The 72089-nt window shown below is 43.6% G+C and overlaps 2 protein-coding genes across 3 annotated transcripts in view; one reads left to right on the forward strand and one right to left on the reverse strand.

Moving 5' to 3' along the window:
* Positions 1–578: 578 nt before the first annotated feature.
* LOC117504272 (toll-like receptor 2) lies at positions 579–28719 on the forward strand. The gene is made up of 3 exons (XM_034163697.1): positions 579–690; positions 791–3291; positions 28059–28719. The coding sequence occupies exons 1-2, from the start codon at positions 626–628 to the stop codon at positions 3255–3257; spliced, it is 2532 nt and encodes an 843-aa protein (XP_034019588.1). The 5' UTR covers positions 579–625; the 3' UTR covers positions 3258–3291; positions 28059–28719.
* A 10286-nt stretch (positions 28720–39005) lies between these two features.
* The window catches only part of tmem178b (transmembrane protein 178B), a 175439-nt gene continuing 142355 nt past the window's right edge, over positions 39006–72089 (reverse strand). Inside the window, exons 3-4 of one of the 2 annotated variants that reach the window (XM_034163704.1) lie at positions 52130–52267; positions 39006–39887 (exon numbers count right to left, since the gene is read on the reverse strand). In XM_034163704.1, the coding sequence (XP_034019595.1) occupies positions 39637–39887; positions 52130–52267 (389 nt within the window). In that variant the 3' untranslated portion in view covers positions 39006–39636. The remainder of the gene's footprint in view (positions 39888–52129; positions 52268–72089) is intronic. The other variant, XM_034163703.1, reaches the window with a different exon arrangement.

Raw genomic sequence — 72089 nt, forward strand, 5'->3', positions numbered from 1 at the left:
TTTCTTACTCCAGCGCTCGTGTCTGTGGGTCCTGCAGTTGTGTCCAGTCACTCTGTGCCTGTGAGCCTAACACAGCCTGACAAGTCCAAACTTGACCTTTTTAGAATCTTTATGATCAGAGAAACCACCTGGTGTCATTCTCAATATGACTGGACCTTTTTTTGATTTCAACCCCTATCTGGCTACAGCTGCCAGCCTGGATGGCCACCATACATAAATATGAACGAGGGGTATATATAACTAGTAAATTATGGGTGGTAGGTTTTGCCACCCAAGGAGGTACTGACAGGCCCAAGTCCTCTGAGGAGGGACTCTGCTGTCTGGCAGGATCCGCCTGCACAGAGCTCCGTAACGTCTGCAGCAGAAAGAAGCCATGGAATTGTGTGTTTCTGCAGGTTCAGCACATTTTAAAGGCTGCAGGCAGCTGAAGCTTCCCTCATGGTGTATAAATGAGTGTCACCACAAACACCCCCAGGACGAGCACAGACCCTGAGAGGCACAAATCAGGTTTCAGTTCCTCAGTCCTTACTAAACAAATAACTTCCTGTTTTGCACGTAATGCTGGCTGAGGCGTTAGAGCGAAGTGAAGTCTGCAAACACAAAGAGGAAAAGGGTTTCCTGTCTGATGTTTAAAGCTGGAGCAGAACAGCCGACAGTCCACAGCAGGTGGGACGTCATGGTCGCACAAAGGTACAAACACTTCAATGCACTTATTGTTTGTGGCTCCATTGTTCAGCGTGTTGACTGCTCAGTTTTCACAGTTTGACTCAAACTGATTTTGGTTTTTCAGCACAAATGTGGTTTTGGTCTTTGTCCTCCTGGTCTTCATGTCCGGTCTGAAACTTGAGTGCTCAGCCGCAGAAGATGAAGAGGGATTTGAACTGTGTGTTTCCTCTCGGCGGCAAATGAGAGACCTCTCCCATCAAAACCTAACCGCCGTCCCCTTGGGTCTTCCTGACAACCTTCAGTATCTGGACGCTTCTCACAACTCCATCCGCAGACTGGACGCAGATCCGTTTCTTGGATTTTCCCAGCTCTGTTTCCTGAAGCTCACTCACTGTGGGCTGGAACAGATTTCTCCAAGTGTGTTTCTTCACACACCAGCCCTGAAAATTCTGAACATATCTTACAATCACTTGTCTGCCGTCCCAGAGCTGTCCCTGAACCAGCTGAAAGTCCTGGATTTGGCCAACAATCTCTATGCCACCTACCAGGTCCCGGGGTCATTCCAGAAGCTGACCAAGCTGGAGGTGCTGTTGCTCGGCAGCGTTAAAGCTCTGTCAGTGAACCACGGTGACTTTGAACCCCTGACCAACACGTCTTTGAAGCATCTGTGGTTAGGAGCAGGAACTCAGTGGCAGAAGTACGATTCCGGCACTCTTTCCAAAATTAAGACCATTGAAAAGTTTTCCCTTTTTGCAAAGTTTTGTGGGACCTTTGACATATTAGAGATGTTACTCAGGGACCTTAATGAGACAAAGACAAGAACACTGATATTTATCAGACTGTTTCCGGACAGGTGCAACGTGCACTTGGACCCTCTGAAGAGCCTGAGGACCATGCCGTTACTCCAGGACATGACTATCGCCAACACTTGGATTAACAGCTCCTTTATGGAGATGGTTGTGAAGAACATCTGGCTGTCCTCTTTCAGGAATGTGTCATTTTTGGATATTGTTTACAATGAGGACACCCCAGCAGGGATTCAGTTCCATCCCATCAATCACACAGCCGGTGTCTGCTCCATAACCTTGAATGGCATCACTCACTATCAGTACAGATATCCAACCATCAACATCAGCACCGACTCCTTCTCCAGTTTGACCTACATCAAGTTCTCCAGGACTGGAATGAACATTATACCCTGTGACATCCTGTCCACCCTGCCGTCTCTGGAGACACTGGACCTGTCTGATAACCTCTTGACTGACACGGGCTTCTGGTGGCAAGGTTGTTCCTACACCTCAGCCTTCCCCAGACTCAGGCGGCTATGTTTGAGTAAGAACCGCTTCAGAAACCTTTCCCTTATCTCCAAGAATCTCCATCAGATGAAGACGCTGGAGTCTTTGGACCTCAGTTTCAACTCCATCTACTTGGGCGACCTCTGTGCTTGGCCGACTCAACTGACTGAGCTCAGTCTGGGAAACAACAACCTGGGAAATAGTGTCTTTAAATACCTGTCTGCAAACTTTGAGAGGATTGATTTGTCAAAGACGGGGATAACAGTGGTGACGCAGGAGGACATGAAGCAGTTTCCCCGCCTGACACACCTTGACCTCAGCTCGAACAGCATCCAGGTTCTGCCTGTGGACCTCAGTGCTCCAACTCTGCTCTCCCTCTCTGTGGACCAGAATGCAATTACATCTATTCCCCAGGAGGTCCTGGCAGGACTCCCCAGGCTTCAGACCCTCAGAGCCGGGAACAATCCCTATGTGTGCTCATGTGCATCCTATTGGTTCATCATGGCCCTGAACAAGTCTCTGGTTCCGGACTGGCCCGTTGACTACACGTGCAGCATGCCACCCTCGTGGGCGGGCCTGCCGCTTTCAGAGTACAGACCCAGCAGGATGTCCTGCGAGGCGTGGCTCCAGGCTGCAGTGGCTGTGCCTGTGGTGATGGCCATGTCTGCAACCGTCGCAGCACTCTTCTATTTCTGTGATGGACTGTGGTACACGAGGATGCTGTGGGTTTGGATTCGAATGAAGAGGAGGAGCAACAAACGCTCCACCCTGTTGAAGAACGTCTTGTTCTCTTACCACGCCTTCATCTCCTACAGCCACCAGGACTCCAACTGGGTGGACAGCCACCTGGTGTCTTGTCTGGAAGGTGCTGGGTTTTCACTGTGTGTCCATGAGCGCGACTTTGTGCCCGGCGAATGGATCATAGACAACATTATCAACTGTGTCGAGTCCAGCTATAAGACACTCTTTGTCCTCTCCAAACACTTTGTCCAGAGCGAATGGTGCAACTATGAGCTCTTCTTTGCCCAGCACAGGTCCATCAGCATCCAGCAGGACTCTCTGGTCTTCATTCTGCTGGAGCCCATGCCCACAGATTCTCTGCCCAAGAAGTTCTTGAGATTGAGGACTTTGCTGAGGCAGCAGACGTACCTGGAGTGGTCTCAGGACGAGTGCAAGCAGCATGTTTTCTGGGCCAGTCTGAAGTCAATGCTGCACGTCGCCGACAGGTCTGTCGTCTTGAAGCAAGTGGCGCTGGCCATTGCCGACACCGTGCCGTTGGTTACACGCCAGCTTTAACAGGAACCCCAAAACTAAGAGTCCAGAGAGGGTTGTGAGTGATTTTACATTATCGAAAAGGTCTCTTTATATATATATATATATATATATATATATATATATATATATATATATATATATATATACACATACACGAGGTCTGTCAATAAAGTATAGGTCCTTTTTATTTTTTTCAAAAACTATATGGATTTCATTCATATGTTTTTACGTCAGACATGCTTGAACCCTCGTGCGCATGCGTTAGTTTTTCCACGCCTGTCGGTGACGTCATTCGCCTGTGAGCACTCCTTGTGGGAGGAGTCGTCCAGCCCCTCGTCGGAATTCCTTTGTCTGAGAAGTTGCTGAGAGACTGGTGCTTTGTTTGATCAAAATTTTTTCTAAACCTGTGAGACACATCGAAGTGGACACGGTTCGAAAAATTAAGCTGCTTTTTGGTGAAAATTTTAACAGCTGATGAGAGATTTTGAGGTGATTCTGTCGCTTTAAGGACTTTTCACGGTGCGAGACGTCGCTCAGCGCTCCCAGGCGCCGTCGTCAGCCTGTTTCAAGCTGAAAACCTCCACATTTCAGGCTCTATTGATCCAGGACGTCGTGAGAGAACAGAGAAGTTTCAGAAGAAGTCGGTTTCAGCATTTTATCCGGATATTCCACTGTTAAAGGAGATTTTTTTAATGAAAGACGTGCGGACGGATTGCAGCGTCGGCTCGCAGCCGCCCCGACGCTCCGTCACAGGAAAAACACCTCTGTTGGAAGCCTTAAGGACAAGTTGGAACATGTCCAGCTGTTAAACAATTTCTCATATACTCACTCCACTGAAAGCCATCAAAAGCCAACTGGATTTTACAAATGGTTATCAACACGGAGGTGTTTTTCCTGTGCCGCCGCACCGCGCCGGCTGCGTCCCGACGCGTGGACCCGTCCGCACGTCTTTCATTAAAAAAAATCTCTTTTAACAGTGGAATATCCGGATAAAATGCTGAAACCGACTTCTTCTGAAACTTATCTGTTCTCTCACGACGTCCTGGATCAATAGAGCCTGAAATGTGGAGGTTTTCAGCTTGAAACAGGCTGACGACAGCGCCTGAGAGCGCTGCACGACGTCTCGCACCGTGGGAAGTCCTTAAAGCGACAGTATCACCTCAAAATCTGTCATCATCCGTTAAAATTTTCACCGAAAACCAGCTTAATTTTTCGAACCGTGTCCACTTCGATATGTCTCACAGGTTTAGAAAAAATTTTGATCAAACAAAGCGCCAGTCTCTCAGCAACTTCTCAGACAAAGGAATTCCGACGAGGGGCTGGACGACTCCTCCCACAAGGAGTGCTCACAGGCGAATGACGTCACCGACAGGCGTGGAAAAACTCACGCATGCGCACGAGGGTTCAAGCATGTCTGACGTAAAAACATATGAATGAAATCCATCTAGTTTTTGAAAAAAATAAAAAGAACCTATACTTTGACAGCCCTCATATATATATATATATATATATATATATATATATATATATATATATATATATATATATATATATATATATATATATATAAAAGAGGATTAGCACTTGATTGGTTAGCCAATTATTTATCAAATAGGTATCAGTGTGTTCATTTTGGAGGGACAAATTCAAAATTGTTGAGGATCACATGTGGGGTGCCCCAAGGGTTAGTCCTTGGGCCGTTGTTGTTTTTGTTGTATGTTAACGATATAGGTTTGGTGTCACAGTCTGTGCGTTGTATTTTGTTTGCTGATGACACGACTGTGTTCGGTAGTGGGGACAATTTGGAACAGCTTTTGGAAATGATGGAAAGGGAATTATTAAATTTTAAATATTGGTTTGATTCTAATAAATTGTCACTTCATTTTGGTAAGACAAAGTGTATCATATTTGGAAATAAGCCCAGGAATTTAAATAGAAACTTATTATTGAACAATGTTGAAATTGAAACAGTATCTGAAACTAAATTTCTTGGCATTTTTTATTGATGATAAATTAAGTTGGAAAACCCACATAAATTATGTCAAATCTAAAATTTCAAAAGTTATTTCAATTTTGAACAAAGCACATTATTTTCTCCCCCAACATTCGTGGGGCATGCTGTATCATTCAGGACTTGTCCCATATATGAAGTTTGGGGAAACACGTATAAAGTTATATGTAAACATCTTATCATAGGGACCTCGTAGTACCATATCACCCCAATAGAGCGCTTCGCTCTCAGACTGCAGGCTTACTTGTAGTTCCTAGGGTTTGTAAGAGTAGAATGGGAGGCAGAGCCTTCAGCTTTCAGGCTCCTCTCCTGTGGAACCAGCTCCCAATTCAGATCAGGGAGACAGACACCCTCTCTACTTTTAAGATTAGGCTTAAAACTTTCCTTTTTGCTAAAGCTTATAGTTAGGGCTGGATCAGGTGACCCTGAACCATCCCTTAGTTATGCTGCTATAGACTTAGACTGCTGGGGGGTTCCCATGATGCACTGAGTGTTTCTTTCTCTTTTTGCTCTGTATGCACCACTCTGCATTTAATCATTAGTGATCGATCTCTGCTCCCCTCCACAGCATGTCTTTTTCCTGGTTCTCTCCCTCAGCCCCAACCAGTCCTCAGCAGAAGACTGCCCCTCCCTGAGCCTGGTTCTGCTGGAGGTTTCTTCCTGTTAAAAGGGAGTTTTTCCTTCCCACTGTAGCCAAGTGCTTGCTCACAGGGGGTCGTTTTGACCGTTGGGGTTTTACATAATTATTGTATGGCCTTGCCTTACAATATAAAGCGCCTTGGGGCAACTGTTTGTTGTGATTTGGTGCTATATAAAAAAATTGATATGATTTGATTTAAAAGAAAGAAAACCCAGAAACGTTAGGCTAATTGTTTTTGTGGTTCTCTTTTCTGTTTTGTTTACTTACGCATCATATATTTGATTGTTCTGTTCAGTTATGTTATTTTCTGATTTTTTTTTAGTGTATTTAACTGTGTATAGTAGTTGGTGCACAGAGTGAGCGTGTATAAGCTTTTGCTTCAGCCCTTTTGGAATTTCCCAATTTGGGAAATTGTTTGAGTTATTGTTGTATTTTCTTTTGTTTTGTTGATTTGTTATGTTAGTAAGAGTTTATGTTGGTATTTTGTTCATGTGTGTGCTGAATAAACTTATTCATCATCATTATTATTATCATCATTATATATACTCAACAAAAATATAAACGCAACACTTTTGGTTTTGCTCCCATTTTGTATGAGATGAACTCAAAGATCTAAAACTTTTTCCACATACACAATATCACCATTTCCCTCAAATATTGTTCACAAACCAGTCGAAATCTGTGATAGTGAGCACTTCTCCTTTGCTGAGATAATCCATCCCACCTCACAGGTGTGCCATATCAAGATGCTGATTAGACACCATGAATAGTGCACAGGTGTGCCTTAGACTGCCCACAATAAAAGGCCACTCTGAAAGGTGCAGTTTTGTTTTATTGGGGGGGATACCAGTCAGTATCTGGTGTGACCACCATTTGCCTCATGCAGTGCAACACATCTCCTTCGCATAGCGTTGATCAGGTTGTCAATTGTGGCCTGTGGAATGTTGGTCCACTCCTCTTCAATGGCTGTGCGAAGTTGCTGGATATTGGCAGGAACTGGTACACGCTGTCGTATACGCCGGTCCAGAGCATCCCAAACATGCTCATTGGGTGACATGTCCGGTGAGTATGCCGGCCATGCAAGAACTGGAACATTTTCAGCTTCCAAGAATTGTGTACAGATCCTTGCAACATGGGGCCGTGCATTATCCTGCTGCAACATGAGGTGATGTTCTTGGATGTATGGCACAACAATGGGCCTCAGGATCTCGTCACGGTATCTCTGTGCATTCAAAATGCCATCAATAAAATGCACCTGTGTTCTTCGTCCATAACAGACGCCTGCCCATACCATAACCCCACCGCCACCATGGGCCACTCGATCCACAACACTGACATCAGAAAACCGCTCACCCACACGACGCCACACACGCTGTCTGCCATCTGCCCTGAACAGTGTGAACCGGGATTCATCCGTGAAGAGAACACCTCTCCAACGTGCAAAACGCCAGCGAATGTGAGCATTTGCCCACTCAAGTCGGTTACGACGACGAACTGGAGTCAGGTCGAGACCCCGATGAGGACGACGAGCATGCAGATGAGCTTCCCTGAGACGGTTTCTGACAGTTTGTGCAGAAATTCTTTGGTTATGCAAACCGATTGTTTCAGCAGCTGTCCGAGTGGCTGGTCTCAGACGATCTTTGAGGTGAACATGTTGGATGTGGAGGTCCTGGGCTGGTGTGGTTACACGTGGTCTGCGGTTGTGAGGCTGGTTGGATGTACTGCCAAATTCTCTGAAACGCCTTTGGAGACGGCTTATGGTAGAGAAATGAACATTCAATACACGAGCAACAGCTCTGGTTGACATTCCTGCTGTCAGCATGCCAATTGCACGCTCCCTCAAACCTTGCAACATCTGTGGCATTGTGCTGTGTGATAAAACTGCACCTTTCAGAGTGGCCTTTTATTGTGGGCAGTCTAAGGCACACCTGTGCACTAATCATGGTGTCTAATCAGCATCTTGATATGGCACACCTGTGAGGTGGGATGGATTATCTCAGCAAAGGAGAAGTGCTCACTATCACAGATTTAGACTGGTTTGTGAACAATATTTGAGGGAAATGGTGATATTGTGTATGTGGAAAAAGTTTTAGATCTTTGAGTTCATCTCATACAAAATGGGAGCAAAACCAAAAGTGTTGCGTTTATATTTTTGTTGAGTGTATATATATATATATATATATATATATATATATATATATATATATATATATATATATATATATATGTCTGTCTGTGAACAGCCTAGAGCCCACAATTTTTCATATATCATTATGAACTGTTTTACTGAAGATTCATATCCTGATAGACGAGGAGTGTTTCATATTTCAAGGTCATAGGTGAAAGGGCAAAGTCAGGAAAAATGTTGGAAAATTGTAAAAAATTCCTCTCTTTAACATTGAACAAATTAAAAAAATCATAACTCTGTCAGAAAAGATTAAATTGCTTTCATATTTGAGACTGCTATGTAGGATGGTATCCTTTATCGGCTGACAAAGTTTGATCTAGATCTGATCCAGATTGTGGATATTGTGGCTGTTTAAATTTAACATTGAAAAGCCATTTTAATGTCTATTTTACATTATATCTTAATCAAACGAACCCAAATCACTCTCATATTTAAAAGTGAGGTGCAAACTGACACTCACTATCACATGACAAAGTTTGATCTGGATCTGATCCAGATTGTGGATTTTGTGGCCATTTAAATTTAACATTGAAAAGCCAATTTAATGTCTATTTTACATTATATCTTAATCAAACGAGCCCAAATCACTCTCATATTTAAAAGTAAGGTGCAAACTGACACTCACTATCACATGACAAAGTTTGATCTGGATCTGATTCAGATTGTGGATTTTGTGGCCGTTTAAATTTAACATTGAAAAGCCAATTTAGTGTCTATTTTACATTATATCTTAATCAAACTAGCCCATTCACTCTCATATTTAAAAGTGAGGTGCAAACTGACACTCACTATCACATGACAAAGTTTGATCTGGATCTGATTCAGATTGTGGATTTTGTGGCCGTTTAAATTTAACATTGAAAAGCCAATTTAATGTCTATTTTACATTATATCTTAATCAAACGAGCCCAAATCACTCCCATATTTAAACGTGAGGTGCAAACTGACACTCACTATCACATGACAAAGTTTGATCTGGATCTGATTCAGATTGTGGATTTTGTGGCCGTTTAAATTTAACATTGAAAAGCCAATTTAATGTCTATTTTACATTATATCTTAATCAAACGAGCCCAAATCACTCTCATATTTAAAAGTGAGGTGCAAACTAACACTCACTATCAAATGACAAAGTTTGATCTGGATCTGATTCAGATTGTGGATTTTGTGGCCGTTTAAATTTAACATTGAAAAGCCAATTTAATGTCTATTTTACATTATATCTTAATCAAACGAGCCCAAATCACTCCCATATTTAAACGTGAGGTGCAAACTGACACTCACTATCACATGACAAAGTTTGATCTGGATCTGATTCAGATTGTGGATTTTGTGGCCGTTTAAATTTAACATTGAAAAGCCAATTTAATGTCTATTTTACATTATATCTTAATCAAACGAGCCCAAATCACTCCCATATTTAAACGTGAGGTGCAAACTGACACTCACTATCACATGACAAAGTTTGATCTGGATCTGATTCAGATTGTGGATTTTGTGGCCGTTTAAATTTAACATTGAAAAGCCAATTTAATGTCTATTTTACATTATATCTTAATCAAACGAGCCCAAATCACTCTCATATTTAAAAGTGAGGTGCAAACTAACACTCACTATCACATGACAAAGTTTGATCTGGATCTGATTCAGATTGTGGATTTTGTGGCCGTTTAAATTTAACATTGAAAAGCCAATTTAATGTCTATTTTACATTATATCTTAATCAAACGAGCCCAAATCACTCCCATATTTAAACGTGAGGTGCAAACTGACACTCACTATCACATGACAAAGTTTGATCTGGATCTGATTCAGATTGTGGATTTTGTGGCCGTTTAAATTTAACATTGAAAAGCCAATTTAATGTCTATTTTACATTATATCTTAATCAAACTAGCCCATTCACTCTCATATTTAAAAGTGAGGTGCAAACTGACACTCACTATCACATGACAAAGTTTGATCTGGATCTGATTCAGATTGTGGATTTTGTGGCCGTTTAAATTTAACATTGAAAAGCCAAATTAATGTCTATTTTACATTATATCTTAATCAAACGAGTCCAAATCACTCTCATATTTAAAAGTGAGGTGCAAACTGACACTCACTATCACATGACAAAGTTTGATCTGGATCTGATTCAGATTGTGGATTTTGTGGCCGTTTAAATTTAACTTTGAAAAGCCAATTTAATGTCTATTTTACATTATATCTTATTTAAACGAGCCCAAATCACTCTCATATTTAAAAGTGAGGTGCAAACTAACACTCACTATCAAATGACAAAGTTTGATCTGGATCTTATCCAGATTGTAGGATTTTGTGGCCGTTTAAATTTAACTTTGAAAAGCCAATTTAATGTCTATTTTACATTATATCTTATTAAACGAGCCCAAATCACTCTCATATTTAAAAGTGAGGTGCAAACTAACACTCACTATCAAATGACAAAGTTTGATCTGGATCTTATCCAGATTGTGGATTTTGTGGCCGTTTAAATTTAACTTTGAAAAGCCAATTTAATGTCTATTTTACATTATATCTTATTTAAACGAGCCCAAATCACTCTCATATTTAAAAGTGAGGTGCAAACTAACACTCACTATCAAATGACAAAGTTTGATCTGGATCTTATCCAGATTGTGGATTTTGTGGCCGTTTAAATTTAACTTTGAAAAGCCAATTTAATGTCTATTTTACATTATATCTTATTTAAACGAGCCCAAATCACTCTCATATTTAAAAGTGAGGTGCAAACTGACACTCACTATCACATGACAAAGTTTGATCTGGATCTGATTCAGATTGTGGATTTTGTGGCCGTTTAAATTTAACTTTGAAAAGCCAATTTAATGTCTATTTTACATTATATCTTATTTAAACGAGCCCAAATCACTCTCATATTTAAAAGTGAGGTGCAAACTAACACTCACTATCAAATGACAAAGTTTGATCTGGATCTTATCCAGATTGTGGATTTTGTGGACGTTTAAAGCCAATTTAATGTCTATTTTACATTATATCTTAATCAAACAAGCCCAAATCACTCTCATATTTAAAAGTGAGGTGCAAACTAACACTCACTATCACATGACAAAGTTTGATCTAGATCTGATCCAGATTACAGATTTTGTGGACATTTAAATTTAACATTGAAAATCCAATTTAATGTCTATTTTACATTATATCTTAATCAAACGAGCCCAAATCACTCTCATATTTAAAAGTGAGGTGCAAACTAACACTCACTATCAAATGACAAAGTTTGATCTGGATCTTATCCAGATTGTGGATTTTGTGGACGTTTAAAGCCAATTTAATGTCTATTTTACATTATATCTTAATCAAACAAGCCCAAATCACTCTCATATTTAAAAGTGAGGTGCAAACTAACACTCACTATCACATGACAAAGTTTGATCTAGATCTGATCCAGATTACAGATTTTGTGGACATTTAAATTTAACATTGAAAATCCAATTTAATGTCTATTTTACATTATATCTTAATCAAACGAGCCCAAATCACTCTCATATTTAAAAGTGAGGTGCAAACTGACACTCACTATCACATGACAAAGTTTGATCTGGATCTTATCCAGATTGTGGATTTTGTGGCCGTTTAAATTTAACTTTGAAAAGCCAATTTAATGTCTATTTTACATTATATCTTATTTAAACGAGCCCAAATCACTCTCATATTTAAAAGTGAGGTGCAAACTGACACTCACTATCACATGACAAAGTTTGATCTGGATCTGATTCAGATTGTGGATTTTGTGGCCGTTTAAATTTAACTTTGAAAAGCCAATTTAATGTCTATTTTACATTATATCTTATTTAAACGAGCCCAAATCACTCTCATATTTAAAAGTGAGGTGCAAACTAACACTCACTATCAAATGACAAAGTTTGATCTGGATCTTATCCAGATTGTGGATTTTGTGGACGTTTAAAGCCAATTTAATGTCTATTTTACATTATATCTTAATCAAACAAGCCCAAATCACTCTCATATTTAAAAGTGAGGTGCAAACTAACACTCACTATCACATGACAAAGTTTGATCTAGATCTGATCCAGATTACAGATTTTGTGGACATTTAAATTTAACATTGAAAATCCAATTTAATGTCTATTTTACATTATATCTTAATCAAACGAGCCCAAATCACTCTCATATTTAAAAGTGAGGTGCAAACTAACACTCACTATCAAATGACAAAGTTTGATCTGGATCTTATCCAGATTGTGGATTTTGTGGACGTTTAAAGCCAATTTAATGTCTATTTTACATTATATCTTAATCAAACAAGCCCAAATCACTCTCATATTTAAAAGTGAGGTGCAAACTAACACTCACTATCACATTACAAAGTTTGATCTAGATCTGATCCAGATTACAGATTTTGTGGACATTTAAATTTAACATTGAAAATCCAATTTAATGTCTATTTTACATTATATCTTAATCAAACGAGCCCAAATCACTCTCATATTTAAAAGTGAGGTGCAAACTGACACTCACTATCACATGACAAAGTTTGATCTAGATCTGATTCAGATTACAGATTTTGTGGCCGTTTAAATTTAACATTGAAAAGCCAATTTAATGTCTATTTTACATTATATCTTAATCAAACGAGTCCAAATCACTCTCATATTTAAACGTGAGGTGCAAACTGACACTATCACATGACAAAGTTTGATCTGGATCTGATCCAGATTGTGGATTTTGTGGACGTTTAAAGCCAATTTAATGTCTATTTTACATTATATCTTAATCAAACGAGCCCAAATCACTCTCATATTTAAAAGTGAGGTGCAAACTGACACTCACTATCACATGACAAAGTTTGATCTGGATCTGATCCAGACTGTGGATTTTCTAGACGTTTAAAGACAATTTAATGTCTATTTTACATTATATTAAAAATAGCAGTCCTACATATTAAACAAATATGTAGGACTGCTTTTTTGCATTTACGCAATATCTCTAAAATTAGAAAGGTCTTGTCTCAGAGTGATGCTGAAAAACTAATTCATGCATTTATTTCCTCTAGGCTGGACTATTGTAATTCATTATTATCAGGTTGTCCTAAAAGTTCCCTAAAAAGCCTTCAGTTAATTCAAAATGCTGCAGCTAGAGTACTGACGGGGACTAGAAGGAGAGAGCATATCTCACCCATATTGGCCTCTCTTCATTGGCTTCCTGTTAATTCTAGAATAGAATTTAAAATTCTTCTTCTTACTTATAAGGTTTTGAATAATCAGGTCCCATCTTATCTTAGGGACCTCGTAGTACCATATCACCCCAATAGAGCGCTTCGCTCTCAGACTGCAGGCTTACTTGTAGTTCCTAGGGTTTGTAAGAGTAGAATGGGAGGCAGAGCCTTCAGCTTTCAGGCTCCTCTCCTGTGGAACCAGCTCCCAATTCAGATCAGGGAGACAGACACCCTCTCTACTTTTAAGATTAGGCTTAAAACTTTCCTTTTTGCTAAAGGAACTATCACTATCAATCAATCAATCAATTTTATTTATATAGCGCCAAATCACAACAAACAGTTGCCCCAAGGTGCTTTATATTGTAAGTCAAGGCCATACAATAATTACGTAAAAACCACAACGGTCAAAACGACCCCCTGTGAGCAAGCACTTGGCTACAGTGGGAAGGAAAAACTCCCTTTTAACAGGAAGAAACCTCCAGCAGAACCAGGCTCAGGGAGGGGCAGTCTTCTGCTGGGACTGGTTGGGGCTGAGGGAGAGAACCGGGAAAAAGACATGCTGTGGAGGGGAGCAGAGATCGATCACTAATGATTAAATGCAGAGTGGTGCATACAGAGCAAAAAGAGAAAGAAACACTCAGTGCATCATGGGAACCCCCCAGCAGTCTAAGTCTATAGCAGCATAACTAAGGGATGGTTCAGGGTCACCTGATCCAGCCCTAACTATAAGCTTTAGCAAAAAGGAAAGTTTTAAGCCTAATCTTAAAAGTAGAGAGGGTGTCTGTCTCCCTGATCTGAATTGGGAGCTGGTTCCACAGGAGAGGAGCCTGAAAGCTGAAGGCTCTGCCTCCCATTCTACTCTTACAAACCCTAGGAACTACAAGTAAGCCTGCAGTCTGAGAGCGAAGCGCTCTATTGGGGTGATATGGTACTACGAGGTCCCTAAGACAAGATGGGACCTGATTATTCAAAACCTTATAAGTACGAAGAAGAATTTTAAATTCTATTCTAGAATTAACAGGAAGCCAATGAAGAGAGGCCAATATGGGTGAGATATGCTCTCTCCTTCTAGTCCCCGTCAGTACTCTAGCTGCAGCATTTTGAATTAACTGAAGGCTTTTCAGGGAACTTTTAGGACAACCTGATAATAATGAATTACAATAGTCCAGCCTAGAGGAAATAAATGCATGAATTAGTTTTTCAGCATCACTCTGAGACAAGACCTTTCTGATTTTAGAGATATTGCGTAAATGCAAAAAAAGCAGTCTTACATATTACATATTTGTTTAATATGCGCTTTGAATGACATATCCTGATCAAAAATGACTCCAAGATTTCTCACAGTATTACTAGAGGTCAGGGTAATGCCATCCAGAGTAAGGATCTGGTTAGACACCATGTTTCTAAGATTTGTGGGGCCAAGTACAATAACTTCAGTTTTATCTGAGTTTAAAAGCAGGAAATTAGAGGTCATCCATGTCTTTATGTCTGTAAGACAATCCTGCAGTTTAGCTAATTGGTGTGTGTCCTCTGGCTTCATGGATAGATAAAGCTGGGTATCATCTGCATAACAATGAAAATTTAAGCAATACCGTCTAGTAATACTGCCTAAGGGAAGCATGTATAAAGTGAATAAAATTGGTCCTAGCACAGAACCTTGTGGAACTCCATAATTAACCTTAGTCTGTGAAGAAGATTCCCCATTTACATGAACAAATTGCAATCTATTAGACAAATATGATTCAAACCACCGCAGTGCAGTGCCTTTAATACCTATGGCATGCTCTAATCTCTGTAATAAAATTTTATGGTCAACAGTATCAAAAGCAGCACTGAGGTCTAACAGAACAAGCACAGAGATGAGTCCACTGTCTGAGGCCATAAGAAGATCATTTGTAACCTTCACTAATGCTGTTTCTGTACTATGATGAATTCTAAAACCTGACTGAAACTCTTCAAATAGACCATTCCTCTGCAGATGATCAGTTAGCTGTTTTACAACTACCCTTTCAAGAATTTTTGAGAGAAAAGAAGGTTGGAGATTGGCCTATAATTAGCTAAGATAGCTGGGTCAAGTGATGGCTTTTTAAGTAATGGTTTAATTACTGCCACCTTAAAAGCCTGTGGTACATAGCCAACTAATAAAGATAGATTGATCATATTTAAGACCGAAGCATTAAATAATGGTAGGGCTTCCTTGAGCAGCCTGGTAGGAATGGGGTCTAATAGACATGTTGATGGTTTGGATGAAGTAACTAATGAAAATAACTCAGACAGAACAATCTGAGAGAAAGAGTCTAACCAAATACCGGCATCACTGAAAGCAGCCAAAGATAACGATACGTCTTTGGGATGGTTATGAGTAATTTTTTCTCTAATAGTTAAAATTTTATTAGCAAAGAAAGTCATGAAGTCATTAGTAGTTAAAGTTAAAGGAATACTCGGCTCAATAGAGCTCTGACTCTTTGTCAGCCTGGCTACAGTGCTGAAAAGAAACCTGGGGTTGTTCTTATTTTCTTCAATTAGTGATGAGTAGTAAGATGTCCTAGCTTTACGGAGGGCTTTTTTATAGAGCAACAGACTCTTTTTCCAGGCTAAGTGAAGATCTTCTAAATTAGTGAGACGCCATTTCCTCTCCAACTTACGGGTTATCTGCTTCAAGCTGCGAGTTTGTGAGTTATACCACGGAGTCAGGCACTTCTGATTTAAAGCTCTCTTTTTCAGAGGAGCTACAGCATCCAAAGTTGTCTTCAATGAGGATGTAAAACTATTGACGAGATACTCTATCTCCCTTACAGAGTTTAGGTAGCTACTCTGCACTGTGTTGGTATATGGCATTAGAGAACATAAAGAAGGAATCATATCCTTAAACCTAGTTACAGCGCTTTCTGAAAGACTTCTAGTGTAATGAAACTTATTCCCCACTGCAGGGTAGTCCATCAGAGTAAATGTAAATGTTATTAAGAAATGATCAGACAGAAGGGAGTTTTCAGGGAATACTGTTAAGTCTTCAATTTCCATACCATAAGTCAGAACAAGATCTAAGATATGATTAAAGTGGTGGGTGGACTCATTTACTTTTTGAGCAAAGCCAATAGAGTCTAATAATAGATTAAATGCAGTGTTGAGGCTGTCATTCTCAGCATCTGTGTGGATGTTAAAATCGCCCACTATAATTATCTTATCTGAGCTAAGCACTAAGTCAGACAAAAGGTCTGAAAATTCACAGAGAAACTCACAGTAACGACCAGGTGGACGATAGATAATAACAAATAAAACTGGTTTTTGGGACTTCCAATTTGGATGGACAAGACTAAGAGACAAGCTTTCAAATGAATTAAAGCTCTGTCTGGGTTTTTGATTAATTAATAAGCTGGAATGGAAGATTGCTGCTAATCCTCCTCCTCGGCCCGTGCTACGAGCGTTCTGACAGTTAGTGTGACTCGGGGGTGTTGACTCATTTAAACTAACATATTCATCCTGCTGTAACCAGGTTTCTGTTAGGCAGAATAAATCAATATGTTGATCAATTATTATATCATTTACCAACAGGGACTTAGAAGAGAGAGACCTAATGTTTAATAGACCACATTTAACTGTTTTAGTCTGTGGTGCAGTTGAGGGTGCTATATTATTTTTTCTTTTTGAATTTTTATGCTTAAATAGATTTTTGCTGGTTATTGGTGGTCTGGGAGCAGGCACCGTCTCTACGGGGATGGGGTAATGAGGGGATGGCAGGGGGAGAGAAGCTGCAGAGAGGTGTGTAAGACTACAACTCTGCGTCCTGGTCCCAACCCTGGATAGTCACGGTTTGGAGGATTTAAGAAAATTGGCCAGATTTCTAGAAATGAGAGCTGCTCCATCCAAAGTGGGATGGATGCCGTCTCTCCTAACAAGACCAACCAAATCACTCTCATATTTAAAAGTGATGTGCAAACTGACACTCACTATCACATGACAAAGTTTGATCTGGATCTGATCCAGACTGTGGATTTTGTGGTCGTTTAAATTTAACATTGAAAAGCCAATTTAATGTCTTTTTTCCCCATTTACATGAACAAATTGTAATCTTTTACATAAATAGGATTCAAACAACCGCAGAGCAGTGCCTTTAATACCTATGACTTACTCTAATATCTGTAATAAAATTTTATGGTCAACAGACAGACAGCAATCAGACAGCGAACAATCAGACAGACAGAGAGCGAACAATCAGACAGACAGACAGACAGCAATCAGACAGACAGAAATTCAATCAATTTTATTGATATAGCGCCAAATCACAACAAACAAGTTGCCCCAAGGCGCTTTATATTGTAAGGCAAAAGCCATACAATAATTACGTAAAAACCCCAACGGTCAAAACGACCCCCTGTGAGCAAGCACTTGGCGACAGTGGGAAGGAAAAACTCCCTTTTAACAGGAAGAAACCTCCAGCAGAACCAGGCTCAGGGAGGGGCAGTCTTCTGCTGGGACTGGTTGGGGCTGAGGGAGAGAACCAGGAAAAAGACATGCTGTGGAGGGGAGCAGAGATCAATCACTAATGATTAAATGCAGAGTGGTGCATACAGAGCAAAAAGAGAAAGAAACACTCAGTGCATCATGGGAACCCCCCAGCAGTCTACGTCTATAGCAGCAGAGAACAAGCAGACAGACAGCCAGCAATCAGACAGCAATCAGGCAGACAGACAGACAAAGAGCAATCAGACAGAGAGCAATCAGGCATATAGACAGACAGAGAACACTCAGACAGACAGCAATCAGGCATATAGACAGACAGAGAACACTCAGACAGACAGCAATCAGACACATAGACAGACAGAGAACACTCAGACAGACAGCAATCAGGCATATAGACAGACAGAGAACATTCAGACAGACAGCAATCAGACATATAGACAGACAGAGAACATTCAGACAGACAGCAATCAGACATATAGACAGACAGAGAACACTCAGACAGACAGCAATCAGACATATAGACAGACAGAGAACATTCAGACAGACAGCAATCAGACATATAGACAGACAGAGAACACTCAGACAGACAGCAATCAGGCATTCAGACAGACAGAGAACATTCAGACAGACAGCAATCAGACACATAGACAGACAGAGAACACTCAGACAGACAGCAATCAGACATATAGACAGACAGAGAACACTCAGACAGACAGCAATCAGACATATAGACAGACAGAGAACACTCAGACAGACAGCAATCAGACACATAGACAGACAGAGAACACTCAGACAGACAGCAATCAGACATATAGACAGACAGAGAACACTCAGACAGACAGCAATCAGACATATAGACAGACAGAGAACACTCAGACAGACAGCAATCAGGCATATAGACAGACAGAGAACACTCAGCCAGACAGCAATCAGACATATAGACAGACAGAGAACACTCAGACAGACAGCAATCAGGCATATAGACGGACAGAGAACACTCAGACAGACAGCAATCAGGCATTCAGACAGACAGCAATCAGGCATATAGACGGACAGAGAACACTCAGACAGACAGCAATCAGGCATATAGACAGACAGAGAACACTCAGACAGACAGCAATCAGACACATAGACAGACAGAGAACACTCAGACAGACAGCAATCAGACATATAGACAGACAGAGAACACTCAGACAGACAGCAATCAGGCATTCAGACAGACAGCAATCAGGCATATAGACGGACAGAGAACACTCAGACAGACAGCAATCAGGCATTCAGACAGACAGAGAACACTCAGACAGACAGCAATCAGACACATAGACAGACAGAGAACACTCAGACAGACAGCAATCAGACACATAGACAGACAGAGAACACTCAGACAGACAGCAATCAGGCATTCAGACAGACAGCAATCAGGCATATAGACGGACAGAGAACACTCAGACAGACAGCAATCAGGCATTCAGACAGACAGAGAACACTCAGACAGACAGCAATCAGACACATAGACAGACAGAGAACACTCAGACAGACAGCAATCAGACACATAGACAGACAGAGAACATTCAGACAGACAGCAATCAGACACATAGACAGACAGAGAACACTCAGACAGACAGCAATCAGACACATAGACAGACAGAGAACACTCAGACAGACAGCAATCAGGCATATAGACAGACAGAGAACACTCAGACAGACAGCAATCAGACATATAGACAGACAGAGAACATTCAGACAGACAGCAATCAGGCATATAGACAGACAGAGAACATTCAGACAGACAGCAATCAGACATATAGACAGACAGAGAACATTCAGACAGACAGCAATCAGGCATATAGACAGACAGAGAACACTCAGACAGACAGCAATCAGACACATAGACAGACAGAGAACACTCAGACAGACAGCAATCAGACATATAGACAGACAGAGAACACTCAGACAGACAGCAATCAGACATATAGACAGACAGAGAACATTCAGACAGACAGCAATCAGACATATAGACAGACAGAGAACACTCAGACAGACAGCAATCAGGCATTCAGACAGACAGCAATCAGGCATATAGACGGACAGAGAACACTCAGACAGACAGCAATCAGACACATAGACAGACAGAGAACACTCAGACAGACAGCAATCAGACATATAGACAGACAGAGAACACTCAGACAGACAGCAATCAGACATATAGACAGACAGAGAACATTCAGACAGACAGCAATCAGACATATAGACAGACAGAGAACACTCAGACAGACAGCAATCAGACATTCAGACAGACAGCAATCAGGCATATAGACGGACAGAGAACACTCAGACAGACAGCAATCAGAAATATAGACAGACAGGGAACACTCAGACAGACAGCAATCAGACATTCAGACAGACAGCAATCAGGCATATAGACGGACAGAGAACACTCAGACAGACAGCAATCAGACATTCAGACAGACAGAGAACACAGACAGACAGCAATCAGACACATAGACAGACAGAGAACACTCAGACAGACAGCAATCAGGCATATAGACGGACAGAGAACACTCAGACAGACAGCAATCAGACATATAGACAGACAGAGAACACAGACAGACAGCAATCAGACACATAGACAGACAGAGAACACTCAGACAGACAGCAATCAGACATATAGACAGACAGAGAACACTCAGACAGACAGCAATCAGACATATAGACAGACAGAGAACATTCAGACAGACAGCAATCAGACATATAGACAGACAGAGAACATTCAGACAGACAGCAATCAGGCATATAGACGGACAGAGAACACTCAGACAGACAGCAATCAGGCATATAGACAGACAGAGAACACTCAGACAGACAGCAATCAGACATATAGACAGACAGAGAACATTCAGACAGACAGCAATCAGACATATAGACAGACAGAGAACACAGACAGACAGCAATCAGACACATAGACAGACAGAGAACACTCAGACAGACAGCAATCAGACACATAGACAGACAGAGAACACTCAGACAGACAGCAATCAGGCATTCAGACAGACAGAGAACACTCAGACAGACAGCAATCAGACATATAGACAGACAGAGAACATTCAGACAGACAGCAATCAGACACATAGACAGACAGAGAACACTCAGACAGACAGCAATCAGACATATAGACAGACAGAGAACATTCAGACAGACAGCAATCAGACATATAGACAGACAGAGAACATTCAGACAGACAGCAATCAGGCATATAGACGGACAGAGAACACTCAGACAGACAGCAATCAGGCATATAGACAGACAGAGAACACTCAGACAGACAGCAATCAGACACATAGACAGACAGAGAACACTCAGACAGACAGCAATCAGACATATAGACAGACAGAGAACATTCAGACAGACAGCAATCAGACATATAGACAGACAGAGAACACTCAGACAGACAGCAATCAGGCATTCAGACAGACAGCAATCAGGCATATAGACGGACAGAGAACACTCAGACAGACAGCAATCAGACATATAGACAGACAGAGAACACTCAGACAGACAGCAATCAGACATATAGACAGACAGAGAACACTCAGACAGACAGCAATCAGACATATAGACAGACAGAGAACATTCAGACAGACAGCAATCAGACATATAGACAGACAGAGAACACTCAGACAGACAGCAATCAGACATATAGACAGACAGAGAACACTCAGACAGACAGCAATCAGACATTCAGACAGACAGCAATCAGGCATATAGACGGACAGAGAACACTCAGACAGACAGCAATCAGAAATATAGACAGACAGAGAACACTCAGACAGACAGCAATCAGACATTCAGACAGACAGCAATCAGGCATATAGACGGACAGAGAACACTCAGACAGACAGCAATCAGAAATATAGACAGACAGGGAACACTCAGACAGACAGCAATCAGACATATAGACAGACAGAGAACACTCAGACAGACAGCAATCAGACATATAGACAGACAGAGAACATTCAGACAGACAGCAATCAGACATATAGACAGACAGAGAATACTCAGACAGACAGCAATCAGACATTCAGACAGACAGCAATCAGGCATATAGACGGACAGAGAACACTCAGACAGACAGCAATCAGACATTCAGACAGACAGCAATCAGGCATATAGACGGACAGAGAACACTCAGACAGACAGCAATCAGAAATATAGACAGACAGAGAACACTCAGACAGACAGCAATCAGACATATAGACAGACAGAGAACATTCAGACAGACAGCAATCAGACATATAGACAGACAGAGAACACTCAGACAGACAGCAATCAGACATTCAGACAGACAGCAATCAGGCATATAGACGGACAGAGAACACTCAGACAGACAGCAGTCAGACATATAGACAGACAGAGAACACTCAGACAGACAGCAATCAGGCATTCAGACAGACAGCAATCAGGCATATAGACAGACAGAGAACACTCAGACAGACAGCAATCAGACATTCAGACAGACAGCAATCAGGCATATAGACGGACAGAGAACACTCAGACAGACAGCAATCAGACATTCAGACAGACAGCAATCAGGCATATAGACGGACAGAGAACACTCAGACAGACAGCAATCAGGCATTCAGACAGACAGCAATCAGGCATATAGACAGACAGAGAACACTCAGACAGACAGCAATCAGGCATATAGACAGACAGAGAACACTCAGACAGACAGCAATCAGGCATATAGACAGACAGAGAACACTCAGACAGACAGCAATCAGACATTCAGACAGACAGCAATCAGGCATATAGACGGACAGAGAACACTCAGACAGACAGCAATCAGACATTCAGACAGACAGCAATCAGGCATATAGACGGACAGAGAACACTCAGACAGACAGCAATCAGGCATTCAGACAGACAGCAATCAGGCATATAGACAGACAGAGAACATTCAGACAGACAGCAATCAGACATATAGACAGACAGAGAACACTCAGACAGACAGCAATCAGGCATTCAGACAGACAGCAATCAGGCATATAGACAGACAGAGAACACTCAGACAGACAGCAATCAGACATTCAGACAGACAGCAATCAGGCATATAGACGGACAGAGAACACTCAGACAGACAGCAATCAGACATTCAGACAGACAGCAATCAGGCATATAGACGGACAGAGAACACTCAGACAGACAGCAATCAGGCATTCAGACAGACAGCAATCAGGCATATAGACAGACAGAGAACACTCAGACAGACAGCAATCAGGCATTCAGACAGACAGCAATCAGGCATATAGACAGACAGAGAACACAGACAGACAGCAATCAGACATATAGACAGACAGAGAACACAGACAGACAGCAATCAGGCATATAGACGGACAGAGAACACTCAGACAGACAGCAATCAGACATATAGACAGACAGAGAACACTCAGCCAGACAGCAATCAGACATATAGACAGACAGAGAACACTCAGCCAGACAGCAATCAGACATATAGACAGACAGAGAACACTCAGACAGACAGCAATCAGACATATAGACAGACAGAGAACACTCAGACAGACAGCAATCAGACATATAGACAGACAGAGAACACTCAGACAGACAGCAATCAGACATATAGACAGACAGAGAACACTCAGACAGACAGCAATCAGGCATATAGACAGACAGAGAACACTCAGCCAGACAGCAATCAGACATATAGACAGACAGAGAACACTCAGACAGACAGCAATCAGGCATATAGACGGACAGAGAACACTCAGACAGACAGCAATCAGGCATTCAGACAGACAGCAATCAGGCATATAGACGGACAGAGAACACTCAGACAGACAGCAATCAGGCATTCAGACAGACAGCAATCAGACACATAGACAGACAGAGAACACTCAGACAGACAGCAATCAGACACATAGACAGACAGAGAACACTCAGACAGACAGCAATCAGGCATTCAGACAGACAGCAATCAGGCATATAGACGGACAGAGAACACTCAGACAGACAGCAATCAGGCATTCAGACAGACAGCAATCAGACACATAGACAGACAGAGAACACTCAGACAGACAGCAATCAGACACATAGACAGACAGAGAACACTCAGACAGACAGCAATCAGACATATAGACAGACAGAGAACACTCAGACAGACAGCAATCAGACACATAGACAGACAGAGAACACTCAGACAGACAGCAATCAGACATATAGACAGACAGAGAACACTCAGACAGACAGCAATCAGACAGACATGTTATGTGTCGGATGCAGCCCGGAGAACCGACCAGCGTTTGAAGGACCCAGTATAAAATAAGCAGAGCACGGTACAAAGGATAACAGAGTTTAATGAACATAACAGTGATGTGAAAAAATATAAAAGTGCGCGGTCTGGCGTGGTGGTTTTGCGGTGCGCTCCCAGCAGCGCCAACGGTCCGGAGCCAGAACCAATTCGGACCCAAGGACCCCGCTGACTCCCCCCAGGTGGCCGCGACAAACCGAGTCTGTGAAAGAAGGAATCATTATGTGAGTCCACACTCAACACACAGAGAGAACACTTAAAGGTGTATAAACAGCAAACACTTCCTGGCTTAATTACTAATCAGCTTCCCACCCTGCAGGCATGGAACATCCAGTTCACAAAACTCCACTGCAGTGGAAGCTGATTACACGACCAACATACAGCTCAATATAATAAGGTGTGAGGGACACCACATTTACTGACTGTATAAATGTTAGTCACAAAATCTAACGTACCTCAGGAAGTGTGCTGACGAGCGTGAGACCTCACCCCCTCCTCTTTCACAGACCGTGCATCAAACCTGGACGTTCTCTGCATCCACTGATGATGAGATGGCTCCCGAGACGACGATCTCACCCGTCTGGTCACAAGGTCGAGTCTCTGGCAAATACACACTGTGTACTCCAGTCTTAAATGCCACCATGTTCCAATCCATGTAGATGCACCACAGCTGTGAGTCCTGACGAGCCGCAGGTGATCAGGGTGAGGTCCTGATAACCTCAGCTACACAACCACTCAGTCCCAAATGCAAGCCACCTGGAAGGAAAACCAAAAGACAGGACAAAAGACAAACAAAAAGGCAGCCAGGCCCCCCAGCCACACAACAAGACAGACAGAGAGCAATCAGATAGACAGCCAGCAATCAGACAGACAGACAGAGAACAATCAGACAGCCAGCCAGCAATCAGATAGCCAGCAATCAGACAGACAGACAGACAGAGAACAATCAGACAGACAGCCAGCAATCAGATAGCCAGCAATCAGACAGACAGACAGACAGAGAACAATCAGACAGACAGACAGCAATCAGGCAGACAGATAGACAGAGAACACTCAGACAGACAGACAGCAATCAGACATACAGACAGAGAGCAATCAGATAAACAGCCAGCAATCAGACAGACAGAGAACAATCAGACAGACAGACAGCAATCAGGCAGACAGACAGACAGAGAACAATCAGACAGACAGACAGCAATCAGACAGACAGACAGCAATCAGGCAGACAGACAGACAGAGAACAATCAGACAGACAGACAGCAATCAGACAGACAGACAGCAATCAGACAGACAGACAGCAATCAGACAGACATACAGAGAACAATCAGATAGACAGACAGAGAGCAATCAGATAGACAAACAGAGAATAATCAGACAGACAGACAGACAACAATCAGACAGAGGACAATCAGACAAACAGACAGAGAACAATCAGACAGACAGAGAGCAATCAGATAGACAGACAGAGAATAATCAGACAGACAGACAGACAGCAATCAGACAGACAGACAGAGAACAATCAGACAGACAGACAGCAATCAGATAGACAGAGAACAATCAGATAGACAGACAGAGAGCAATCAGATAGACAGACAGAGAATAATCAGACAGACAGACAGACAGCAATCAGACAGACAGACAGAGAACAATCAGATAGACAGACAGAGAGCAATCAGATAGACAGACAGAGAATAATCAGACAGACAGATAACAATCAGATAGACAGACAGAGAATAATCAGACAGACAGACAGACAGACAGCAATCAGACAGACAGACAGAGAACAATCAGATAGACAGACAGAGAGCAATCAGATAGACAGACAGAGAATAATCAGATAGACAGACAGAGAGCAATCAGATAGATAGTCAGAGAATAATCAGACAGACAGACAGACAGAGAACAATCAGATAGACAGACAGAGAGCAATCAGATAGACAGTCAGAGAATAATCAGACCGACAGACAGACAGACAGACAGCAATCACACAGAGAACAATCAGACAGACAGACAGACAGACAGCAATCAGATAGACAGACAGAGAACAATCAGATAGACAGACAGAGAGCAATCAGATAGACAGTCAGAGAATAATCAGACAGACAGACAGACAGAGAACAATCAGATAGACAGACAGAGAGCAATCAGATAGACAGACAGAGAATAATCAGACAGACAGCAATCAGACAGCCAGCAATCAGATAGACAGACAGAGAACAATCAGATAGACAGACAGAGAATAATCAGACAGACAGAGAACAATCAGATAGACAGACAGAGAGCAATCAGATAGACAGACAGCAATCAGATAGACAGACAGAGAATAATCAGACAGACAGACAGACAGCAATCAGACAGACAGACAGAGAACAATCAGACAGACAGACAGCAATCAGATAGACAGACAGAGAACAATCAGATAGACAGACAGAGAATAATCAGACAGACAGACAGACAGCAATCAGACAGAGGACAATCAGACAGGCAGACAGAGCAATCAGATAGACAGACAGAGAATAATCAGACAGACAGACAGACAGACAGAGAACAATCAGATAGACAGACAGAGAATAATCAGACAGACAGACAGACAGAGAACAATCAGATAGACAGACAGAGAATAATCAGACAGACAGACAGACAGCAATCAGACAGAGGACAATCAGACAGGCAGACAGAGCAATCAGATAGACAGACAGAGAATAATCAGATAGACAGACAGAGAATAATCAGACAGACAGCAATCAGACAGCCAGCAATCAGATAGACAGACAGAGAACAATCAGATAGACAGACAGAGAATAATCAGACAGACAGAGAACAATCAGATAGACAGACAGAGAGCAATCAGATAGACAGACAGCAATCAGATAGACAGACAGAGAATAATCAGACAGACAGACAGACAGCAATCAGACAGACAGACAGAGAACAATCAGACAGACAGACAGCAATCAGATAGACAGACAGAGAACAATCAGATAGACAGACAGAGAATAATCAGACAGACAGACAGACAGCAATCAGACAGAGGACAATCAGACAGACAGACAGAGAACAATCAGACAGATAGACAGACAGCAATCAGACAGAGGACAATCAGATAGACAGACAGAGAATAATCAGACAGATAGACAGACAGCAATCAGACAGCCAGCCAGCAATCAGATAGCCAGCAATCAGACAGACAGACAGACAGAGAACAATCAGATAGACAGACAGAGAATAATCAGACAGATAGACAGACAGCAATCAGACAGAGAGCAATCAGATAGACAGACAGAGAATAATCAGACAGATAGACAGACAGCAATCAGACAGAGAGCAATCAGATAGACAGACAGAGAATAATCAGACAGACAGACAGCAATCAGATAGACAGACAGAGAGCAATCAGATAGACAGACAGAGAACAATCAGATAGACAGACAGAGAGCAATCAGACAGACAGACAGAGAGCAATCAGATAGACAGACAGAGAATAATCAGACAGACAGAGAGCAATCAGATAGACAGACAGAGAATAATCAGACAGACAGACAGAGAGCAATCAGACAGACAGCGGACAATCAGACAGACAGCCAGCAATCAGACAGACAGACAGACGAGTCTGAGGTTTTGAGGTTTGTGTTTCAGTTATTGACAAACTGGATGTTTTAAAGAAATGTCTTTTAGTCATTGGGGGTTAACAGCTCTCTGCTCCCCCTGCTGGAGTCCTGTGGTTACTACTAGTGGTTTTGTGACATCAAATAAACTAAAAATATATAAAACTGTAAAATATAAAAATAAAGTAAAAATATAAAATAAATTCTATCTAAATACTCCACGAATGCAAGATGATAAACCTGAAATGTGACACAACATAAAAAGACTGAAATTCAAGTTAAAATTCCTCAAATCCTCTGATGGGGAATAAAAATCAGAGTTAACTTGATTTGACACAAACACTGAACCTTAATGCTCTGTCCTTCAGCCGGAGACACCAGAAGGTGGCGCTCAACCACTCATCTGTGTACTTTGGGTCATTCTGGAACGTCGGCGTATATCGTTGTGACGACAATATGGACTGTAACAGACCTCCACATCCAGCATGTTCACCTCCAAGATGGTCTGAGGCCGGACACCTGGACAGCTGCTGCAACATTTGGTTTGCAGAACCAAAGAATTTCTGCACAATCTGTCAGGAACCATCTTAGGGAAGCTCATCTGCTGCCTGTCACCCTCATCGGGGTCTCGACCTGACTGCAGGCAAATGCTCTCATTTGATGGCATCTGGCACGGTGGAGAGTTCTTCTCTTGAGGCCCGTTGTTGTGCCCTTCATCCACAACCATCACCCCGTGTTTCAGCATGATAATGCACGGCCCCGTGTTACAAGGATCTGTACACAATTCCTGGAAGCTGAAAACATTGCAGTTCTTGCAGGGCAGCATACTGACCGGGCATGTCACCCACTGAGCATGTTTGGGACGCTCTGGTTCGGCGTGTACGACAGTGTGTTCCAGTTCCTGCCAATATCTAGCAACGTCTCATAGACATTGAAGAGCAGTGGACCAACATTCCACAGGCCACAATCATCAACCTGATCAACTCTACGCACACCTGTGCAATAATCATGCTGCCTAATCAGCATCTTGATGTGCCACAGCCGTGAGGTGGGATGGATGATCTCAGCTCACTGACATAGTGTCAAGGATTTTATATAGTTCATGCTCATATTATCATTTATTTTCTTATAGTTTATGCTTATTATTTTTCCTCTTAGTGAGAAGAGGAGGTTTTAGAAAGAAAGACTTGTTGTCTGCATTCTTCATGATTGAGCAAACTATTTTTAATTTTGCATAAGTGCCTTATCCTGCTTTGGATGAGCCACAAGGCTCATGTCGCAGGAATGGAAGGTTCCAGTCGTCACCTTGCCTTGATATCTCCCTCTTGCAGACATGACTCATGTGTAACCTCTCCCCGACTGTCCTTGTTTGTTTTTTTCTCATGTTGATGAACTAAATAAAAGGCTGGGCCAGAGGAGGGGATTTTGGGAGAGCTTTGAAGCTGAGCACTTACAAGCTGCTTCTTGTTCTCCTCCTCTGCGCAGAGTATAAAAAAATATATATATTTGTCTCTCTCTGACTGGTTTCTTTACAGTGTCTGTGCCTCTCATTTCTTTAAAAACAGGGTGAAAACCCAACACATAGATTCAGACAGACTTGTGAACATTTGAGAGAAATAGGTCTTTTGTGTATCTATGAAATGTTTTAGATCTTTGAGTTCAGCTCATGAAAAATGGGGCAAAAAGTTTTGTGTTTATATATTTTTGTTCGGTGTAATTCAAATTTATTCCAGGTTCTGTCAGACAACATCAGTGTCTCTTTAAACAGCGTGAACAATTCCAGAAGATTCCAGAAACTAATGGGATTATCTTCAAAAGCTTGTAAATGAATGTTGGTTTTAGTTTGGGCCTAATTTTAGAAGCTTTAGCTGTAATTAAGAGGTGGGATATTCTTATTAATTAAACTAACTCCTTCTCGTGGTTCAGTTCATATGGACCTCACGTCCTGTCTGTGGTCCTCACGTCTCAGCATCGTTTACAAACAACACAACAACAACAACGGTAAACACACAATGAGATTTATTTCATCATTTTACATTCTTGTTGAAACATTTTTTTTTCATGTTAATTGAACAAACACGTTAACGGTGTTAAAGGTTGAAGAGATGGTTTTCAGTCTGTGTCCAGATGGATGGTGCAGTGTCCCTGTCTGACCTCTGCTGCTTCATTTCTGCAGGGTCACAGGTCACGGTTTGTCTGTCAGCCCCCCCCAATATCAAACTGATCAGCTGCTCACAGATAATCAGGAGCAGAGTCACAAGTTAACAAGTCCAGACTGGAGTCATGCAGATTAATGATCAATTTGTCCACACAAAGGGGCGTGTCCAGTGTATCCAGGCAGAACACCGTCACACTCGTGAATATTTCTTGACTTATTTGATCTTGTTTAATTAGAATCTTTAAGAACAGCTCCCAAAACAATACAAAGCAGATTTGGTTGTGGATCCACTTGTAGCGCCGGCGGTGTTCAGGAGGTGGAACGCGGCTGTACCCAGGCAGACAAATGCCACACCCACTGACCAGACAATTCAACAAACATCAACCAGGACCAGGTCCAGCTTTGGAGGTCTTCGCAGCATTTCCAGCAACCTGAAGTTCTTCTGAAACATCAGCATGAGCGTGCAGGTGCTGTTCTACAGTTTCTTACAGAAGTATTTTTTCCTTTTCTTTTATGGTTGTTTATGCGCCGATGACACCAGGTCAAATTCCTTGTATGTGAGAACTTAGGTGGCAATAAATTTGATTCTGATTCTGATTCTACAGATATTGTTGTAAAGGTGTTGTTCTACAGGTGTCATTACAAATGTATCACTCTACAGACGTTGTAAAAGTATCATATTACAGATATTGTAAAAGTATCACTCTACAGATGTCGTTGTAAAAGTACCCTTTTACAGATACTGTTGTTCTGCAGATATTGTAAAAGTACCACTACAGGTATTGTTGTAAAGGTATCCTTCAGAAGAAATCATAAAAGTATCATTGTATAGATATCGTTGTAATGGTATCGTTCTGCAGATATCGTTGTAAAAGTATTGTTCTACCTACAAAGGCACACGTTCCAGCTTGTTGCCAGGTGACCACGCCAACCAGCTGACTGCAAAGCGTGAACCTGATTGTGCATCTGAATTAATCTCTCCTCACGCAAATTTCCTGTTTTTGTTTTTATTGTTGTTGTAGTTGCGGGGGGTACTTTAATGCAGCACCGCTCCTGAAGTTTGCTTAAAGTAATTTCATGCTAAATTCTATTATCAGCTTGTGTCCAAAAGAAGAAAATACTTAATTTACAGGAATGTGGAGTGCAATTCAAATTTATAATTACACCACATTTCTCTGCACAGCTGTAGAGCAGCTGTTGTTGCTGATAATGTTTTTTAGTCGTGTTCCACTGAGATTGTAACCTAAAAGTCTCACATTTTTCAGCAGAGCTCATGTTTGTGCTTTAGACCATTAAAACAGTTTTAATGTCCAGTAAACTCTCCTCTCTTCTTTAAATCATAAAATCTAACGGTAGTGGAGTGTGTGTGTGTGTGTGTGTGTGTGTGTGTGTGTGTGTGCGTGCGTGTGTGTGTGTGTGTGTGTGTGTGTGCGTGCGTGTGTGTGTGTGTGTGTGTGTGAAGGTCACCCTGTAGATGGGAGTAGTCTGGGACGTCAGGTCTGGAGCATGTTGCTCCACACTCTGGAACCCTCAGTGGTCAGTCAGAGCGCTGACGTTCCGGCTGATCGTGAGTCCACATCATCCATGTTTCAAAGTCAGCTGACCCATCGTCATCCTGCTGTAAGGCAGCGTGGGTACTGGACGACTCCCAACTGGGGATGCTCGGCACCAGCACACGCCCCCGGACCTGACCTCTTAGTCCTGAGCTGACCTCCCTGACCTCTCAAACCTCAGTCACAAGAAGTCTCATAATGCCTGACAGATCCCAGAAACTGTCTGGTTTCACAGAAAATGATATTTTCTTGCTCTGTAGAAGACGACATGTCTTCAGTTTAACAGGCAGGGAGGTGCTGCTGTGGACAACAGCAGGTCATGAGGTCAGCCGGGGGTTAAAGTGTGTCCTCTGTGACTCTTACAGGGATTTATCAGAGAGTCTACAAGGTTTTCATTGATGCTTCTGACTCCTCTTGAGCTGGAGCTGAGGAAACAAAGTCCACCTGAAGTGTTCCTCCACTGCCACACGGCAGTACTTTTAACACAAGCAGCTCTGGCATATACGAGCGTTCGTGACGCCTTCACACGTGCACAAATTTGATTCCCACACTGGCACGCAATCTTGTAAACTGTGCACGGCTGTGTGCCAGTGCAAAAAAAGAAAATTTTGAAATGTTTAAAACTTCTGCTACAGATTAATTTATGAACTACTAATGAACATTGTGCCACCTCTTCCAAAACCCGGCGTGTCACTGCATGTCAATGCGTGTCACTGCATGTCACTGCGTGTCACTGCACGTCACTGCATGTCACAGCGTGTCACTGCATGTCACTGCGTGTCACTGCACGTCACTGCATGTCACAGTGTGTCACTGCATGTCACTGCATGTCACAGCGTGTCACTGCGTGTCACAGCATGTCACTGTATGTCACTGCATGTCACAGCGTGTCACTGCATGTCACAGCGTGTCACCGCATGTCACTGCACGTCACTGCATTTCACAGCGTGTCACTGCATTTCACAGCGTGTCACTGTATGTCACTGCGTGTCACTGCACATCACTGCATGTCACAGCATGTCACTGCACATCACTGCGTGTCACTACACGCCACTGCATGTCACAGCGTGTCACTGCGTGTCACTGCATGTCACAGCATGTCACTGCATGTCACTGCATGTCACAGCATGTCACAGCGTTCCACTGCATGTCACTGCGTGTCACTGCGTGTCACAGTGTGTCACTGCATGTCACTGCGTGTCACAGCGTGTCACTGCGTGTCACAGCGTGTCACTGCACGTCACTGCGTGTCACTGCACATCACTACATGTCACAGCATGTCACTGCATGTCACTGCGTGCCACTGCACGTCACTGCATGTCGCAGCATGTCACTGCGTGTCACTGCACGTCACAGCATGTCACAGCATGTCACTGTGTGTCACAGCATGTCACTGCACGTCACTGCATGTCGCTGCATGTCACAGCGTGTCACTGCATGTCACTGCGTGTCACAGCGTGTCACTGCCTGTCGCTGCGTGTCACTGCACGTCACTGCATGTCACTGCACATCACAGCGTGTCACTGCATGTCACTGCGTGTCACTGCATGTCGCAGCGTGTCACTGCATGTCGCAGCGTGTCACTGCATGTCACAGCGTGTCACTGCACGTCACTGCATGTCACCGCATGTCACAGCGTGTCACTGCATGTCACAGCGTGTCACTACGTGTCACTACGTGTCACTTCGTGTCACAGCGTGTCACTGCACGTCACTGCATGTCACTACATGTCACAGCGTGTCACTGCATGTCATTGCATGTCCTTGCATCTCATTACGCGCAGCGCATCTAAACAGTTGTGACGAGATGTTACATCAATAATAAACAAATTAAATCAAATCCATTTTATTTATATATATTAAGGCAAGGCCATACAATAATTACGGAAAAACCCCAACGGTCAAAACGACCCCCTGTGAGCAAGCACTTGGCAACAGTGGGAAGGAAAAACTCCCTTTTAACAGGAAGAAACCTCCAGCAGAACCAAGCTCAGGGAGGGGCAGTCTTCTGCTGGGACTGGTTGGGGCTGAGGGACTTTACAGAACTTTACAGATACATTTTACTAATGAACTAATTTTGTTAATGAACATTGTGCCACCTCTTCCAAAACACGGCGTGTCACTGCGTGTCACTGCCTGTCACAGTGTGTCACTGCATGTCACTGCGTTTCACTGCATGTCACTGCATGTCGTTGCGTGTCACTGCATGTCGTTGCGTGTCACTGCATGTTGTTGCGTGTCCTTGCGTCTCATTATGTGCAGTGCATCTAAACAGTTGTGACGAGATGTTACATCAATAATAAACAGAACTTTACAGATACATTTTCTAACTCATAAGAAGAAATGAAAATGCACCTGTTTTACCTGTTTTATCAACTCAAGTCAAACTTTATTTATAGAGCACATTTAAAACAACCGGGGTCAACCAAAGTCCTGCATTAAAACAGGATAATCAATAGAACACTACAATTACAGTAATAATGCTAAAATACACAATGCAGTGCTATAAAATAGAATCAAATAAGAGTGAAATTAATTCAAATTAAAATAAAATTTTGCCAGAAGCCCACTTAAACTTGATTTAAAGCCAGGGAGAAGAGGTGAGTCTTTAGAGAAGATTTCAAAACCTCGACCAATCCCACAGGATGGATGTGCCAGGGTAGGTTGTTCCAGAGCCTAGGGGGCGCTGCTGCAAAGGCTTGGTCACCTTTACTTTTTAGCCTCATTTTTGGGGTGACCAGTAGCAGTTGATTCGCGGATCTATATATATATATATATATATATATATATATAGATATATACATAGATATAGATATATACAGACGTAGCCCTTTATGTGTGTGTATATATATATATACACACACATAAAGGGCTACGTCTGTCTGTCTGTTTGTCTGGGATAAACTCCCAAACTATAATATGTAGCCCTAAAAACTATATATATTCTGAATCCTCATGATATGGGGAACAAACTGGTACCATTTTTTTTTTTAAATTGAACTGAAAATTACCCCCAAAATAGCCGGCTGTGGGTATGACCAGGCAGATTCAAATTTCCAGCCCTGTATATGTGTTGGCCATCTCTGTTTATTTAATCCCTTTCTTCAGCTACTTTATGTTCTCAACTGTTAAACACCTGACTGTCCTGTACAACCCAGCTTGCCTTCCTGTCTGAATACATGCATTTTATGTTTGTAAAATTGCAATGTAAAAACAGTGAAATACACCTCTACCTCAATTCTGATTCATTGATATTTACATTTACTGTTACTTATCTTTTGTGTGTCATTTTGTTCTAAATTTGATTGCAAAACAAAGTCTGCATGAAGAGCTTCAAATGTGTTTGTCTTTTAACCAAGTATTTCCACTTAGTTTGGGGAGTCCACCTCTTATAGTTCTGCTGGACAAACTTTAGCCCATTAAATATAATATTTGTAAGACATCAGCATTACAAAAACAAATGTTGGGCAATTGTTTTGATTAAAATGACTGGCATTTGGCTTATGTCTAAAACAGTTTAACCCGGGCAGTGCCGGGTACCCCAGCTAGTATATTATACATAATTACCTTTGAGGCAAGATTCCAAATATGTTCTCCACCGCATCACACGCATGAGACAACCTGCAGCTGTAGATAATTTCTCTGTGATTCTGGGAGCAATGAGAGAATGGCTTCATCAGCCAAGTTCTGAGAGCAAATTCGTCATTTGCTACGAAATTATTATTTCATATAGCGTGGCATCAAGCGGGACAAAGCAGGACGCATCGACGCAAAGAATTGCACAGCAGTGTAGGGATCAAATTCATGCAAGTGTCAATGTGTCTTTACATTACCACATATTCTGGAATATAAATCACAGTTTTTTCCTAGTTGGGAGATCCTGCATCTTATACTCCAGTGAAACTTATATCCTGAAAAATCACTCATCTATCACTAATAATTATAATAAAAATTAATTGTTGATACCCGCTTACTCCAATTAAGGGTCTCGGGATGAGGGGGCTGGAGCCTATCCCAGCAGTCACAGGATATCACTCACCCTGGACAGGACACCACGGGCCAATGATAATAATAATAATAACTACATATACAAATAACAGCCAATATGTTGTCCATTTTAGAATTTAAAAGTCCTTATGGTACGCACTGCTTCCTGCAAAACCACACTGTTCACTTCTCCACAGTGGTGGGCACAGTTCCGCTAACCGCTAATTATCGAAGATAATGTTTTCATTATCAGATGAGCTTTTCAGATAACTTTGAAAACCATCATCAGACTAATTATCTTCCAATACGTTTTGGTCTGATAATTTTTAGACCGCTAACATATTTTTGCAGACATGGTAAACAAAGCTGATTAGTTATAAGCATCCGTAATCAGTTAAGCACCTACCTGTTAAATGTTTTATAGCAGATGTGCAGTTCTGTCTTCTGTAAACAGAGAAGAGCTGGTTCTAGAAAAAAACGCTCTATTCTCTGCAGACAAAGGAGACCTCATCACAAAAAAGGAAAAAAGTTCATTTCTTTTGACCCCATACTGATACGCTGGCAATATCACCCAAGTCATCCAGAGGCATACAGTTTTAACTTATGGTTAAAATTTTAACCAAACTAATTTTGGACAAGTTATTTAAATTAATGTCACGTGTAAAGTTTTATGAAGTGAAAATATCAGATATATGTTTTAGTTTTTAGTGTGGACAAGCTGTGCCCAGGTGCATTATAGGTAATCTCAGTACATTCACGACAGGAGAAATGCATTTGAGACACTCTGATCAGGCTCCACACAGACAACAGAATTTTGTGCCTAAAACTCTCGTGAATATATTCTCTGGGTTTATAGATGTTGTTATTGTGTTTGTTTTATGTAAAAATGCCAGAAGAAGCTCAGGTTGCTTCTCATTATTTTCAGTTGGAATCACTGCAATCGATTCCTGTTTACTATTTAGAGTCCTGCTTATGTCAAACACTGTCTGTCGTCTTTGTTCCAGAGCAATATATACTCAACAAAAATATAAACGCAACACTTTTGGTTTTGCTCCCATTTTGTATGAGATGAACTCAAAGATCTAAAACTTTTTCCACATATGCAATATCACCATTTCTCTCAAATATTGTTCACAAACCAGTCTAAATCTGTGATAGTGAGCACTTCTCCTTTGCTGAGATAATCCATCCCACCTCACAGGTGTGCCATATCAAGATGCTGATTAGACACCATGATTAGTGCACAGGTGTGCCTTAGACTGCCCACAACAAAAGGCCACTCTGAAAGGTGCAGTTTTATCACACAGCACAATGCCACAGATGTTGCAAGATTTGAGGGAGCGTGCAATTGGCATGCTGACAGCAGGAATGTCAACCAGAGCTGTTGCTTGTGTATTGAATGTTCATTTCTCTACCATAAGCCGTCTCCAAAGGTGTTTCAGAGAATTTGTCAGTACATCCAACCAGCCTCACAACCGCAGACCACGTGTAACCACACCAGCCCAGGACCTCCACATCCAGCATGTTCACCTCCAAGATCGTCTGAGACCAGCCACTCGGACAGCTGCTGGAACAATCGGTTTGCATAACCAAAGAATTTCTGCACAAATTGTCAGAAACCGTCTCAGGGAAGCTCATCTGCATGCTCGTGGTCCTCATCGGGGTCTCGACCTGACTCCAGTTCGTCGTCGTAACCGACTTGAGTGGGCAAATGCTCACATTCGCTGCCGTTTGGCACGTTGGAGAGGTGTTCTCTTCACGGATGATGCGAAGGAGATGTGTTGCACTGCATGAGGCAAATGGTGGTCACACCAGATACTGACTGGTATCCCCCCCCCAATAAAACAAAACTGCACCTTTCAGAGTGGCCTTTTGTTGTGGGCAGTCTAAGGCACACCTGTGCACTAATCATGGTGTCTAATCAGCATCTTGATATGGCACACCTGTGAGGTGGGATGGATTATCTCAGCAAAGGAGAAGTGCTCACTATCACAGATTTAGACTGGTTTGTGAACAATATTTGAGGGAAATGGTGATATTGTGTATGTGGAAAAAGTTTTAGATCTTTGAGTTCATCTCATACAAAATGGGAGCAAAACCAAAAGTGTTGCGTTTATATTTTTGTTGAGTGTATATAAGATGTCTGAAATTCAGTTTGTGTTTATTAAATTCCACGCATCTTAAACGTAGCAGACATGGATTATCTGGAATTTTTTTTGGCATGTTTTCACGGTCTCTACTGCCATCTACTGGCCAGTAGTGTTCATGGCAGCATTCGCCCTAGTACTGAGAGTCCAGTAGTTGGCAGTGTTCTATTTATTTTGACACCGGTTATATCAGACAGTTATCTAATTACAACTTGGCTTTTTTTTTTAAAGAGCCTTTTTTACAAATAAAAACTGGCATATTTTACAAAAGCATATTTATCTGAAAACACCAACACACACCTCACATTAACATGTTGTTTTTTACATAGAATGAATGAGTCAACCAGTCAGTGTTAGCAGAGGCACATTTTATCCATAATCCTTTGCCATCTGTCTGTGTTTCTTACAAAACCTCAGAATTAGTGCATTATTCAACATTAAAAGATATATGTTATATTTTAACTTTGTACAAATGACAGAATTGACATTAATGGAGTTATTCTATCAGTATTAATTTCATTTATAAATCAAAACCATAAGTCAGCACTGCTTTATTTTCCAAGACCTCCGCCTCACAGCGACACTGTTACTGAGTAGAGAGTTGAGCTTCACTGTTCCTCTTGACAGCTTCACTGCTGGAAGCTATGTAGTAAACAGGAGCTTCCAGCAGGGGGCAGGATGCACAAAGACAGAAGTGCTGACTCATTGTTTGAGTCTGTAGTTGTCTTTGATGCTACCAGAAGCGATTGTGGTGTTAAAACTCAAAATAAATTTTTGGGTGGTTTATCAGTTTAGCTTTATAAAAGAAAACTTTTCAGTTAGCTGATTATCTGTTATTTAAGCTAATTTTTTGGTTAGCTGTGCCCACCACTGCTTCTCCACCTGCATCCATCTGAAAATTTCTTATGTCCAAAGGCAATAAAATGACATTGAATATGTTGTCTGTCGTATGTTTTTTTTATTTGTCTTTAATTCCTTTTGTTAAGTAACAGTATATGCTGTGGTGCGCACTTGTGCTACTGAGTTCATGTCCGTTGTTAACTTGCCCCCAGGGAGCGCTGTATTGCAAAGTCAGTTCCACATTGAGAAAAAAAAAAAGATTTATACTCTGGTGAAAACTATTTTCTTTGTGCATTTGATGATTTTTTTCATTTCAGGCTACATCAAATTTTGAGTTTGAATGATATTTTTATGAAGTGTGAAGCTGATGGAGTTGGAAAAGAACTACACCTGTTCCACCCTGAAACATCTGAGACTCGACGTGTGTTGGGTTAAACAGGATACTGCATCTGTCCATCTGTGCCGTCATCAATGTCCATAACAGCCACAGCGCCACGATGTCGGGACAAAAAGCAGCTCCCCACTCACACGTCCACGGCAGGACTAAGATGGAAATCAAACACAACGTTTCTCTGAGCAAACGCTCCTCTGACCACCATTCACAAAACACTCCTTCAGTACAAAACAGAAAATACACTTTTAGTTGGAGATGGATGCATATAGAAAATGTTCAATGGCAGGGGGTCGTCACGTGGGGCAAGGAAGAAACAGTCCCACAGGTCCTGCTTCTCTGGAATATTCTGTACAGTAATGTACAACAGTGCCAAGTCAACTCAAAAAGCCAGACGTTGGAGACCAGCAAACAGGATCCAGGCCCAGAGAGTCACATTTGGACTGGTCAGCGGTTCCACCAGTGGAATCATCTCACAGGAGGTCTCATGATCTTATCACTCAAGCCTGATCAATACGGATTACTGATCAATTTGTCAAATCAAAGTAGACTACTTGAAACTAGAAGCAGTTCCCACACTAACAGCCACAGTCTGGTAAAGAACCAATCCCCTGGTGGAACATCTCACATGGTCGTGGTCCATTTCAGCATCTGCTCATGACAACAAAACAAGCACAACTTCAAATATTCTGAAAATACGTCTCAGTTTTTTCAGTGATTTCCAACATAAGCAGATCGTCAACGCACTCATTTTAAACACATAAAAAGAGGAACCAGGAGGAACAGTTGATGCGTGGACAGATGAACACACCAAGCACTTTGCTCTCTTGTGGTTTTCTGCTTCCAGCTGGTCTTCTCTTGACCACCAGCTTTAGCAGACTGTGCCGTTCTCCTGTCGGGACTTAGGGCAGGTGGATCGGGGAACTGGCTGGACAGAGGGCGCCAGGGTGCAGAAGAAGCCAGCGATGAGGGTGAGGCCGAGTCCTCCCCAAGCACAGAACATGGACCAGCCATAGCCATGGCCGATGTCATCTGGCAGGCCATACAGGTGCCGCGGGTAACGAGAAAGCTCAAAGTTTATACCAGCAACACAGGTGCAGAGGGAGATGATGCAGAAGGTTCCTGCAAAGATAGAACATGTGAAAGGACAAAAATCTACCCTGAGACCCAGAGCCAACTGGACAAGGGCCATCAACCAGGCTGGTGGTTGACGGGGTGACGGCTCTTTGTAATATTTATGAGATTATCTCACAAATATTACAAAGAGCCGTCATTCAAAACCACACAGTAAAATCACCAGTGTAAAAACTAACACTGACAGTGTTAAATTAACACTGCCAGTGTACATATGGTCCTACTCTGGTCAGAGTGGGACCACATGTTCACTGGCAGTGTTAATTTAAATTCACATTTCCCTCAAAATTCTGCTCACAACACCCCATAATGACAACATGAATAAATTATTTTAAAACTTTTTTACAAATTTATTAAAAAGAAAAAAAAATCCCAAGTCCATAAGTATTCAGAGTCTTTGTTCAATACTTTGTTGATGCACCTTTGGCAGCAATTCCAGCCTCAAGTCTTCTTCAATATGATGCCACAAGCTTGGTGCACCTATCGTTGGACAGTTTGGTCCATTCCTCTTTGCAGCACCTCTCAAGCGCCATCAGGTTGGATGGGGAGCGTCGGTGCACAGACATTTTCAGATCTCTCCAGAGATGTTCAGTCAGATTCACGTCTGGGCTCTGGCTGGAACACTCAAGGACATTCACAGAGTTGTCCTGAAGACACTCCTTTGATATCTTGGCTGTGTGTTTAGGGTCATTGTCCTGCTGAAAGATGAACCGTCGCCCCAGTCTGAGGTCAAGAGCGCTCTGGAGCAGGTTTTCATCCAGGATGTCTCTGTACATTGCTGCATTCATCTTTCCCTCAATCCTGACTAGTCTCCCAGTTCCTGCTGCTGAAACACATCCCCACAGCATGATGCTGCCACCACCATGCTTCACTGTAGGGATGGTGCCTGGTTTCCTCCAAACATGACACCTTTTCAGATTTGTGCCTCCAGACAATCCTGTGTCGGAGGTCTACAGACAATTCCTTTGACTTCATGCTTGGTTTGTGCTCTGACTGTCAACTGTGGGACTTTATATGTAGACATAGTTGTGCATCTTTCCAAATCATGTCCAATCAACTAAATTGACCCCAGGTGGACTCCAATTAAGCTGTAGAAACATCTCAAGGATGATCAGTGGAAACAGGAGGCACCTGAGCTCAACTGTGAGCTTCATGGCAAAGACTGTGAATACTTTCTGAGTTTCTATTTTTATTTTGAAAAAAATTGCAAAATTATCTGAACTTATGAAGCTTGGAGTCCCACAGTGTTCTATTCTTGGCCCACGGCTGATTTATTCGTGCAAGACATCTTAAAGATGTAGCTTTCAGATTGATTTGCAGTAATATGCTGATGATTTGCAAATGTTGCTAAGTTGGAGGCCTGTCTGGCAGCAGGGCAGAGCCAGTTGTCATCTAACATCCAGTTTCTGAACTCTGATAGGTGATGAGCATTGGACCTGCCAGGCGGAGACACTTGTATGGTCATGTCACACTCTCTCTGGGTGACTGTGTGATTCAACACAATGACGCGGTCAAAAATCTTCCTGCACCAGAGACTTTCTTTCTATGCACATATCAGCGGGGTGACTGGGGTCACTCTTGCCCACTTATGTATGTGTATGTGCATCTATGTGTGTGTATGTGTGTGTATGTGTGTGTGCATGCTTGTGTGGTGATGGTGGTGCATTTATGTGTGTGTGTGTATATGTCGAGTCTGCCAGCCGTCTAGCTGCTGGTACCCACTGGCCTGCTAACCGCGAGAGGCTGCTAGCCACTGTAGCCCATTAGCTGTAGTTGCCAGAGCCCGTTGGCCTACCAGCCGCAGTCATTTGCTAGCCATCAGTAGTGGGACTCTCTTAACTGCTGGTTGCTGGGAGGTTGCTGCTGGTGTCTGAGGGCTGCTCTGTTGTAGATCCACTGAAACGCCATAGCCTGATACCCTACTAACAGCCCGCTAGCCACTAAAGATCCCTGGCTTGCTAGCAGCCAGAGCCTGCTAGCAACTGGAGCCTGTTAACTGTGACTAACCCATCTTAGGGCACTGACGCTGCAGAAGGGAAGACAGACTAATGAACATGACATGAGATGCTTGCTCACAGGGGGTCGTTTTGACAGTTGGGGTTTTTCTGTAATTATTGTATGGCTTTGCCTTACAATATAAAGCACCTTGGGCAACTGTTTGTTGTGATTTGGCACTATATAAATAAAATTGATTTGATTTGATTTGAGATATAGTCACATAGTTATTCACATCAGCACCAATGATGTCAGGATGAAGCACTCAGAGGTCACAAAAATGGACATAGAGAGGACTTGTGACCTTGCCAGAAAGATGTGTCGGCATCGATTAATAGTCTCTGGTCCCCTCCCCTCCCGGGGTACAGATGAGGCGTGTAGCAGGCTGACATCGTTAAATAGGTGGCTGGCGCAGTTTTGTAGACAGCAAGGCTTTAGCTTTATTGATAACTGGGCTTTGTTCTGGGGCCGCCGTGGCTTGCTGATGCCGGACAGCCTCCACCCTACTGGGGAAGGGGCTGCCATCTTGTCTGCGAACATAGATAGAGCTCTACAGGGAGGGTAACATTATGAATTTACAGCAGGCCACAGAGCAGGTGATTAGAGACCCTGCAAGGCTTATGACAAATGTGGACAAATGTGGTCCATTAGCTTAGCAGGAAAATTAGTGCAGAAAATCCACTATGGTGATAGTGCAGTTTATCTGCCAGGGAGGGAAATTCAACAAGTTGAGACTGTGGCCTGCTTCCGTAGACGTGTCCATAAAAATCATAGAGGGATATGCTTTGCAAACTTCATACCCATTACTACATTAGCCGCATGTTCTCCTTGAATTGCTGGCTGTCTGAGTGGTGTCCAAAAAATGAGGTGGGCTTCATAGATAATTGGCAAAGCTTCTGGGGAAACCTGGTCTTGTTAGGAGAGACGGCATCCATCCCACTTTGGATGGAGCAGCTCTCATTTCTAGAAATCTGGCCAATTTTCTTAAATCCTCCAAACCGTGACTATCCAGGGTTGGGACCAGGAAGCAGAGTTGTAGTCTTACACACCTCTCTGCAGCTTCTCTCCCCCTGCCATCCCCTCATTACCCCATCCCCGTAGAGACGGTGCCTGCTCCCAGACTACCAATAACCAGCAAAAATCTATTTAAGCATAAAAATTCAAAAAGAAAAAATAATATAGCACCTTCAACTGCACCACAGACTAAAACAGTTAAATGTGGTCTATTAAACATTAGGTCTCTCTCTTCTAAGTCCCTGTTAGTAAATGATCTAATAATTGATCAACATATTGATTTATTCTGCCTTACAGAAACCTGGTTACAGCAGGATGAATATGTTAGTTTAAATGAATCAACACGCCCGAGTCACACTAACTGCCAGAACGCTCGTAGCACGGGCCGAGGCGGAGGATTAGCAGCAATCTTCCATTCCAGCTTATTAATTAATCAAAAACCCAGACAGAGCTTTAATTCATTTGAAAGCTTGACTCTTAGTCTTGTCCATCCAAATTGGAAGTCCCAAAAACCAGTTTTATTTGTTATTATCTATCGTCCACCTGGTCGTTACTGTGAGTTTCTCTGTGAATTTTCAGACCTTTTGTCTGACTTAGTGCTTAGCTCAGATAAGATAATTATAGTGGGCGATTTTAACATCCACACAGATGCTGAGAATGACAGCCTCAACACTGCATTTAATCTATTATTAGACTCACTTGGCTTTGCTCAAAATGTAAATGAGTCCACCCACCATTTTAATCATATCTTAGATCTTGTTCTGACTTATGGTATGGAAATTGAAGACTTAACAGTATTCCTGAAAACTCCCTTCTGTCTGATCATTTCTTAATAACATTTACATTTACTCTGATGGACTACCCAGCAGTGGGGAATAAGTTTCATTACACTAGAAGTCTTTCAGAAAGCGCTGTAACTAGGTTTAAGGATATGATTCCTTCTTTATGTTCTCTAATGCCATATACCAACACAGGGCAGAGTAGCTACCTAAACTCTGTAAGTGAGATAGAGTATCTCGTCAATAGTTTTACATCGTCATTGAGGACAACTGTGGATGCTGTAGCTCCTCTGAAAAAGAGAGCCTTAAATCAGAAGTGCCTGACTCCGTGGTATAACTCACAAACTCGCAGCTTAAAGCAGATAACCGTAAGTTGGAGAGGAAATGGCGTCTCACTAATTTAGAAGATCTTCACTTAGCCTGGAAAAAGAGTCTGTTGCTCTATAAAAAAGCCCTCCGTAAAGCTAGGACATCTTACTACTCATCACTAATTGAAGAAAATAAGAACAACCCCAGATACACAACACAGATACACAACACAAATACACAACTACAGTAACACAACACAGATACACAAATACAGTAACACAACACAGATACACAACACAGATACACAACACAAATACACAACTACAGTAACACAACACAAATACACAACTACAGTAAAACAATAAAGATACACAACACAAATACACAACTACAGTAACACAACACAGATACACAACACAGATACACAACACAAATACACAACTACAGTAACACAACACAAATACACAACTACAGTAAAACAATAAAGATACACAACACAAATACACAACTACAGTAACACAACACAGATACACAACATCAGTAACACAACACAGATACACCATACAAATACACAAATACAGTAACACAACACAGATACACAACTACAGTAACACAACACAGATACACAACACAAATACACAACTACAGTAACACAACACAGATACACAACACAAATACACAACTACAGTAACACAACACAGATACACAACACAAATACACAACTACAGTAACACAACACAGATACAAAAATACAGTAACACAACACAGATACACAACACAAATACACAACTACAGTAACACAACACAGATACACAACACAAATACACAACTACAGTAACACAACACAGATACACAAATACAGTAACACAACACAGATACACAACACAAATACACAACTACAGTAACACAACACAAATACACAAATACAGTAACACAACACAGATACACAACACAAATACACAACTACAGTAACACAACACAGATACACAAATACAGTAACACAACACAGATACACAACTACAGTAACACAACACAAATACACAACTACAGTAAAACAATAAAGATACACAACACAAATACACAACTACAGTAACACAACACAGATACACAACATCAGTAACACAACACAGATACACCATACAAATACACAAATACAGTAACACAACACAGATACACAGATACAGTAACACAACACAGATACACAACACAAATACACAACTACAGTAACACAACACAGATACACAAATACAGTAACATAACACAGATACACAACACAAATACACAACTACAGTAACACAACACAGATACACAACATCAGTAACACAACACAGATACACAACTACAGTAACACAACACAGATACACAACACAAATACACAACTACAGTAACACAACACAAATACACAACACAAATACACAACTACAGTAACTCAACACAGATACACAACACAAATACACAACTACAGTAACACAACACAGATACAAAAATACAGTAACACAACACAGATACAAAAATACAGTAACATAACACAGATACACAACACAAATACACAACTACAGTAACACAACACAGATACACAACACAAATACACAACTACAGTAACACAACACAGATACACAAATACAGTAACACAACACAGATACACAACACAAATACACAACTACAGTAACACAACACAAATACACAAATACAGTAACACAACACAGATACACAACACAAATACACAACTACATTAACACAATACAGATACACAAATACAGTAACACAACACAGATACACAACTACAGTAACACAACACAAATACACAACTACAGTAAAACAATAAAGATACACAACACAAATACACAACTACAGTAACACAACACAGATACACAACATCAGTAACACAACACAGATACACCATACAAATACACAAATACAGTAACACAACACAGATACACAACTACAGTAACACAACACAGATACACAACACAAATACACAACTACAGTAACACAACACAGATACACAAATACAGTAACACAACACAGATACACAACACAAATACACAACTACAGTAACACAACACAGATACACAAATACAGTAACACAACACAGATACACAACACAAATAAACAACTACAGTAACACAACACAGATACACAACAGATACACAACACAAATACACAACTACAGTAACACAACACAAATACACAACTACAGTAAAACAATAAAGATACACAACACAAATACATAACTACAGTAACACAACACAAATACACAACATCAGTAACACAACACAGATACACATCAGTAACACAACACAGATACACCATACAAATACACAAATACAGTAACACAACACAGATACACAACACAAATACACAACTACAGTAACACAACACAGATACACAACATAAATACACAACTACAGTAACTCAACACAGATACACAACACAGATACACAACACAAATACACAACTACAGTAACACAACACAGATACACAAATACAGTAACACAACACAGATACACAACTACAGTAACACACCACAGATACACAACACAAATACACAACTACAGTGTAACACAACACAGATACACAAATACAGTAACACAACACAGATACACAAATACAGTAACATAACACAGATACACAACTACAGTAAACACCACAGATACACAACACAAATACACAACTACAGTGTAACACAACACAGATACACAAATACAGTCTCTGTCCTCTGTCCTCATACACTTTCCTCAAAGTCATTGTTGGTTAATGATCTAATTGATCATCACTTAGATATCAATCAATCAATCAATTTTTTTTTATATAGCGCCAAATCACAACAAACAGTTGCCCCAAGGCGCTTTATATTGTAAGGCAAGGCCATACAATAATTATGTAAAACCCCAACGGTCAAAACGACCCCCTGTGAGCAAGCACTTGGCTACAGTGGGAAGGAAATGATTGCATTCTGTAAAACCTGACTTAAACCTACAGCTGTCCTCCCCTTAAATGAGGCCTGCCCACCAGCATATACATTTAGTCACATCCCTCGTGATGCGAAGCAAGGCGGGGGTGTTGACTTATTTATTCAAAGGATTCAAGGATTCAAAGGAATTTTATTGTCATATGCACAGAAGAACATGTTCCCTGCACAATGAAATGTGTCTACTGCATTTAACCCATCCTAATTGCCAGTAGGAGCAGAAGTCGCCATTAGGCGCCCGGGGACCAGCTCCAGATGTACATCCCTGCCTTGGTCAACAGCAGGGCTGAGCAAACCAACACCGACCCATAACAAACAACACACACACACAACACACAACACATAGGCCGGCCCGGTACATAAACATATATTGAAAAGCAAAACACGAGGGAAAAGGAGAAAAAAAAACCTCATAGCCGCTGCGTTACACAGCAGCAATGAGGAAAAAAAATTCCCATCAGCACAGAAAAACAATAATCACACAGACAAAAACAAGGACGCAGGATGACAACCGAGATTTGAAAAGGTCCAGTTTATCAGAACACTCCGGAGGCAGCCTGTTTGGCGCCATCAACGGCCTTGTCCGACAATCCTGGAGGGGGAGGGACACAGTCCTGAGCAGTCCACACAGTCAACGTCAGAGCTGGAGAAGCTGAGGGGAGGGGGGACGACCAGGGAGCGAGGCTTAATTGTTGATCTTCTGAGGAGGTTTTATCACAGCGACCTTGACGTGCAGCTGTATTTGGGGAAGCCAAATGAATAGCCAGATTAGCAGACGCCTGAAAGATTCCACAGTTCTGAGAACAGAGTGGCTCTCAATGCATCTGAATGTAGAATGTGGTCTTCACAGACGATCAAAGCAGGTTTCCAGGGCTGCGATTCTGCTCGAGATATTTTCCAACGCGCGGTTAACCCCCACCGACTGCGCAGCCACTGCCTTCTCAATTGAATCAATCATGTAGGGCAGCCTGGAAGGACAAATCAAAGCTGCTTCCACTTTCTTGATTTTCCGGTAAACCAGCGCAGTACCCGCTCCACACAGCAGAAAGCCGGTCACCACCAAGCCGAATATGTACACATCTTCGACGTCCTCCACAGAAAGCATGTAAAGGCACATGACCTGCCATCTCCTCCAAGAGTCCATCACGTAACCCATCACATGCGTCCCGGCAGGACAGGTCGGGTCCTCCGCCCCCAAATGTCTTGTAGAAAAAATAGTGTCAATTGCATTCAGAGACCACTTTAACAGATCCATTTTTGTCGTTTTCCAGAAGAGCAAAGCTGCAGCCTCACAGACAAGACAACACGCCACAGAAGCAGGAAAGATAAGGAGGGAGGGAGAAGAGAAAAGTGCGTCCGTCTCGGCCGTGTTCAAGCTGGCAAAAAAAAATAAATAATAATATCTATATAATAAAAAAATTATTTAAATTATAAATCTAGGTTTAGCTTATTAGCTGTTGGGGGTCACAAATATATCTCGTTTGAGCATCTGATTCTCCACTCTGCTCAGGATATTACGCATTGCCAAGGTCAGAAAAATAAAAATCAGCCGTATTACTTTGTCACTGTATATAGGCCTCCTAGCCCATATTCTGAATTCTTAGATGAATTTGGTGCATTCATCTCTAACTTGTCAACTAGTGTAGATAACATTCTGATCATTGGTGACTTTAACCTTCATATAAATAAGCCTTCTGATCCCTTCTGCAAATCATTTATGGAAATTGTGGATGCATTAGGGTTTCGGCAATGCATTCAGGACTCGACGCACATTAGTGCAAATACCCAGGATTTGGTTCTTGCATGTGGTATTGCTGTCACAAATATTGACATTATGCCTCTTACATCAGTGGTCTCTGATCACTCACTTATTAAGTTTACAGTTTCACTGCTGTGTTTTGTGGAACAACAACCTTATTTATCACTACGGCGAAGCATCAACTCCTCAACAAAGAGTGAACTTGAAGCTAGACTGCCTGATGTCTTAGCTTCACATGTGGCAAATACCCAATCAGTTGACAGACTTGTGGATAGTTTAAACTCAGTGCTCAAAACTACACTCGACATGATTGCGCCACCTTTGTTAAAATCGCACCCCTCCAAAACACAGTCATCTTGATTCAGTGATTACCTGCGTGACCTCAAGCATAAGGCTAGAGCTCTAGAACGGAAATGGCATAGTTCAAACTTAGAAGTATTCCACCTTGCATAGCGTGATGCCATCAGACTATAAACATGTATTACTGCCAACAAAGCGGCCCTATTACTCTGATTTAATCAACAAAAACAAGCATAACTCAAAGTTCTTGTTTGACACGGTGGCAACACTTATTCAACACTTATTCATGGACAACCACCTGCAGTTTGCTCTCCTTTTACAGCACAAGATTTCCTGGATTACTTTGAGAAGAAAATAGAAGACATTAGGTTAAACATATCCAAGCATGCCTTAACCCAGCCACTACACCCTGCTATTGAGGTGGGCATCATTACTGAGGTATTACCTAGATTTACAGAATTTGAGAGGCATGCTGACGAAACTTGTAACATCAACAAAAAGCACAACCTGTCTATTTGATCCGATACTGATACTGATTAATTTTTCTTTAACTTCTGGATCTGTTCCTAAATGTTTCAAATCTGCAGTGATTAATCCATTACTTAAGAAAGCTAATCTTGACCCTAGTGTATTGACAAACTATCGGCCGATATCAAATCTATCATTTTTCTCTAAAATTCTGGAAAAAGTGGTGTCACGGCAGCTCGTAGACTATCTTACTGAGAATAATCTCTTTGAGCCACTGCAGTCTGCTTTTAGAAAATATCATTCCACAGAGATGGGTCTCACTAAAGTGGTGAATGATCTTCTGCTTACAATGGATTTGGATACCACTAAGATTCTGGTGCTGTTAGATCTCAGTGCTGCATTTGATACAGTGGATCATCATATTCTACTTGATAGGCTGGAAAATCATTTTGGGATTAGGGATTTGGGACACTTGATTGTCAAATTGATGCCGATGTCTCACTGGACCAAGAACCATCATTTCAGTCTTATCAGAGTTTAAAAGTAGGAAGTTTCTAGACATCCAGCTTCTCACTGATTCAAGGCAATCTTTTAAGGATTGTATGTGGGTGAGATGACCAGCAGTTATCGGCATGTATAACTGAGATTCATTAGGATAGCAGTGAAAGGTAATCCCAAAGCACTGCAATATGTGCCAAGGGGTGCTATATAAAGGGAGAAAAGCAGGGGGCCTAAGGTGGACCCCTGTGGAACCCCAAATTTCATGTCACTAAGGTTAGAGGTAGTGTTACTGTACAAAACACAGTGAGAACGACTGGTCAAGTATGATGTCAACCATGCAAGGGCACTCCCAGTAATCCCTGTAGATGATGGAATCCCTAAATTTCTTGCAATTGAATGTTCAGAAACATTGTTCTTAAACTGTTGGAGTATTTTTCATGCAGTTGTTCACAACGTGGTGATCCTCACCCTCTCTTTGCTTGTGAACGGCTGAGCCTTTTGGGGATTCTCCTTTTATACCCAATCATGACACTCACCTGTTTCCAGTTAATGTGTTCACCTGTGGAATGTTCCAAACAGGTGTTCTTTGAGCATTCATCAACTTTCTGAGTTTTTGTTGCCACTTTCCCAGCTTTTTTGAAACATGTTGCAGGCATCCATTTCAAAATGAGCAAATATTTGCACAAAAACAATAAAGTTTATCAGTTTGAACATTAAATATCTTGTCTTTGTGGTGTATTCAATTGAATATAGGTTGAAGAGGATTTGAAAATCATTGGATTCTGTTTTTATTTACATTTTACACAACGTCCCAACTTCATTGGAATTGGGGTTGTATTTGGATTTCATTTTTTTGTTTAAATTTAGGTCCATCATGTTATTACAGTATGTCAGAATGAAAGAAAAATGTAAATTCACACAGGTGAAGTTGTGCTGAAAAATGACACAAGGTAAAACCAAAAGTAGTCAATTATACTCTGGAAAAGTGACATTACATTTGGAGACAAAAACAGCCCAGACTGACTGTGTGTCCTGCAGTAAGACATGAAGTGGACACAAGTGGACTGACCTCCAGACAGCTAATAGTCAACAGCTGAGGTTAGATCACTTTTATGGCTGAAAATAACTCTGAATCTGTGTGCACTTTTCAGACACTGTGTGAATAGTTTTACTTTTATTTGCTACAGCAGGAATCACACAAGTTAAAGACTTGAAGTAATGATTCATAATCTGGTATGTGATTTTGTTTTTTTAAAGACGATGTTGATTGGAGTGAGATATGACCTTTAAGTGTTAACTTTCTAATCACCCTGAACGAAGCAGAGCGGATTTAAAGGTTTTCAGTCTGTATTAATGACAACAACCACAGCTACAGTTTGTTTTTTATTGAATTATTTAGTGGAGTCCAGTCTGCTGAACAGAAGAGACCCTCAGTCAGCCAAAATATTAAACACAGCTGTGCAGTAATAAATACTCCTCGCCTCATTGGCGTCGGCTGTCGGAGGGGACGTACTGGAGTTCTACGCTCATGAAAATACTCCAGAAGCCCACTGAGAGTTCTCCACAAAAGTACAAAAGGACAAGACCAATTCAACTGTTTTTACTCGACAGTGATGACGTTTGAGTTTAAGAAGAGAAAACAGTTTTGAAGGATGGCTTTTATTTCCTGGTGTTAAACAGGATATAGCTCCTGTCATGGTCACCTGAGCTCATGCTTTTATTTTGATGTTGCTGGTCTGTGCTTGTTTTTGCTGTTTTGGCCCGAGTTCCTTCCTTCTGGTACCACATTACTGTTGGTTAAACTTTCAAGAGTTATTCTCAGGTGGAGGAGGTTTTTTGAGGAGAAAGGAGACCAGACTACATGACGGATTCAGACTGACACAGGAAGTCACAGTGTTTTTGTGAATTGTGTATATTTTATGTTAACCGGACTTGGATGTCTCTGTCTTGCTCAAATGACACCTTAAAGGTATTTTCATTATCAAACTGCAGTGGAACATGTACAGCAGGTGACCTATGGATGGAAAATTGAAAATTCTTACAGTAAATACAAAAACAATTTTTGCGTCTCTGAGACGGGTACAAAGAGTGCAGCAGAAGTCTGACTGACAGACACACTGACTTAAAGACTCACCTCCCATGAGGAAGAGGAGTCCAGCCACATACTGCATGAGGCCTCGGTCCCAGCAGCATCCAAGCACACCGATGATCCATCCAAACAGGATGATGGCCACCGCCATGCCCATAAAACCCGCCGTCATCCGCCGCAGGTCTATGAGGAAAAGCAATAAGTTCACAGTCACCCTCACAGAATCAAGCCCTCAGATTTTTCACATGACCTGTGCATGAGTTGTGACCACCTGAAAAGAAAGATTAAGAAATGATTCATTTTAGTGCTACCATCAACACTCTGGTGATGTGAGGCTTAACATTTCTTCATAGATGTAAATTTGACATAAAAAGATAGTCTTTTGTCTTGTGGCTCCTCCCCTTTCCTGGGCGTCAGGGCACTAAACAAATCCTGCCTTTGAAGAAGTCAGGGGCGGAGCTTATCTCTGGCGCACAACAAGGACCAACTGGAGGTGGTGGGGTGGAGGAGGGCAAGCACAGGACAACAACCAGAGGGCACCGGAACCAACAGAGGTGAAGAGTGCAAGCGACAAGGCGAGGCTAGCGACAGACAGGGACCAACAGGAGGTGGTGGGGTGGAGGAGGGCACATACAGGACAACAACCAGAGGGCACCGGAACCAACGGAGCTGACGAGTGCAGGAGACGAGGGGAGGCTAGCGACAGACAGGGACCAACAGGAGGTGGTGGGGTGGAGAAGGACACATACAGGACAACAACACACAGGACAACAACCAGAGGGCACCAGAACCAACAGAGGTGAAGAATGCAGAAGACAAGGTGAGGCTAGCGATAGACAGGGAACAACAGGAGGTGGTGGGCTGGAGGAGGGCACATACAGGACAACAACCAGAGGGCACCGGAACCAACAGATCTGACGAGTGCAGGAGACGAGGGGAGGCTAGCGACAGACAGCGACCAACAGGAGGTGGTGGGCTGGAGGAGGGCACATACAGGACAACAACCAGAGGGCACTGGAACCAACAGATCTGACGAGTGCAGGAGACAAGGTGAGGCTAGCGATAGACAGGGAACAACAGGAGGTGGTGGGGTGGAGGAGGACACATACAGGACAACAACCAGAGGGCACCGGAACCAATGGAGCTGACGAGTGCAGGAGACGAGGGGAGGCTAGCGACAGACAGGGACCAACAGGAGGTGGTGGGGTGGAGGAGGGCACATACAGGACAACAACCAGAGGGCATCGGAACCAATGGAGCTGACGAGTGCAGGAGACGAGGGGAGGCTAGCGACAGACAGGGACCAACAGGAGGTGGTGGGGTGGAGGAGGACACATACAGGACAACAACACACAGGACAACAACCAGAGGGCACCAGAATCAATGAAGGTGAAGAGTGCAGGAGACAAGGCGAGGGTATAGAGACAGACAGGGACCAACAGGAGGTGGTGGGGTGGAGGTGGCTAAGTCCCAAACACATCTGCAGACGGAAAGCTGAGTCAGGGATGAACCAATTTGATTATGCAATTGTTATTGGATGTGGTTAATCACTAAATTACTATCAACTGCTTCAGATTCAGATTCAACTGCTTGGTGGTTGGCTCTCACTGCGGTATTGTATCACTTCCTGTTCCGGAGCACAGCGGTGTTTTTCTGTATCTGTTAGCTGTTTAATCTGCGCAGTTAGATTGATCTAGTTATCTAGATTACGATTTGTTTCCCAGTGTAATCTTTACGTGCCTTAACTAAAGCACTCCTTCTGCTGAATCACCTCTAAATTATTTACACATTATTCACTTTGCGTGTTTTTAGGAATCCGCTAGCTTAGCGTAGCTACTAGCTCTTAGCCGATTTAGCATGGCGGCTTCTCCTGTCTCTCCCGCACTTTTCTGCTCTGGGTGTGAAATGTTTAGTTATTCCTCTGCCTCCTTTAGCAGTAATGGTACTTGTAATAAGTGTAGCTTATTCGTAGCTTTGGAGGCCAGGCTGGGCGAATTGGAGACTCGGCTCCGCACCGTGGAAAATTCTACAGCTAGCCAGGCCCCTGTAGTCGGTGCGGACCAAGGTAGCTTAGCCGCCGTTAGTTCCCCCCTGGCAGATCCCGAGCAGCCGGGAAAGCAGGCCGACTGGGTGACTGTGAGGAGGAAGCGTAGCCCTAAACAGAAGCCCCGTGTACACCGCCAACCCGTTCACATCTCTAACCGTTTTTCCCCACTCGGCGACACACCCGCCGAGGATCAAACTCTGGTTATTGGCGACTCTGTTTTGAGAAATGTGAAGTTAGCGACACCAGCAACCATAGTCAATTGTCTTCCGGGGGCCAGAGCAGGCGACATTGAAGGAAATTTGAAACTGCTGGCTAAGGCTAAGCGTAAATTTGGTAAGATTGTAATTCACGTCGGCAGTAATGACACCCGGTTACGCCAATCGGAGGTCACTAAAATTAACATTGAATCGGTGTGTAACTTTGCAAAAACAATGTCGGACTCTGTAGTTTTCTCTGGGCCCCTCCCCAATCAGACCGGGAGTGACATGTTTAGCCGCATGTTCTCCTTGAATTGCTGGCTGTCTGAGTGGTGTCCAAAAAATGAGGTGGGCTTCATAGATAATTGGCAAAGCTTCTGGGGAAAACCTGGTCTTGTTAGGAGAGACGGCATCCATCCCACTTTGGATGGAGCAGCTCTCATTTCTAGAAATCTGGCCAATTTTCTTAAATCCTCCAAACCGTGACTATCCAGGGTTGGGACCAGGAAGCAGAGTTGTAGTCTTACACACCTCTCTGCAGCTTCTCTCCCCCTGCCATCCCCTCATTACCCCATCCCCGTAGAGACGGTGTCTGCTCCCAGACCACCAATAACCAGCAAAAATCTATTTAAGCATAAAAATTCAAAAAGAAAAAATAATATAGCACCTTCAACTGCACCACAGACTAAAACAGTTAAATGTGGTCTATTAAACATTAGGTCTCTCTCTTCTAAGTCCCTGTTAGTAAATGATATAATAATTGATCAACATATTGATTTATTCTGCCTTACAGAAACCTGGTTACAGCAGGATGAATATGTTAGTTTAAATGAGTCAACACCCCCGAGTCACACTAACTGTCAGAATGCTCGTAGCACGGGCCGGGGCGGTGGATTAGCAGCAATCTTCCATTCCAGCTTATTAATTAATCAAAAACCCAGACAGAGCTTTAATTCATTTGAAAGCTTGTCTCTTAGTCTTGTCCATCCAAATTGGAAGTCCCAAAAACCAGTTTTATTTGTTATTATCTATCGTCCACCTGGTCGTTACTGTGAGTTTCTCTGTGAATTTTCAGACCTTTTGTCTGACTTAGTGCTTAGCTCAGATAAGATAATTATAGTGGGCGATTTTAACATCCACACAGATGCTGAGAATGACAGCCTCAACACTGCATTTAATCTATTATTAGACTCTATTGGCTTTGCTCAAAAAGTAAATGAGTCCACCCACCACTTTAATCATATCTTAGATCTTGTTCTGACTTATGGTATGGAAATAGAAGACTTAACAGTATTCCCTGAAAACTCCCTTCTGTCTGATCATTTCTTAATAACATTTACATTTACTCTGATGGACTACCCAGCAGTAGGGAATAAGTTTCATTACACTAGAAGTCTTTCAGAAAGCGCTGTAACTAGGTTTAAGGATATGATTCCTTCTTTATGTTCTCTAATGCCATATACCAACACAGTGCAGAGTAGCTACCTAAACTCTGTAAGGGAGATAGAGTATCTCGTCAATAGTTTTACATCCTCATTGAAGACAACTTTGGATGCTGTAGCTCCTCTGAAAAAGAGAGCTTTAAATCAGAAGTGCCTGACTCCGTGGTATAACTCACAAACTCGTAGCTTAAAGCAGATAACCCGTAAGTTGGAGAGGAAATGGTGTCTCACTAATTTAGAAGATCTTCACTTAGCCTGGAAAAAGAGTCTGTTGCTCTATAAAAAAAGCCCTCCGTAAAGCTAGGACATCTTTCTACTCATCACTAATTGAAGAAAATAAGAACAACCCCAGGTTTCTTTTCAGCACTGTAGCCAGGCTGACAAAGAGTCAGAGCTCTATTGAGCTGAGTATTCCATTAACTTTAACTAGTAATGACTTCATGACTTTCTTTGCTAACAAAATTTTAACTATTAGAGAAAAAATTACTCATAACCATCCCAAAGACATATCGTTATCTTTGGCTGCTTTCAGTGATGCCGGTATTTGGTTAGACTCTTTCTCTCCGATTGTTCTGTCTGAGTTATTTTCATTAGTTACTTCATCCAAACCATCAACATGTTTATTATTAGACCCCATTCCTACCAGGCTGCTCAAGGAAGCCCTACCATTATTTAATGCTTCGATCTTAAATATGATCAATCTATCTTTGTTAGTTGGCTATGTACCACAGGCTTTTAAGGTGGCAGTAATTAAACCATTACTTAAAAAGCCATCACTTGACCCAGCTATCTTAGCTAATTATAGGCCAATCTCCAACCTTCCTTTTCTCTCAAAAATTCTTGAAAGGGTAGTTGTAAAACAGCTAACTGATCATCTGCAGAGGAATGGTCTATTTGAAGAGTTTCAGTCAGGTTTTAGAATTCTTCATAGTACAGAAACAGCATTAGTGAAGGTTACAAATGATCTTCTTATGGACAGTGGACTCATCTCTGTGCTTGTTCTGTTAGACCTCAGTGCTGCTTTTGATACTGTTGACCATAAAATTTTATTACAGAGATTAGAGCATGCCATAGGTATTAAAAGCACTGCGCTGCGGTGGTTTGAATCATATTTGTCTAATAGATTACAATTTGTTGATGTAAATGGGGAATCTTCTTCACAGACTAAAGTTAATTATGGAGTTCCACAAGGTTCTGTGCTAGGACCAATTTTATTCACTTTATACATGCTTCCCTTAGGCAGTATTATTAGACGGTATTGCTTAAATTTTCATTGTTACGCAGATGATACCCAGCTTTATCTATCCATGAAGCCAGAGGACACACACCAATTAGTTAAACTGCAGGATTGTCTTACAGACATAAAGACATGGATGACCTCTAATTTCCTGCTTTTAAACTCAGATAAAACTGAAGTTATTGTACTTGGCCCCACAAATCTTAGAAACATGGTGTCTAACCAGATCCTTACTCTGGATGGCATTACCCTGACCTCTAGTAATACTGTGAGAAATCTTGGAGTCATTTTTTATCAGGATATGTCATTCAAAGTGCATATTAAACAAATATGTAGGATTGCTTTTTTGCATTTACGCAATATTTCTAAAATCAGAAAGGTCTTGTCTCAGAGTGATGCTGAAAAACTAATTCATGCATTTATTTCCTCTAGGCTGGACTATTGTAATTCATTATTATCAGGTTGTCCTAAAAGTTCCCTGAAAAGCCTTCAGTTAATTCAAAATGCTGCAGCTAGAGTACTGACGGGGACTAGAAGGAGAGAGCATATCTCACCCATATTGGCCTCTCTTCATTGGCTTCCTGTTAATTCTAGAATAGAATTTAAATTTCTTCTTCTTACTTATAAGGTTTTGAATAATCAGGTCCCATCTTATCTTAGGGACCTCGTAGTACCATATCACCCCAATAGAGCGCTTCGCTCTCAGGCTGCAGGCTTACTTGTAGTTCCTAGGGTTTGTAAGAGTAGAATGGGAGGCAGAGCCTTCAGCTTTCAGGCTCCTCTCCTGTGGAACCAGCTCCCAATTCAGATCAGGGAGACAGACACCCTCTCTACTTTTAAGATTAGGCTTAAAACTTTCCTTTTTGCTAAAGCTTATAGTTAGGGCTGGATCAGGTGACCCTGAACCATCCCTTAGTTATGCTGCTATAGACTTAGACTGCTGGGGGGTTCCCATGATGCACTGTTTCTTTCTCTTTTTGCTCTGTATGCACCACTCTGCATTTAATCATTAGTGATCGATCTCTGCTCTCTTCCACAGCATGTCTTTTTCCTGGTTCTCTCCCTCAGCCCCAACCAGTCCCAGCAGAAGACTGCCCCTCCCTGAGCCTGGTTCTGCTGGAGGTTTCTTCCTGTTAAAAGGGAGTTTTTCCTTCCTACTGTAGCCAAGTGCTTGCTCACAGGGGGTCGTTTTGACCGTTGGGGTTTTACATAATTATTGTATGGCCTTGCCTTACAATATAAAGCGCCTTGGGGCAGCTGTTTGTTGTGATTTGGCGCAATATAAAAAAACTGACTGATTGATTGATTGATTGATTGATTACATGGAGAAATGTGGCAGGGGTGGGATTTGAACCCGGAACCTTCTGCACTGAAACCAAGCGCATTAACCACTTGGCCACCACTCCTGCATTAATTATTAATTATGAATTAGCAAATATGAATGAAGGTGAAACCTGAGTCTTGCTGGCAGAACCTTGCTGACACCCAGCTCTTCCACCCCAAAATATTGCTTTTAAAATGAAGAAGAACTCTGGTCAACATGGTACCCAAGTCTCCTCAACTTGATCCAACACTGAGTCCATGCAGGTCCACAACAGAGTAGGAGGAGCCACGGGTCACTGGGAGACAGAGACTCTGCCCATGTGCTGGACTGTCTGTATCTCTCCACCTAACATCAACATGGCAGCCTTATTGCCTCCTGAAGGCCAAATTCCCTGCTCTTCCCTCAGAAGCATCTATGGCCTTCGTGAAGGAATTCACCTCCCCCTTCTTATCTATCTACCTCCCCTCCCCCGCCCAGCCTGCTGTTGCCTAGCAACGTCAGACTTACACACATGGACAAAAACTGACAGAAACTTAGCTCATCTGCACACGACGCTTGTCTCCCTCCCTCCATCCCTATTACACCCCCCGTGTCTCTCCACTCCCCTCACCCTGACTTCCTCCCTGCCACCTTGAAGGCAGCATGGTTTTTACTGCTGCAGCCTTCAACTCCCCAAGCTGGGCGGCGCGGGCCCCTCCTACTGCAGCCTTCACCCACTTTACCTCAATTCGGATGACAGACTGTTTCACGTTTTAGTGCACATAAACAATGTCAAATGTATATGTGTTGTCTTTAATTCTGATGTGTGTCATTATTACGGTAAACAAGTAATAATTGTGGATAAATTGCTGTATCTTGGCTGAGGTAATTTGAGTGTAAACGTAATTTCATTGTTTGTTGCACTCGTGTAATGACAATAACAATAAATCTCATATCATCTCTCACCTCATCAGCTGGTTACTACATCCAACAATGTGTTGCAAATAGCACACAGCAGCCTGGTCAACCACATCAAAGTCTATCAAAACCTACATCAGCTGATAGACACAGTCCTGGTCAGGAAGACAAGCACAACCGATTTTCAGGGACATGATTCAGAAGATGTTCATAAAAAATGACAAAAGGGTCAATTTTTATGCCATCATTTATTTAATGTCCACAGTATTGGCATTTCCTGAACCGTCCCTGAGGCTCTTTGGTGTTGGTGCTTGTCCTTGAACAAGGACACAGCTGACTAATATGACCAGCAAGCAAACCCAGGTCTGCATACCGGTACTCAGACTGTTTATCCCACTGAGCTATCCATCCTGAGGGGCTGATAACCTGTGGATGAATTTACGATAGTTACAGTTTTTATTGATTGCTTTGACCTGTTTGAAGAACCTGGGAACCTCTCAGCCTTCATCATCACCATCTCAGCAGAGCAAAAGACACCTCTTGCAAATGTGTTAACCCATTCTCAAATGAGTTCCTTTTCAAAGGAACTCTGATGCTGTGAAGGAGGCCAGATGCCAATAAGTGGAGGTAAGGAAACATTACTATACTGTTACTGTCTGCCCTGTCGTATCCTGCAGTTACTGTAGAGTCAACTAGAGTCACTTTTACGTAATTGTAATTTTGACTTTTTTTCTTTAGAGAATAATGGAGCTTGAAGCCGAGGGGGCACATCACGTCTTCATTTATGTCGATGAGGCCGACTTCAATCTGTGTAAAGTCAGGAGACGAGGAAGGAACCTCATTGGGCATAGGGCCACTATTGCAGGTCCAGGGCAGAGGGGCACCAACATAACTATGTGTGCTCCCATCTCCAGTGATGGCATCCTGTGCCATATCCCCACCACTGGGCCCTACAACACCGAGCACCTCATAGCATTCCTGAATACTCTTCATGACAAGCTGATCCCGCCTCAGGAGAGAGGACTGTTGAGGCCTGGCTTGCCACTGTTCGTCATCATATGGAACAATGTGGCATTCCACCACTCTTGTATTGTAAATGAGAGGTTTACAGTCCACCCTCGGATGATGGTGCAATTCCTTCCACCGTATTCCCCTTTTTTGAATCCAATAGAGGAATTCTTTAGTGCTTGGAGATGGAAGGTTTATAATCATTGCCCCTATGATCGGATGGGGACACTGTTTAGGCCTCTGTGTTAACTGTTTTGAAAATGTGGATTTTGAGTTGACTGTTGCGTCAAAGCAATCAATAAAAACTGTAATCAAATAAATTACAGAACTTAAACACACCTGGACTGTCAGTGTTCAGGTGACCTGCATTAACCAATAAGCTGACTGTTTATGGGCCCATGGACCAAGTCCATGTGAAGAACATAGAGGACACCACGATTGACAAAAAGCACAAAAAGACTGATGTTTGCTAACACCTTCATAGATAATTCACTGTCTTTGAGGGAGAACATCCTTGAAGAGATGAAACTGAAGTTCTTTGGGCGCCTCCATAGGATAAAACATGGTGGAGGTTCTAGTCTTGATTTGCACCGTTCTACTGCCTCTGGAACTACAGGTACAGAATGTGTCAAAGGAATGAAGCTCAAATGAAACTAAAGTTTCTGATTATTAGCACTTTGTCTGCATTACTTGATATCATTTGACAGGGTTTATTGATCCACTAGAATGAGATTGTGTGTTCTGTTTTGATGTTTTATGGTGTGTGTGTTTGCAGGAGTGATGCACTGAAATGACGTGTGAGATGTGTTTTATGGGATGGATGTGTTTGCAATGAGGCACCTTTAAATGCACCAATTTAAACGCAATGATAATCAAAGCATTCTGTTCTATAAAGAAATCAGAAGAAGAACAAGGCAAGTGCAAATGTGCTGCCCGGTGTCAGGTGAAGGTCTCTTGTCTCTCAGCAGGACAGTGACTCAAAGGACATCCAACCAACTAAAAGATATTTTTTTTCCAGTAATCTTGGACATTTTATGACACATTCCAATACGTGAAGTCACTATCTCAGTGTGCGCATTGAATCATGGGTACAAGGCGTCCAGAAAGTTTTCACAGCGCTTCAATTTTTTCACATGTTGTCATGTTACAGCCTTATTCCACAATGGATGAAATTCATTTTTTCCTCAAAATTCTAGACACAATACCCCATATTTTTTAGATTTTTGTAACTGTATTAAAAATAAAATAATAATAATAATAAACTAAGAAATCACATGTCCATAAGCATTCACAGTCTTTGTCATGAAGCTCAATATTGAGCTCAGGTGCCTCCTGTTTCCACTGATCATCCTTGAGATGTTTCTACAGCTAAATTGGAGTCCACCTGGGGTCAATTCAGTTGATTGGACATGATATGGAAAGACACACACCTGTCTACATATAAGGCCCCACAGTTGACAGTTAGAGCACAAACCAAGCCTGAAGAAGACCTCTGAGACAGGACTGTCCGGAGACACAAATATGGGGAAGGATACAGAAAAGAGGAATGGGCCAAACTGCCCAAAGATAGGTGCACCAAGCTTGTGGCATCATATTCAAGAAGACGTGAGGCTGTAATTGCATGTTCATAAAATTACTTATTTATTTTCAATAAATTTGCAAAAATTTCAAAATAACTTTTCATGTTGTCATTATGGGGTGTTGTGTGGAGAATTTGAGTGGAAAGAATGAATTGACTCCATTATGTAATAAGGCTGTAATATAAAATGTGGAAAAAGTGAAGCGCTGTGAATACTTTCCAGGTGCTCTGTATGCCCAAAGGTCATTCATGATTAATTTTTCCTGGAAGCGATAAGCTCCCAGTGTTTTGATAGCAACATATACATGGTTAATGCAAAAAGTGATGGGAAAGTTTATTTAGGACATGATTTTGGACAGAACAGATGAAATTCATGGAAATGGAAGCGACGAGGATGAGTTTGGATTATTTTTGCTGATGGACAGTGTTGAATGTAAAAGCATTTCTGAAGAAACAAGGAAAAGAAACGAGGAGTTGGTGGCACAAGCGATCAAGACATGAACATGGAAATCTTACCAGACTCAGAACAAGATGTCCAACAAAACCAGGCAGATTATGAATCACTACTTAGGACCAATGACGGGGAAACTACCAGACAACATGAAAATTAACAAAGAAAAGTAGATGGGGAGAAGGACGGAGTGAGCCAGTAAACGTCTACAATCACGTCGAAATTTATTTGTAACAATGACAACTTCAAGAAAACAGTTCTAATAAGCTACTATAACATATTACTGGTTCATTTCATGGAACAATACATAAAATTTGTAGATAAACAGTGACATAACAGGTGGTTTCGATCCTCGGCACAAACGCAAACAAACGTCAGCGTCCGTCTTTCCCAGAAACAGCGACCTCTATGTGCACTAATCTGCTCCGCTTTCAGTAATTCTACAACTAGTTCACACTCGATTTGCAAAGAACAGAAGCACAGATGCCCAACCTCTGATATTTTAATATGCCACAGATCTGAAGCCTGTAAAACTGTTGTGAAAGTGTAGTGACACGGACCCACAACAGGGGGCGCAAATGAACGGTCAATAGATGAGCCAAAAGGTAACAATTTAATGTTGTGAAACGTGCACAACGAACATACAGACAATCTCAGAATATAATTACAGTCAAATTACAAAGGTGACGTGTGGGCAGGCTCAAGGATAGAAGACGTCTGTCCTGAGAAGAGCCGGAACCACACGATTTCCGCCCCCACAGAACCTGGTGAATACTGGAGCCGCCAAGTCCCGAATTCCCAGGTGATCACCGTCCCCGACTGTCGGATCTGGTACTGCTGGCGAAGAACAAAGACAGTCAAGTGTGGGTGTGTGTACACCCAGTAACAACAACGGTGGGAATGCCACCTCCACCTCTCACTCAATACGTTGCAGCGGTCTCAGATGAAAAGGAGCGCCGTCTTGCACAGCCTCCGCAAAAACGACCGGTTCTCCTGCAAACACTTACAATAACAGATTTATAAATCTCACAAAAAGGCTGAGAGTATTACCTCCAATGAAGTATGATATCTCGGTGATGAGGTGGAGATGACGTCTGGTCTTTATGGAGTGCGATGATGAAGAATGTGTGACAGCTGTCAGGAATTAATGAGTGACAGCTGTCACTCCCGGCTGTGTCCGTGGCGGCAGCGCCCTCTCGTGCCTGAAGCCCGCACTTCAGGCAGGGCGCCCTTTGGTGGTGGGCCAGCAGTACATCCTCTTCTGGCGGCCCACACAACAGGACCCCCCCCCTCAACGGGCGCCTCCTGGCGCCCGACCAGGCTTGTCCGGGTGTCTGCGGTAGAAATCGGCCAGGAGGGCCGGGTCCAGGATGAAGCTCCTCTTCACCCAGGAGCGTTCTTCGGGTCCATACCCTTCCCAGTCCACCAAATACTGGAACCCCCGGCCCATTCGACGGACGTCCAGGAGCCGGCGCACTGTCCAAGCCGGCTCCCCGTCAATGATCCGGGCAGGAGGCGGTGCCGGACCGGGAGCACAGAGGGGTGAGGTGTGGTGAGGCTTGAGTCTGGACACATGAAAAACTGGGTGGATCCGCAGTGAAGCTGGGAGTCGGAGCTTCACTGCGACAGGACTGAGGATTTTGAGGATCTTGAAAGGTCCAATGTACCGGTCCTGCAACTTGGGGGAGTCCACTTGGAGGGGGATGTCCTTCGTGGACAGCCACACCTCCTGCCCGGGCTGGTAAGCAGGGGCCGGGGATCGCCGGCGGTCTGCATGGGTCTTCGCCCTCGTCCGGGCCTTCAACAAGGCAGAACGGGCGGAGCGCCACACCCGACGGCACTTCCGCAGGTGGGCCTGGACCGAGGGCACACCGACCTCTCCCTCCACCACGGGGAACAACGGGGGCTGATACCCCAAACACACCTCAAATGGGGAGAGGCCGGTGGCGGAAGACACCTGGCTGTTATGCGCATACTCGATCCAGGTCAGATGGTTACTCCAGGCCGTCGGGTGCGTGGATGTGACGCAGCGGAGGGTCTGTTCCAGTTCCTGGTTGGCCCGCTCTGCCTGTCCGTTCGTCTGTGGATGGTACCCAGACGAGAGGCTCACGGTGGCCCCCAGTTTCCTGCAGAAGCTCCTCCAGACGTGTGAGGAGAACTGGGGACCACGATCTGAGACGATGTCGGTGGGTATCCCATGGAGACGGACAACATGGTGGACCAGGAGGTCTGCTGTCTCCTGGGCTGTTGGGAGCTTCGGGAGGGCCACGAAGTGGGCCGCCTTGGAGAATTGGTCCACTATCGTGAAGATGGTGGTGTTGCCCTGGGACGGCGGGAGGCCCGTGATGAAATCCAGGCCGATGTGGGACCAGGGGCGATGAGGCACAGGAAGTGGTTGGAGTAGTCCTTGGGCCTTCCTGTGGTCAGCCTTGCCCCTGGCACAGGTGGTGCAGGCCTGGATATACTCCCGGACGTCGGTCTCCATAGACGCCCACCAGAAGCGCTGCCGGACAACTGCCACGGTCCTTCGCACCCCTGGATGACAGGAGAGCTTGGAACCGTGACAGAAGTCCAAGACTGCAGCTCTGGCCTCTGGTGGGACGTATAAACGGTTCTTCGGACCTGTACCTGGGTCCGGGCTCCGTGCCAGGGCCTCCCAGACGATCTTCTCCACGTCCCAGGTGAGGGTGGCCACGATAGTGGACTCCGGCAGGATGGGCTCCGGTGGATCCGACAGTGCAGTTTTGACCTCCTCTTCGTGTACCCAGGACAAGGCATCCGACCTCTGGTTCTTGGTCCCGGGGCGATAGGTGATTCGGAAGTCAAAACGCCCGAAGAACAGTGACCAGCGGGCTTGCCTGGGGTTCAGCCACTTGGCGGTCCTGATATACTCCAGGTTCCGATGGTCAGTGAAAACCGTGAACGGCACAGACGCTCCCTCCAACAGGTGTCTCCACTCCTCAAGAGCCTCTTACATCGCAAGGAGTTCTCGATTGCCGACGTCATAGCCGGGGTAGCACGTTCAGCCGGGGTCAACCTGCGTGAAAAGTAGGCACACGGGTGAAGAACCTTATCAGTCTCTCCGCTCTGGGACAGCACGGCTCCTATCCCTGAGTCAGAGGCGTCCACTTCAACCACGAACTGGCGGCTAGGGTCGGGCCGCACCAAAGCTGGCGCAGTAGAGAACCGTCGTTTCAACTCCTTGAACGCGGCTTCGCACCGATCCGACCAGGTGAAGGGGAGTTTTGGAGAGGTCAGGGCTGTCAGGGGGCTAACTACCTGACTGTAGCCCTTAATGAACCTCCTATAGAAATTAGCGAAGCCGAGGAACTGTTGCAGCTTCCTACGGCTTGTTGGTTGGGGCCAATCTCTCACCGCCGCAACCTTGGCCGGATCAGGGGCGACGGAGTTAGAGGAGATGATAAACCCCAGGAAGGACAAAGACGTGCGGTGAAACTCGCACTTCTCGCCCTTCACAAACAGTCGGTTCTCTAATAACCGCTGCAGGACCTGACGTACATGCTGGACATGGGTCTCAGGATCCGGAGAAAAGATGAGAATATCGTCCAGATATACGAAGACGAATCGGTGCAGGAAGTCCCGCAAGACGTCGTTAACCAATGCTTGGAACGTTGCGGGGGCGTTGGTGAGGCCAAACGGCATGACCAGGTACTCAAAGTGACCTAACAGGGTGTTAAATGCCGTCTTCCATTCGTCTCCCTTCCGGATCCAAACCAGGTGATACGCATTTCTAAGATCCAGCTTAGTAAAGATTTTGGCTCCATGCAGGGGGGTGAACACGGAATCCAACAATGGCAACGGGTATCGATTGCGAACCGTAATCTCATTCAGCCCCCTGTAATCAATGCATGGACGGAGTCCGCCATCTTTCTTGCCCACAAAAAAGAAACCTGCCCCCATCGGGGAGGTGGAGTTCCGGATCAGCCCGGCAGCTAATGAGTCCCGGATGTAGGTCTCCATTGATTCGCGCTCAGGTCGTGAGAGGTTGTACAGCCTGCTGGACGGGAACTCAGCGCCTGGAACCAAATCAATGGCACAATCGTACGGACAGTGTGGGGGAAGGGTGAGTGCCAGATCCTTGCTGAAGACGTCAGCAAGATCGTGGTACTCAACCGGCACTGCCGTCAGATTGGGAGGGACTTTGACCTCCTCCTTAGCCTGTAAACCGGGAGGAACCGAGGATCCTAAACACACCCGATGGCAGGTTTCGCTCCACTGAACCACCACCCCAGACGGCCAATCAATCCGGGGATTGTGCTTCAACATCCATGGGAAGCCCAAAATCACGCGGGAGGTAGAAGGAGTTACAAAAAACTCAATCTCCTCCCGATGGTTTCCAGACACCACCAGAGTTACTGGTTGTGTCTTGTGTGTGAGTAAAGGGAGGAGGGTGCCATCTAGTGCCTGAACCTGTAATGGCAAAGGAAGCGCCACCAGAGGGAGCCCTACCTCCCTTGCCCATCTGCTGTCTAGCAGATTCCCTTCTGACCCCGTGTCCACCAGTGCTGGGGCTTGAAGGGTTAAATCCCCGCTCAGGATTGTGACTGGGAGTCGTGTGGCAATCTGTGTGTGTCTCAATTGAATGTTTTGAACCCCCCTTAGCCCAGTCTCTAAGGGCGAGTGTTGTCGTCTTGGCCGTTTGGGGCAGTTTTTCTGTATGTGCTCCTTTGAGCTGCAGAGAAAACACTCCCCGTGGATCAGCCTCCTCATTTTGGCCCTGTGCATTTCCCTAACAACGTCAGCAGGGGGAGCTGTTACCCCACGGAGCGCTGTGGCTGTGGAGCGTGGGGAGGGCGGCGCCTTTTCGAACCCGGAAGGGAGATGGGCGGCGCGTATCCGGTCACGTCCTTCGCCTCGCTCCCGACGGCGTTCCTCCAACCGATTGTCTAACTGTATAACGAGATCGATAAGCCCATCTAAATCCCGCGGTTCGTCCTTAGCTACCAGCTGCTCCTTCAGAACCAACGACAGTCCGTTTATGAAGGCGGTGCGGAGCGCAACATTATTCCAGCCGGACCTCGCAGCCGCGATGCGGAAGTTGACTGCATAAGCGGCTGCGCTCTCGCGTCCCTGTCTCATTGACAGCAGCACGGTTGAAGCGGTCTCTCCTCTGTTAGGGTGATCAAACACTGTTCTGAACTCCCCCACAAACCCAGTGTATGCTGATAACAACCGTGAGTTCTGTTCCCAGAGTGCCGTAGCCCAGGCGCGTGCTTTACCCCGAAGCAGAGCAATCACATAAGCTATTTTACTAGCATCTGACGCGTACATGACGGGACGTTGTGCGAAGACGAGCGAACACTGCATAAGAAAGTCCGCGCACGTCTCCACACAACCTCCGTACGGCTCAGGAGGGCTTATGTATGCTTCAGGGGATGGTGGGAGGGGTTGTTGAACCACCACTGGAACGTTCATATTCTGCACAGGGTCGGCAGGAGGACGAGCTGCAGCAGCGCCCTGAGCGCTCGCCGCCATCTGTGCGGAGAGAGCCTCCACCCTGCGGTTCAGGAGGATGTTTTGCTCGGTCATTTGATCCAACCGAGCCGTAAAGGCGGTGAGAATGTGCTGTAGCTCACCAATCACGCCTCCTGCAGATGCCTGCGCTCCCTGCTCTCCCACTGGTCGTTCAACAGCTGGGTGACGCCCCTCGGAGTCCATGACGCTGGCCGAGATATCCTGTTGTGAAAGTGTAGTGACACGGACCCACAACAGGGAGCGCAAATGAACGGTCAATAGATGAGCCAAAAGGTAACAATTTAATGTTGTGAAACGTGCACAACAAACATACAGACAATCTCAGAATATAATTACAGTCAAATTACAAAGGTGATGTGTGGGCAGGCTCGAGGATAGAAGACGTCTGTCCTGAGAAGAGCCGGAACCACACGATTTCCGCCCCCACAGAACCTGGTGAATACTGGAGCCGCCAAGTCCCGAATTCCCAGGTGATCACCGTCCCCGACTGTCGGATCTGGTACTGCTGGTGAAGAACAAAGACAGTCAAGTGTGGGTGTGTGTACACCCAGTAACAACAGCGGTGGGAATGCCACCTCCACCTCTCACTCAACACGTTGCAGCGGTCTCAGATGAAAAGGAGCGCCGCCTTGCACACCCTCCGCAAAAACGACCGGTTCTCCTGCAAACACTCACAATAACAGATTTATAAATCTCACAAAAAGGCTGAGAGTATTACCTCCAATGAAGTATGATATCTCGGCGATGAGGTGGAGATGACGTCTGGTCTTTATGGAGTGCGATGATGAAGAATGTGTGACAGCTGTCAGGAATTAATGAGTGACAGCTGTCACTCCCGGCTGTGTCCGTGGCGGCAGCGCCCTCTCGTGCCTGAAGCCCGCACTTCAGGCAGGGCGCCCTTTGGTGGTGGGCCAGCAGTACATCCTCTTCTGGCGGCCCACACAACAAAAACATCATCAGCATGTAGATGCATTACACTAGGAAGACTGACCTTTAACCTTAGGAGGTAGCAGGACCTTTAGCCACACTGCGCATGCTCCTGCTGAGATATCGACTTTGCTTATTCTACCAAATTGTTTAACAATGCTATTGGCATTTATTTCTGAAGATACACTCAGACCAGTAAGGATTTGGACAGTGACTTTTTTTCATAAGAATGTTTGCAGTTTAGCGTTTAAGGTTTACTTTAAGAACTCCAACAAAGGTCAGGTCGGGTCAGGGAGCAGGTGGAGAACTGGAGAACCACAGCTGCAAGGAAGGAAGGAGAAAAGGACTTGTACCGATTGGCCAGACAAAGGGACAGAGCTGGAAAAGACCTGCAGCAGGTTTGGGTGGTAAAAGATGCAGATGGTAATGTGCTGACAAGTGAGGAAAGTGTATTGAGAAGGTAGAGTGAATATTGTGAGGAGCTGTTGAATGAAGAAAATGAGACCGAGAAAAGGCTGCATGATGTGGAGAGAGTAAATCAGGAAGTGCAAGGGATTAGTCAGGATGTAGACATGAAGAGTGGAAAAGCAGTTTGTCCAGATGGCATTCTAGTGGAGGTATAGAAATGGTGCGGAGAGATGGCAGTGGAGTTTTTAACAAGATTGTTCTTTGCTCTCTCAAACATCTGTTGTGATGCTTGAGGAGTGAAGATGAAGTGAAGTGATGGTTTCTAATGTTCTGGTTCTGGTTTTTAATATGCAGAGATGCAATAACCACATGGGCATAAAGTTGATGAACTACAGCATAAAGTTATGGGAAAGAGTAATGGAAGCCTGATGAAAACAGGTGAAGATCTGTTAGGAGCAACATAGTTTCATGCTGAGAAAGAGCACTACAGATGCAATGTTTGCTCTGAGAATTCTGTTGCAGAAGTACAGAGAAGACCAGAAGGAGTTATTTTGTGTGTTTGTGGATTTAGAGAAAGCTTATAACAGGGTGCCAAGAGAAGAGTTGTGGTATTGTATGAGGAAGTCTGGAGTGGCAGAGAAGTATGTGAGGGTAATGCAGGACATGTATATGGACAGTGTGACAGTGGTGAGATGTGCAGTAGGAATGAGAAATTCTTCCAAGGTGGAGGAGGGATTACACCAAGGATTAGCTCTGAGTCCTTTTCTTGTTTGCAATGGTGATGGGCAGAACATACGCTCTGGAGAGCAGGGGAATGATGGTGCTGCTCTGTGAAGTGCATTGCTCTGTGAGCACGATGCTGCTCTGTGAAGCGTGGTGCTCTGCAAGCACGGTGCTAGTGCTACTCTGTGAAGCATGGTGCTGCTCTGTGAAGCGTGGTGCTCTGCAAGCACGGTGCTAGTGCTACTCTGTGAAGCATGGCACTGCTCTGTGAAGCGCGGTGCTGCTCAGTGAAGCATGTTGCTCTGCGAGCAGGGTGCTGCTCTGTGAAGCACGGTGCTACTCTGAAGCGTGTTGCTCTGCGAGCGCGGCACTGCTCTGTGAAGCACGGCGCTGCTCTGTGAAGCGCTGCACTGTTCTGTGAAGCGCGTTGCTCTGTGAAGCGTGGTGCTGCTCTGTGAAGGACGATGTTGCTCTGTGAAGCTCTGCGCTGCTCTGTGAAGCGTGTTGCTCTGTCAGCACGGCACTGCTCTGTGAAGCGCGGTGCTGCTCTGTGAACTGCATTGATCTGCGAGCGCGGTGCTGCTCTGTGAAGTGCAGTGCTACTCTGCAAAGCACTGTGCTCTGCGAGCTCACCGCTACACTGTGAAGCGCGTTGCTCTGCAAGCACGGCGCTACTCTGTGAAGCATGGTGATGCTCTGTGAAGCATGGTGCTGCTCTGTGAAGCGCATTGCTCTGCGAGCACGATGCTGCTCTGTGAAGCGCGGTGCTCTGCAAGCACGGTGCTACACTGTGAAGCGCGTTGCTCTGCAAGCACGGCGCTACTCTGTGAAGCATGATGCTGCTCTGTGAAGCATGGTGGTGCTCTGTGAAGTGCATTGCTCTGCGAGCATGGCACTACTCTGTGAAGCATGGCACTGCTCTGTGAAGCGCGGTGCTGCTCTGTGAAGCATGTTGCTCTGCGAGCAGGGTGCTGCTCGGTGAAGCACGGTGCTACTCTGAAGCGTGTTGCTCTGCGAGCGCGGCACTGCTCTGTGAAGCACGGCGCTGCTCTGTGAAGTGCTGCACTGTTCTGTGAAGCGCGTTGCTCTGTGAAGCATGGTGCTGCTCTGTGAAGGACGATGCTGCTCTGTGAAGGACGATGCTGCTCTGTGAAGCTCTGCGCTGCTCTGTGAAGCGTGTTGCTCTGTCAGCACGGCACTGCTCTGTGAAGCGCGGTGCTGCTCTTTGAACCACGTTGATCTGCGAGCGCGGTGCTGCTCTGTGAAGTGCAGTGCTACTCTGTGAAGCACTGTGCTCTGCGAGCTCACCGCTACACTGTGAAGTGCGTTGCTCTGCAAGCACGGCGCTACTCTGTGAAGCATGGTGCTGCTCTGTGAAGCATGGTGCTGCTCTGTGAAGCGCATCGCTCTGCGAGCACGATGCTGTTCTGTGAAGCGCGTTGCTCTGCAAGCACGGCGCTACTCTGTGAAGCATGGTGCTGCTCTGTGAAGTGCATTGCTCTGTGAGCACAATGCTGCTCTGTGAAGCACGGTGCTCTGCAAGCACAGTGCTAGTGCTACTCTGTGAAGCATGGTGCTGCTCTGTGAAGCATGTTCCTCTGTGAGCACGGCACTACTCTGTGAAGCATGGCACTGCTCTGTGAAGCGCGGTGCTGCTCTGTGAAGCATGTTGCTCTGCGAGCACGGCATTACTCTGTGAAGCATGGCACTGCTCTGTGAAGCGCGGTGCTGCTCTGTGAAGCATGTTGCTCTGCGAGCAGGGTGCTGCTCTGTGAAGCATGGTGCTACTCTGAAGCGTGTTGCTCTGCGAGCGCGGCACTGCTCTGTGAAGCACGGCGCTGCTCTGTGAAGCGCTGCACTGTTCTGTGAAGCGCGTTGCTCTGTGAAGCGTGGTGCTGCTCTGTGAAGGACGATGCTGCTCTGTGAAGGACGATGCTGCTCTGTGAAGCTCTGCACTGCTCTGTAAAGCGTGTTGCTCTGTCAGCATGGCACTGCTCTGTGAAGCGCGGTGCTGCTCTGTGAGCTGCGTTGATCTGCAAGCACGGCGCTACTCTGTGAAGCATGGTGCTGCTCTGTGAAGCATGGTGCTGCTCTGTGAAGCGCATTGCTCTGCGAGCACGATGCTGCTCTGTGAAGCGCAGTGCTCTGCAAGCACGGTGCTACACTGTGAAGCGCGTTGCTCTGCAAGCACAGCGCTACTCTGTGAAGCATGGTGCTGCTCTGTGAAGCATGGTGCTGCTCTGTGAAGTGCATTGCTCTGCGAGCACGG

This window comes from Thalassophryne amazonica, chromosome 22, assembly GCF_902500255.1.
Source record: "Thalassophryne amazonica chromosome 22, fThaAma1.1, whole genome shotgun sequence".
NCBI classification, from domain to species: Eukaryota; Metazoa; Chordata; class Actinopteri; order Batrachoidiformes; family Batrachoididae; genus Thalassophryne; species Thalassophryne amazonica.

Bases quoted from the DNA above. Each gene is read 5' to 3' on its own strand.
- LOC117504272 (XM_034163697.1), top strand. From the start codon at position 626: ATGTTTAAAGCTGGAGCAGAACAGCCGACAGTCCACAGCAGGTGGGAC. The intron at 691-790 runs GTACAAACACTT...TTGGTTTTTCAG, and splicing joins GACGTCATGGTCGCACAAAG to CACAAATGTGGTTTTGGTCT.